Source organism: Ranitomeya variabilis, chromosome 8, assembly GCF_051348905.1.
Source record: "Ranitomeya variabilis isolate aRanVar5 chromosome 8, aRanVar5.hap1, whole genome shotgun sequence".
NCBI classification, from domain to species: domain Eukaryota; kingdom Metazoa; phylum Chordata; class Amphibia; order Anura; family Dendrobatidae; genus Ranitomeya; species Ranitomeya variabilis.
Window position 1 is genome coordinate 102,596,839 of NC_135239.1, and position 72,089 is coordinate 102,668,927.

General features: G+C 45.9%; 2 protein-coding genes across 3 annotated transcripts; one reads left to right on the forward strand and one right to left on the reverse strand.

Annotated features, from left to right (window-relative positions):
- Positions 1-12,055: 12,055 nt before the first annotated feature.
- Positions 12,056-43,591, reverse strand: RNF2 (ring finger protein 2). 2 transcript variants are annotated; one of them, XM_077277346.1, is made up of 7 exons: positions 43,460-43,591; positions 41,480-41,571; positions 41,245-41,405; positions 21,131-21,346; positions 18,278-18,550; positions 13,510-13,681; positions 12,056-12,769 (listed from the first exon to the last, which is right to left on the reverse strand). In XM_077277346.1, the coding sequence occupies exons 1-7, from the start codon at positions 43,554-43,556 to the stop codon at positions 12,668-12,670; spliced, it is 1,113 nt and encodes a 370-aa protein (XP_077133461.1). In that variant the 5' UTR covers positions 43,557-43,591; the 3' UTR covers positions 12,056-12,667. The 2 variants fall into 2 exon arrangements, with proteins under 2 accessions (XP_077133461.1, XP_077133462.1); XM_077277347.1 differs by having other exon boundaries at positions 12,056-12,785.
- On the forward strand, positions 43,536-58,239 carry LOC143788023 (uncharacterized). The gene is made up of 2 exons (XM_077277349.1): positions 43,536-43,693; positions 56,893-58,239. Exons 1-2 carry the CDS (start codon positions 43,536-43,538, stop codon positions 57,797-57,799), a joined length of 1,065 nt encoding a protein of 354 aa, XP_077133464.1. The 3' UTR covers positions 57,800-58,239.
- Positions 58,240-72,089: the final 13,850 nt, after the last annotated feature.

Consider the following 72,089-nt stretch of genomic DNA (forward strand, 5'->3'; position numbering starts at 1 on the left):
AACGCATGCATTTTTATCGAAAAAAAACAGAAAACACACTGAAAAGCCACCCACCACCATCAAGGTGATAAAGGGATCCAAACCCTAACCCTAACTCTACCCCTAACCTCACCCCTAACCGTTTAATGAACATTTTCTGACAGTCATAGTGCCACGTATTTCAGTGCCACGTATTTCAGTGCCACGTATTTCAGTGCCACGTATTTCAGTGCCACGTATTTCTGTGCCACGTATTTCAGTGCCACGTGTTTCAGTGCCACGTATTTCAGTGCCACGTATCACGTATTTCAGTGCCACATATTTTAGTACCACGTATTTCAGTGCCACGTATTTCAGTGCCACGTATTTCAGTGCCACGTATTTCAGTGCCACGTGTTTCAGTGCCACGTGTTTCAGTGCCACGTATTTAAGTGCCACGTATCACATATTTCAGTGCCACGTATTTCAGTGCCACGTATTTCAGTGCCACGTATTTCAGTGCCACGTATTTCAGTGCCACGTATTTCAGTGCCACGTATTTCAGTGCCACGTATCACATATTTCAGTGCCACGTATTTCAGTGCCACATATTTCAGTGCCACGTATCACGTATTTCAGTGCCACGTGTTTCAGTGCCACGTATTTCAGTGCCACGTATTTCAGTGCCACATATTTCAGTGCCACGTATTTCAGTGCCACGTATTTTAGGGCCACGTATTTCAGTGCCACGTGTTTCAGTGCCACGTGTTTCAGTGCCACGTGTTTCAGTGCCACGTGTTTCAGTGCCACGTATTTCAGTGCCACGTATTTCAGTGCCACGTATTTCAGTGCCACGTATTTCAGTGCCACGTATTTCAGTGCCACGTATCACGTATTTCAGTGCCACGTGTTTCAGTGCCACGTATTTAAGTGCCACGTATCACGTATTTCAGTGCCACGTATTTCAGTGCCACGTATTTCAGTGCCACGTATTTCAGTGCCACGTATTTCAGTGCCACGTATTTCAGTGCCACGTATTTTAGTGACACGTATTTTAGTGACACGTATTTCAGTCACGTTTAGGGTTAGGGTGAGGGGTAGGGTTAGGGTTAGGGCTAGGGTTGGAGGTAAAGTTAGGGTTAGGGTTTGGATTACATTTACGTTTGGATTAGGGTTGGGATTAGAATTATGGGTGTGTCAGGGCTAGGGGTGTGGTTAGGGTTACCGTTGGGATTAGGGTTAGGGGTGTGTTTGGGTTAGGGTTTCAGGTAGAATTGGGGAGTTTCCACTGTCCAGGCACATCAGGGGCTCTCCAAGCGCGACATGGCGTCCAATCTCAATTCCAGCCAATTCTGCGTTGAAAAAGTAAAACAGTGCTCCTTCCCTTCCGAGCTCTCCCGTGCGCCCAAAAAGGGGTTTACCCCAACATATGTGTTATCAGCGTACTCGGGACAAATTGAACAACAACTTCTGGGGTCCAAGTTCTCTTGTTATCCTTAGGAAAATAAAAATTTGGGGGGCTAAAAATCATTTTTGTGGGAAAAAAAAGATGTTTTATTTTCACGGCTCTGCGTTATAAACTGTAGTGAAACACTTGGGGGTTCAAAGTTCTCACAACACATCTAGATAAGTTCCTTGGGAGGTCTAGTTTCCAATATGGGGTCACTTGTGGGGGGTTTGTACTGTTTGGGTACATCAGGGGCTCTGCAAATGCAACGTGACGCCTGCAGACCAATCCATTTAAGGCTGCATTCCAAATGGCGCTCCTTCCCTTCCGAGCTCTGTCATGCACCCAAACAGTGGTTCCCCCCCACATATGGGGTATCAGCGTACTCAGGACAAATTGGACAACAACTTTTGGGGTCTAATTTATCCTGTTACCCTTGTAAAAATACAAAACTGGGGGCTAAAAAATCATTTTTGTGAAAAAAAAAAAGAATTTTTATTTTCACGGCTTTGCGCTATAAACTTTAGTGAAACACTTGGGGGTTCAAAGTTCTCAAAACACATCTAGATAAGTTCCTTGGGAGGTCTAGTTTCCAATATGGGGTCACTTGTGGGGGGTTTGTACTGTTTGGGTACATCAGGGGCTCTGCAAATGCAACGTGACGGCTGCTGACCAATCCATTTAAGTCTGCATTCCAAATGGCGCTCCTTCCCTTCCGAGCTCTGTCATGCGCCCAAACAGTGGTTCCCCCCCACATATGGGGTATCAGCGTACTCAGGACAAATTGGAAAACAAATTTTGGGGTCCAATTTATTCTGTTACCCTTGTAAAAATACAAAGCTGGGTGCTAAAAAAATCATTTTTGAGAAAAAAAATAAAAATTATTTTCACGGCTCTGCGTTATAATCTGTAGTGAAACACTTGGGGGTTCAAAGCTCTCAAAACACATCTAGATAAGATCCTTAGGGGGTCTACTTTCCAAAATGGTGTCACTTGTAGGGAGTTTCAATGTTTAGGCACATCAGGGGCTCTCCAAACGCAACATGGCGTCCCATCTCAATTCCAGTCAATTTTGCATTGAAAAGTCAAATGGCGCTCCTTCCCTTCCAAGCTCTGCCATGCGCCCAAACAATGGTTTACACCCACATATGGGGTATCAGCGTACTCAGGACAAATTGGCCAACATTTTTTGGGGTCCAATTTCTTCTCTTACCCTTGGGAAAATAAAAAATTGGGGGCGAAAAGATCATTTTTGTGAAAAAATATGATTTTTTATTTTTACGGCTCTGCATTATAAACTTCTGTGAAGCACTTGGTGGGTCAAAGTGCTCACCACACATCTAGATAAGTTCCTTAGGGGGTCTACTTTCCAAAATGGTGTCACTTGTAGGGAGTTTCAATGTTTAGGCACATCAGGGGCTCTCCAAACGCAACATGGCGTCCCATCTCAATTCCAGTCAATTTTGCATTGAAAAGTCAAATGGCGCTCCTTCCCTTCCAAGCTCTGCCATGCGCCCAAACAATGGTTTACACCCACATATGGGGTATCATCGTACTCAGGACAAATTGCACAACATTTTTTGGGGTCCAATTTCTTCTCTTACCCTTGGGAAAATAAAAAATTGGGGGCGAAAAGATCATTTTTGTGAAAAAATATGATTTTTTATTTTTACGGCTCTGCATTATAAACTTCTGTGAAGCACTTGGTGGGTCAAAGTGCTCACCACACATCTAGATAAGTTCCTTAGGGGGTCTACTTTCCAAAATGGTGTCACTTGTAGGGAGTTTCAATGTTTAGGCACATCAGGGGCTCTCCAAACGCAACATGGCGTCCCATCTCAATTCCAGTCAATTTTGCATTGAAAAGTCAAATGGCGCTCCTTCCCTTCCAAGCTCTGCCATGCGCCCAAACAATGGTTTACACCCACATATGGGGTATCATCGTACTCAGGACAAATTGGCCAACATTTTTTGGGGTCCAATTTCTTCTCTTACCCTTGGGAAAATAAAAAATTGGGGGCGAAAAGATCATTTTTGTGAAAAAATATGATTTTTTATTTTTACGGCTCTGCATTATAAACTTCTGTGAAGCACTTGGTGGGTCAAAGTGCTCACCACACATCTAGATAAGTTCCTTAGGGGGTCTACTTTCCAAAATGGTGTCACTTGTAGGGAGTTTCAATGTTTAGGCACATCAGGGGCTCTCCAAACGCAACATGGCGTCCCATCTCAATTCCAGTCAATTTTGCATTGAAAAGTCAAATGGCGCTCCTTCCCTTCCAAGCTCTGCCATGCGCCCAAACAATGGTTTACACCCACATATGGGGTATCATCGTACTCAGGACAAATTGCACAACATTTTTTGGGGTCCAATTTCTTCTCTTACCCTTGGGAAAATAAAAAATTGGGGGCGAAAAGATCATTTTTGTGAAACAATATGATTTTTTATTTTTACGGCTCTGCATTATAAACTTCTGTGAAGCACTTGGTGGGTCAAAGTGCTCACCACACATCAAGATAAGTTCCTTAGGGGGTCTACTTTCCAAAATGGTGTCACTTGTAGGGGGTTTCAGTGTTTAGGCACATCAGGGGCTCTCCAAACGCAACATGGCGTCCCATCTCAATTCCAGTCAATTTTGCATTGAAAAGTCAAATGGCGCTCCTTTCCTTCCGAGCTCTGCCATACGCCCAAACAGTGGTTTACCCCCACATATGGGGTATCAGCGTACTCAGGACAAATTGTACAACAACTTTGGGGGTCCATTTTCTCCTGCTACCCTTGGTAAAATAAAACAAATTGGAGCTGAAATAAATTTTGTGTGAAAAAAAGTTAAATGTTCATTTTTATTTAAACATTCCAAAAATTCCTGTGAAACACCTGAAGGGTTAATAAACTTCTTGAATGTGGTTTTGAGCACCTTGAGGGGTGCAGTTTTTAGAATGGTGTCACACTTGGGTATTTTCTATCATATAGACCCCTCAAAATGACTTCAAATGAGATGTGGTCCCTAAAAAAAAATGGTGTTGTAAAAATGAGAAATTGCTGGTCAACTTTTAACCCTTATAACTCCGTCACAAAAAAAAATTTTGGTTCCAAAATTGTACTGATGTAAAGTAGACATGTGGGAAATGTTACTTATTAAGTATTTTGCGTGACATATGTCTGTGATTTAAGGGCATAAAAATTCAAAGTTGGAAAATTGCAAAATTTTCAAAATTTTCGCCAAATTTCCATTTTTTTCACAAATAAACGCAAGTTATATCGAATAAATTTTACCACTAACATGAAGTACAATATGTCACGAGAAAACAATGTCAGAATCGCCAAGATCCGTCAAAGCGTTCCAGAGTTATAGCCTCATAAAGGGACAGTGGTCAGAATTGTAAAAATTGGCCCGGTCATTAACGTGCAAACCACCCTTGGGGGTGAAGGGGTTAAATAGTGTGGAGCCTATATGGGCACCAATCACCACCAAGGGGCGGCCTTTATTAAATATATAAAAAAACAATACAATAGGTGCTCATACCAACTCTATAATAAAACGCAGATAGAATAACACTTAATCCCATATACATCATATAAATACTATGTACAGAATACAAATGAGAACATGAAAACAACATGACCCCATCGTTGCCCCAATCGTAGCCTTGCTGTTCCGTTGTCATGGTAACATTTCCACCAATCCCCGGCTGTTGATTTCGTAAACAAATCTACTATCCAATCGCAGACTGCTCAAAAAAGAAGCGCATAAAATGTCTACGGCCAATCACATACCTATAAGGTGGTGTCCGTCAGACAGCGAACGCCGGCACATGCGCACGACGCACACCCAATGCAGGTGACCATATGACCACCACAAAGGTGCGACATACAGCGCACGCGCCGATCGTCGCAGGCCGAACGTCATCGCCAGAGTCATCAGGTATGCCGGGTAGTCACGTGAGCCGCCAGGGGGCGAGTGAACGCCCACAGTCCCGGACAGCCCACGTGACGCCCCGGGCCTGCGCTCACAGGGAGGACGCGGACTCAGCCAATTCCATGGCAACAAACGACATATAGCCATAAAACAAATGCAATACGTAGCGATTTGGCAGACAAGGATCTAAAGGAGGGAATTATATCAAAGCATTAGAATAAGGCAAGGGGGGGAGGAAAAATCCTCCATATCCTCCACATGTCCCTTGGATGTCAAATCCCAGATGTACTGCAAAAAAACAAAAAAGAAAAAAGAGAAGAAAAAGAAAAAAATTATTTACATCAGCACATAATTAAAAATACACAGATGTAGACTATCCATAAAGGAAAGGGGAATCAGGACATACATATTTGGAGATATAGTCAACATTTAACCCTTTGGGTTGTAGAGTCTCCAATATCGAGATCCACCTTAACTCCTTCTGTTTCAGTCTCCGTGTCCTATCACCCCCTCTCCTCAAAATAGGGACCCCATCGATAACCCTAAAACGCAATTGATTAATAGAGTGCCTACAGTCACTGAAATGTTTTGGTATCGGTAATTCGAGTAATTTTGTTCTTATAGTACTCTTGTGTTTGCTTATTTGTGCTCTAACCTCCATAGTGGTCTCGCCGACATACATAAGTCCACACGGACACACTATTAGGTAGATAACAAATTTAGAAGAGCATGTATAACGCTCTCTAATCATACATTTTTTTCCGGTCCGAGGATGGTTAAAGTTATCGCCTTTTAACATGTTGCCACAACAGGCACAATTGAGACAGGGAAAGTTGCCCATCCGAGGTGGACACAAGGTCCTTTGGATGGCAACTTTGCCTGTGCCAATATCCGACCTCACCAATCTATCTCTTAAGTTCCGCCCCCGTCTATATGAAAGAATGGGATGTGAACAAAAATCCTGAATATGAGGCATACCTTTATTTAGTATCCCCCAATGCCTGTTCAAAATATTGGCAATACCATTGCTGGCAGGACAATACGTGGAGACAAATGGTATATGTTTCTGCTTGACCTTACCTCTATGAGTTTGCAAATCTCCATCAGATAATTTCATTACTTTATCCCTATGGCCCATCACTTTCAACTTAGGATAACCTCAATGCATGAATTTCTTACACATTTCCTCCAATCTTTTATCACAAACTTCATTATCTGAAACAATCCTTCTTACCCAGACCAATTGGCTCCAAGGTAGTGAATCCATCATCTTTCTTGGGTGATAACTGTCATAGCATAAGAGGCTATTCCTATCGGTCACTTTCGTGAACAAATCAGTGTATAGGCTGCCACCTTGTTTGTAGACCATAGTGTCCAAAAATTGCACCCTATCCACCGAATATGTCATAGTAAATTTCAGTTCAGGATGTATATTGTTCAATTCAGACAAAAAGTCAAAAAGGTCCTCCTCCGTCCCCTCCCATATACAAAAAATGTTGTCGATATAGCGCCACCAGGCACGGCGTGGCGCCAGAAGATGGAACTGTACACATGTTGGTCCTCGAGTACCGCCATATAGATGTTAGCATAAGTGGGGGCCATATTGGACCCCATGGCAGTACCCCGTAACTGCTGGTAGTACTCATCCCCAAAGAGGAAAAAATTCCTCCTGAGGATGAACTCCAGCAGTGTGAGGACCAACTGTGCACAATCCGGGGGTACACGTCCGAGCCTGACAGCGCCACACCGACGGCATGTAGACCCCTCTCATGCTCGATAGATGTGTACAACGATACAACATCAAAAGATACCAGAATAGTAGAAGTACTTATTGGAATCCCACTCAATTTCTCCAAAAAATCATTTGTGTCTCTAATATAAGAGCGAGCAGAGGTAGAAAAACAACGTAAGATTTTATCTGGAAAAATTGCCACCTTATTACACATAGACCCCCTACCTGGCACAATAGGGCGCCCGGGGGGGGGGGGGGGTGTGTTAAACAAATCTTTGTGTATTTTTGGCAACGTATACAGGACTGGAGTAATTGGCGCATTTACAAATAAAAATTCAGACAGCTTCTGATCGATGAGTCCATTATTAAAGGAGTCATCGATCAGAAGCTGTAACTCACCCTGAAAGGCAGCGGTAGGATCGCATTTCAATTTCTTATAAACCGCAGTATCTGACAGCTGTTCCATAATCTCTGCTTTATATTTTACTGTGTCCATGATCACCACCACCCCGTATTTATCGGCCGGCTTTATTGTAATTTCAACATTGCCTGACAAACGATCAAGGGCCTGTTTCTCAACACTGGACAGATTGTTATATCCGACATTATGGAATCCATCCTTCAGTAGTTTAATATCCCTCTCTACCAGTTCGATATAAGACTCAACAAAATGATTCTTAACATGGGGTTGAAAGGAGCTTTTGTTAAATAAACCCGCCCCTCTAAGGGTAAAACCACCCCCGGTTATATCTGTGGGTTCATCAATATTCTGATGTGTCTCAGAGAAATATGAGGTTAACCGTAACCTTCTGAAGAATGCATATAGATCACATTCAATCTGGAACCAGTCAGGAAAATTTTTTGGACAAAAAGAAAGTCCTTTAGACAAAATATCACATTCAACTTTTGACAACTGTACAGATGATATATTTACCACCAGCTCATTGCGATTCAATTCGCTTTCTGTCGCTCGTCCCTGTTCCGAGTTCTCATAGGGGACTTGTAAAACTTCCTCCGATCTTGATTCATGCCGACTCCTCCTGTGCTTTCTCCCACCTCTGCGGTTCCTCCTTTTGTAGTTGTTGTGTCCGATTTTTTGGCTCCTAAAAAACTAGAAGAGGAAGAAGAAGCTCCCAAATTAGAGTCATCAGGAGAGTCAGACTCTGCTGTGGTGAAACCAAATCTCTGTGGATCCCTCTCTTGTGGTCTCCTCTTTTTCTTTTGATGAAAGGCTCTAGGTCTTCGATTATTAAAGGATGACTGTGAACCGGGATGCCACGAAAAAATTCGACCCGATCTATAATCCTCCATGTCACGGAACCATTTAAACCTCTTTGTCTTTTCAATGTCACTACGGAATTTAACAAGGTTTTCCTCCATTCGAGTATATGTGATATATTGTATACTTGACAAAGGCCATTTTGGCTGAAACGTTTCCTGTGATGGCAGAATAAAGATCTTTGTGAATATTCTTCACCTGGAATGGATGCTGCTCCTTCTTTTTCTTTTGTGAGTATTGGTCCAGTTGGATCCTTGGACTTTGGAGCGTGCAACCTTCATCTGTGTGCTGTTGGTTGACTTTTTTACACATTAGACATGGTCTTCACCAGTTTCTGCTCCCTATCTAACTTCATAACCTCCCCTCTCCCTCTATCTGAAAAATCTACTCACTTTCTCATCACGGTCCTCCACACCTGTCACCCATGTCCAGCAACATGCACACCCACGCAGAAACCTCGCACATCTAGACCCTCGCACACTCTCTGAATCTATTCAGCCACTGTCCTCCATAGCTTCATCCCACGACACAGACAGTGCCACTGCTTTCTACAATGCCACTCTGGCATCAGCCATCGACTCGGTCACCCCTGTCATGCATAGCAGAGTGCGACGAATCAATAGACAACCCTGGCACAATAACATCACTAAAAAGCTTCGGTAAAGTATCCAGATTTGCAGAACGGCGTTGGAAGAAAACGCTTTCGCAAGATGATTTCACTGCACTCAAACAAGCAACACTCGCATTCAAGTCAGCTTTCACCTCTGCTAAACAGGCCTATTTCACATCCCTCATATCTTCTTTATCCCACAACCCCAAACAGTTGTTCAACACCTGTAACTTCTTCCTCCGCCCACCACTGCCCCCTCCGACTTCCTTAATCTCTGCTGAGGACTTTGCCACACACTTCAAAAATAAGATAGACCAAACAAGGCAAGTCTTTGTTGTCCGACCACAACCCCTTTGTATGTCTGACCAATGCCCTAACCCCATAACATTCCTCTCCAAAATCACTAAAGGACAACTTGCTCATCTTCTCTCCAAATCACACCTTACCACTTGTGCACTTGACACCATCCAATCTCCTTCCCAACCTCACCACTACACTAATCCCATCCCTAACCCATCTCTTCAATCTATCACTAACTTCTGGTACCTTCCCCTCTGCTTTCAAACATGCCACAATCACACCTATCCTCAAAAAGCCTTCCCTTGACCCGAGCACTATGTCCAGCCCCATGTACTATGTTCTATACCACTACGTACTGCCCCATATCTTTGCTCCCATTTCCTTCCAAACTACTTGAGCACCACGTCCACGCTGAACTTTCCTCTCACCTTGCATCTAACTCTCTCTTCGACAACCTACAATCTGGCTTCCGTCCCCACCATTCCACTGAGACTGCCCTGACCAAACTTACGAACTACTTTCTTACAGCCAAAGCTAACACAGACATTTTGCTATACTCCTCCTTCTAGACCTGCCCTCTGCCTTCGACACAAATGACCACTGTCTCCTACTACAGATCCTCTCTTCCTTTGGTGTCAAAGACCTCACCCTATCCTGGATCTTCTCATACCTTACCAACTGCACATTTAGCGTTTCCTACTCCCATATTACCTCTTCATCTGGCCCCCTCTGTTGGTGTCCCTCAAGGCTCTGTCCTAGGACCCCTTCTCTTAATCCATACCCTTGGCCTGAGACAACTCAAAGTCCTATGGCTTCCAGCACCATCTATATGCCGATAACACATCTACCTCTCTGGCCGAGATGTCACCTCTCTGCTCTCCAGAATCCCAGAGTGTCTATCAGCCATATCCTCCTTCTCCTCTCGCTTCCTCAAACTCCATCTCGCACACCTTCCCTACCTGATCTATCACAATAAATGAATTCACACTTTCCCTCGTCAAGGTAATATGCTGCCTCGGAGTAACCCTTGACTCTGCCCTGTCCTTTAAACCACACATCCAAGCTCTCGCCACTACTGTCGCCTCCAGCTCAAAAATATTTCCAGAAGCGGTCCTTTCCTCAACCCTCACAATACCAAAATGCTTGTGCATGCCCTAATCATCTACTGCCTCGACTACTGCAACATCCTCCTTTGTGGCCTACGTTTTAACACTCTCGCACCCCTCCAGTCCGTCCTTAACTCTGCTGCCTGACTAATCTCTCTCCTCACTACACTCCTGCTTCCCCTCTTTGCAAATCTCTTCACTGGCTCCCAATTTCCAAGCGTATCCAGTTTAAACTACTAACACTGACCTACAAAGCCATCCATAACCTTTCACCTCCGGATATTTCTGAACTAATCTCTTAATATCTTGCCTCACGTAATCTCCGGTCCTCCCAAGACCTCCTCCTCTCCTCCGCGCTTATTCGCTCCTCACCCAATCGCCTCCAAGACTTCTCCCGAATATCCCCCATCATCTGGAATTCTGTGCCCCAACATATCTGGTTATCCACCGCATTTGGATCCTTCAAACGGAACCTGAAAGCCCATCTCTTCAAAGAAGCTTACAACCTTTAATGACCATACCAACCACCTCAACACCATTGGAGCTACTGCAACCCCCGACCTACTGTCTTCTTCCCCACAATCCTGTAGAATGTAAGCCCACAAGGGCAGGGTCCTCGCCCCTCTGTATCAGTCTGTCATTGTTAGTTTTGTTTACTGTAAGTATTTGTATTTTGATGTGTACAGCACCATGGAATTAATGGTGCTATATAAATAAATAATAATATGCACAACCGTATATGGTGAGCAAAATCTCTTATTTGCTACCAATCATGACAATCTAATACTATGCTCAGATAGTAGTGATGAGCGAGTGTACTGGTAGCTCGGGTGACCTCCGAGTATTTATGACTGCTTGGAGATTTACTTTTCGTCGCGGCAGCTGAATGATTTACAGCTACTAGCCAGATTGATTACATGTGGGGATTCCCTAGCAACCAGGCAACCCCCACATGTACTCAGCCTGGCTACTAGCTGTAAATCATTTAGCTGCCGTGATGAAAACTAAATCTCTGAGCAGTCATAAATACTCGGAGGTCGCCCGAGCGTGCTCGGGGAAAACCTGAGCAAGGAGTACACTCGCTCATCACTATCAGATAGCACTCCCTTGAAATCTAGGTTACACTCTCACAGAGACTGACAGTGGCATTTAACATGTTAACAGCCGTGGTTGGAGATCCTACAGAGACAACCTGGGATCAGTTTATTATGCGGAATTCCTCTAACAGAAAAGGAGTGTACAAAGCTGTCAATCCTTTTTGGGATATGCTCAGAATCTTAACATTTTGGAGTAGATTCTGCTCTGAAATCTTAAAAAAAGAGACATATTCGATAAAATTCATATCGATTTCAATGGAAAAATGTTCCTTTAATGCAATGCTTCCTTTTTGCTACGAGTTTCTCTCTGATGTTGTTTTTTTTTAACCCACAGTGAATTTTTTGAGGCATTTCCAAAAAGCTCCAAATTTGACCGCTGAATGAACCAAAAAATACATTCCACACACAAAAACTGTCAAAATGTGCATCAAATGTACGCGATTTTATTTTTCAAACTGAAAAAATCCACATGAAAAAGCTGTGTGAACACTGCCTTATGCTTAGTCCAGCCACAGACATTTTGATGACATGGCGCATGCTCTGCCGCTATTACGAAGTTAAAAAGAGCAAAATATGTTAAAAAAAAGGTCACAATGCAGAAATAACTCATGCCAGCTCAGTGTTTTATTTACAAAGGATATATACATCATAATCCGAGGACTCAACCCTTCACAATTATAATGTCAAACCCTCACATGCGTAAAATACACAATACAGAGCTTCCCTCTGTTAACCATAGATGCAATACAAGCCTTGTCCAATAGTTTCAATGTGACAGATGTAAATGGAGGAGGTATATGGGTGGTTTACAAAATTACCTTTCTGGACGTGTCATAATGTAGCATTATGTAAAATGGAAATGATGTAGCATATGTGCCCATTTACCACATTCATTGTGCTCCAAAATGTAGATTGGATACATAGTCTGCATTTTGCCAGCACTACAGTTCAGTCCATACGTTGCGTACTTACCAGTTACCAACATTTTACTAAATAAATAAATACAAATAACGAGAAGCATCCGAAGATAAAGCCGTCATCCTTGTGTCAAAGAAGTCTCTTTGCTCCAAGACCAAGTCTCCAGAAACAGTCAGAAAATTGTCTTTGAAAATGTGCTGACAAGTGTCCGTCAGGTAGGAGGTGTCACCGGCTTCACAAGTGCAAAGTCCACATGGTATTATCACCAGGTAAGGAAGAGCCCTCTCACCGGGTTTCCCACTACTTGTGCTCCTTAGTTGGTGCGTAGTAAAGTTCCATTGGTTTATTCACCTTCCAGTACTTTTCGCTGACTAGTTCCAAAGAGAATGAACCATTTAGCACCTAGAAGAAAAGAAGCCTAAATCATCGATTCACAAAAATGAGAATGGATTAGATATGAGAGAATCAGTCCAGGGCAAAAGAATTCATCTCAAATGTTATAAAAAATGTGGATATGCTGGAATTCATTTTTTAATTAGCTTAACCTGAGCGAACACTAATCGTCCGAGTGTTCCGAGCCCGGGAGATATGCCCAGTACTGAGCACCGATATCCAGAAACACCACACTGCAAGGTCCCTCATTTACAAATCACAAAGGATCTCCTGACCAAACATGAGAGAATGATGATCGTCCAAGTGTACCGAGCCCAGGAGATATGCCCAGTACTGCCCACCGATATCCAGAAACACCACACTGCAAGGTCCATCATTTACAAGTCACAAAGGATCTCCTGACCAAACCTGAGCGAACGCTGATCGTCCGAGTATACCAAGCCCAGGTGATATGCCCAGTACTGCCCACCGATATCCAGAAACACCACACTGCAAGGTCCCTCATGTACAAAGCACTCTCTGAATGTAGTGACACACAAAAAAAAAATCAAAGTTTTCTCACAAGATATTCTATAGCAAATGTAGTGGCCCATCAAATAGCATTCTTTTTCCTTCCACCATAAAAGTAAAACTACTGGTGGACCTTTCCACTATTCACAAAAAAAAAAATTAAACATGTCATACGATTTGTTAATTACAGCTATATAAAAAAAGTCAGTAAAAGATGGCTTGGCATATGTAATACTCACTGTAAATTGCCCATTGGCTGTAGCAATGTATATGGTGTACTGTTTTTCACTGGCCGCGTTCAGACTCATTTGGTTTGTCTCTCCTTTACATCGCAATTCTTCAAGAGCCAACCTTACTGCCAAGTACTTGGATAAATGATCGACTGTGGCATTTCCAGACGTTTTTATGTACCTTATAATGTAAAAACACAATAGTAGCAGTAGTAATTATTTTTAAGCATAAGGTAACAAATTAACAAAATGCAGGCAGGTCTCTAAAGCCAATCCGCCACCCAGAACCTGCCGCCCCATCTACACACAACCCCTTATATAGCAGCAGGAGCAGACTACAAGATATGTCTCATAAGCATGAAGTGACCAGGGAATCAGTCATTAACTCTGCTCCCACAAAACCCCATGAACCGCTTTGCCTCTTGCAGCAAAATTTTCATTTTTTACGTTTGCATTTGCTCATCCCCTTCTTCTAAGATTTTTCTTTGCAGGATGAGTTTAGTTTTGAATGGCACAAGTTCAGTATATGATAGTGTCCTGAAAAACAGGAAAATAATTTCAAGTTGGGTGAAATGGTGCATTAAATGTAATTCCGTCAGTTTTTTGGGTCATGTTTTTACGTGGCTTATTGTGAAAGATGATTTTCCTGATCAGTACAATTACAGTGATACCAAACAAGCATTTTTTAATGTGGTGGAAAAAATTTATAAAAAGAAAAACCCTTGGTTTGTGTCGCTCTTTTCTGAGATGCATTATGCTGATATTTTTCCATTAGATTGAGCTGTTTGAGGTCTAGTTTTTTGGAGTGTTATTAATTTCAATATATGGTATGGACAACGTTTTGATCAGTTTTTACTGCTTTTTTTGAGGTGGTGTGATTAACAAAACTCACAATTCTTGCGTTTTGATTATTTCTCTCTTTACGATGTGAACCATTTGCGTTACTCTTATATTTTTTATAGACCAGACTTTTACAGATGCAGTGATACCAAATATGTTTACTTTATTTCTTCATTATTTTTAAAAATCAGAGAAAAATGGGGAGATTTGATTTTTTTTTTTAGTATGTATATTTTTTTCATTTTGTCTCTACAATTTTTTACTTATTTTTAGTCCCTTTAGGCCCTTGCCTGCTATGGTAACCCACCGGTATCCTGCGATTGAACTGGAAGTCGCTCCATTTAAATGCTGATATTAGAGATTGACAGTGGCAACTAAACGGCTAAGAGAAATTCACAGTACCGTATATGACAATGTAAGGTATGCAGCCTCTAGTATATTCACAGAAAAATTATATAGTCCTTTAAGTCATTTTTATTAGATATGCTTTAAAAGTACAAATACCCTTTCTTAAAATACAAAGACACACTCTGTGTTAGTCAACCCCTGATGAGACCGTATAAACCTATGGTGCTACACAAGGTCCCTATCTAGCCGAGGAGGATGGCACTCTATATTGTGCAAATGGCGGCCTTGCTTACCGTCGTCTTGCCCTAACCGACCCTACCAAACCCAATCAGGTACCTATTATAACCAAGATGGTCACACACAGCAGGGCAAACAGATTACAACTGCAAGGCACAATGAATATAATCCATTAAGGACCTTCGCACAGAGCACCACAGTGCTGACGTACATGATCATAGGTGCCAAGTGATTATATGCCCCACCTATCCTGTAATAAGCTAATGTAGACACAGCAGCATGTACAATGGCAGGAGAGGAAACATGGCTGTGAACTGATAACGACCACTAATCAAAACAATAAACATACATAAAAAATATACAGTTCATACGAAAATGTACAATATTCAAAACTTTGGAACTAATATTAACAGTATAATCTTGGACCAATTGCATGAAGTCATCATATTTATGCAGTAGGATGGTAAAATAATAATAATAATGCCTCCAATGGGCTGAAATGTATATACAGTAGGATCCCACGCTGTGGCGGCCACATGCAGGGGCGAATGAGCGCATGAGTTGGCAATACCAACACACGTGGGCACAGCGTTTAGTCTCCACAATGTGGTATTATATGCTCACATTACTACTTTATTATGACTGCAATCCCATCACCATCACCCATCTTTCCTGATCCCACTCACCCTGTAACCATCTGCTATAACTGTTTTTTTTTCTTCCTGCATGTTTTCCCACCTTAATTCTTTGATGCTAACACACAGTTGGCTTTAGCTTTCCATTTTAATCTGGCTATTTGCCTTTGCATTTTCTCTTCTGACTTCTAATTTCTCCCCTCCTGTGTCTGTGACCAGTCTCCCTGCTTCCCCTCCCTCCTGATCACATCTGGCCTATTTCATGTGCATTTTGCTTGTTGTAAATTCAGAGTTGCGTCTGCTTTGACCATGGTCTGTCTACATAAGGATGTCTCTAAAATGATACAGCAGAAATATGCCAGAAGTAAACAGAAGGTACGACTAACAACTGTTATTAAATGTACTACATTTCTTTCTTCTCTTCCTCCACACTTAGTCTCATCATACTGACATATGCTCTAACGGTTTTGGTTCCATTACTCCTCACTCTCCTTCCCTATCCCCAAATAATAATCTCCCCTTCCCTCTTGCCTCTCCACCTGACCTCCTCCGCTGACTTGCTCCTCAACCCCAGATCTCTCCTAATAAAACACAAAACAAGCCGCCCACTCTCCCTTCTCCCACCTGCTCTGTCTCGCTCTGCTTCTCCGTACTGCTGGCGACATATCTCCTAATCATGGACCCCCACATGTCATACTTCCCATTATTACCCTCTTTTATCACTCCAACCCAATATAAACACCCCAAATCTTGCCCACCTCAAATCCATGACACCCATCACCCTGCTCACTCTCTCTGGAATGCCCGCTCTGTCTGCAATAAACTCCACATGATTCACGACCTCTTTACCTCTCGTAATCTTTCTTTCCTGAGCCTCACCGAAACATAGCTGACACCCTCCGACACAGCCTCCCCTGCTGCGTTATGTTACGGTGGCCTCCACTTCACCCACACTCCTTGTCCTGGCAACAGACATGGTGGAGGAATGGGCCTTCTCCTTTCTTCCAACTGTACCTTTAACCCAATTCCACCTCTTCCCTCCCTTATCCTCCCCTCTTTTGAAGTCCGCTCTGTCCGCATCTACTCTCCCTCCAACCTCCAAATGGTCATCATATAACGACCTTCGAGCCCAACCACTGCCTTTATTGACCAATTCTCCACCTGGCTTCTTCACTTTCTCTCTGCTGACATTCCCACCATCATCATGGGTGATTTCAACATCCCCATTGACACCTACCAGTCAGCAGCCTCCAAACTCCTGTCTCTTACTTCATCTTTGGGACTTACTCAGTGGTCCTCCTCAGCCACCCACACAGACGGACGGACACACACTAGACCTCATCTTCACCTGTTTCTGCTTCCTATCTAAATTCGCAACCTTCCCTCTCCCTCTGACCACCATCTGCTCACTTTCTCATCACTGTCCTCCACACCTGTCACCCATGTCCAGCAACACGCGCACATCTAGACACTCGCACACTCTCTGACTCTATTCGGCCACTGACCTCCATAGCTTCACTCCACAACACAGACACTGCCACTAGTTTCTACAATGCCACTCTTGCATCAGCCATCGACTCGGTAACCGTCATGCATAGCAGAGTGTGACGAATCAATAGACAACCCTAGCACAATAACCACTAAAAAGCTTCAGCAAGTATCCAGAATTGCAGAATGGCGTTGGAAGAATACACAATCGCAAGATGATTTCACTGCACTCAAACAAGCAACAGTCGCATTCAAATCAGCTCTCACCTCTGCTAAACAGGCCTACTTTACATCCCTTGTATCTTCCCTGTCCCACAAACCCAAACCTACACCCCCACTGCCCCATCCAACTTCCTTAATCTCTGCCGAGGACTTTGCCACACTTCAAAAATAAGATAGACCAAACAAGGCAAGTCTTTGTTGTCCGACCACCACAACCCCTTTGTATGCCAGACCAATGCCCTAACCCCATAACGTCCCTCTCCAAAATCACTAAAGGACAGCTTGCTCATCTTCTTTCCAAATCACCTTACCACTTGTGCGCTTGACCGCATCACATCCCACCTCCTCCCCAACCTCACCACTACACTTATCCCATCCCTAACCCATCTCTTCAATCTATCACTAACTTCTGCTACCTTCCCCTCTTCTGGAAAAATATTATGGCAGTGTTAGTCATGTTAGGCTTCTTTCACACTTCAGTTGTTTGGCGTCAGTCTGCTCCGACATAGTGACGAATCCGCTACTTGGGGGTAATCTGGGAAAAGTATCTACTTTTTGGAGCATGCGCAATTGAAAAAGTGGATTGGGGCAACAGATCTGCCAAATGACTGTTGCGACGGATCCGGCACCAATTCTATGGAATGGCGGACGCGACGGATCCGTCGCAAACCGCCATTTCGGCGCAGACAAAAAACTTTATAATGTCCGTCTATGTCTAGATGACGTCCGCCAAATCTCGACGGATCCGTCACATGGCGGATGGAACGGACGACCATCCGCCACAATCCGTCGCTAATGTATGTCTATGGGAAAATAGCGGATCCGCCAAAAAATAATGGCGGATCCGCTATTTGAGGAAAATGGCGGTTTCAGACTGACGCCAAAAGACTGAAGTGTGAAAGAGGCCTTAGTCTGTCATTGTTAGTTTTGTTTACTGTAAGTGATATTTGTATTTTAATATACAGCACCATGGAATTAATGGTGCTATATAAATAAATAATTATTACCGAGTCTGGGCATTATCATCTTTCTCCATTAGTGTAGGGTGGGGTCTGAACACCAACTCTATCTCACTGGACCCATCCAGCGCAGGATCCATAGTAACGGCTTCAGTGTTGGTGTCCAGCTCTAACCCCGAATCGTCAGAAGTTTTGGTCCTCTTGTTGCTCGGCCCCGCTTCCTGATTGCTATGGACAGAAGCATTACTGCAGTGGGAGCTGTCTGCGTTGTCTTCCGCCCCACTCCCATTCTCCACCTGCTGCTTTTTACCTCTTTGTAACCTGAAATAAAAGGAAATGACTCAGTAATGTCCTGCACGTAACAACTCCCACACAAGTGCTTGTGACTATGCATCCAGTTTTCTGGATGAGTTTCCACAGCCCTTTTCTCCCAATATAATGGTTACCTAGGGCAGAGGAGTCTGTAGAACAGGATTTGTAATGTAGGATATTATTTTTGCTCACTCATGTTTTAAGATGAGCCGTCACAGCCTTACACGTGTGCATACCCCACATCTAGGATAACTGATTGCTCCTGAGCCATTGTATGCCACTGCGTTCTTTAGCATAGCATGAATGGGTCCCAGACAGAGGACAAGCCTGGTGCAGCCATAGTGTAGGACTGAAACTTAATTCTTACAATGTAAATATTCCCCAGTAGTCGCTTGTGGAAATGTAAAAACAAATTAAACCGTGATATACTGAAGAATGCTCTCATGGTGCATAGCATACAAGGTGTTAATCCAACTCCGCATCTTGGCTAATATTTTGCACAGACATTCGTGGGATGTGTTGTTCAGATACTCTTAGATATATTTCTCAAGTGCCACATTACATGAATGTTTTCTTCACCTAAATAAATGTTTTGATGCTAAAAAAAAAAGAGAAAATTCTAAATTGGCTTACCATAATGTTCTTCTCCTGCGGTTGGATTATTTTCCAGAAGAAGAAACTGGTAAGCAGCTTAGAATGTTCTCCTTTCCCTGTACACAGCACAAAACAGAAGATACCTCTAATAATTACCCGTGCATTCAACTCATAAGGGGGTAGATTTTATATCAGTGGGTAAAGGTCTCTGAAAAACACTTATTCTGCTGAGGCTACAGGTCCACAGCCGTATTCTGGGTCATTGTTGTACAGATCCTAATAGGGCACCCTTGGCAAGCTTTAGATCCGACCTGTACCTCAATGGCTCCATGCCATCCCATGTTACAGATATTCTTCTATAGAAGCATTGCTTCTGGGGTAAATATGGGTCCTCACTGAGGCCCCTTAGAGTGCATACAAGTCTACACTACAGACTAGTGATGGGCGAGTATGCTCGTTACTCAAGCTTTCCGAGCACGCATGGGTGTTCTCTGAGTATTTTGGGCGTGCTCTGAGATTTAGTTTGTGTTGCCGCAGCTGCATGATTTGCGGCTGCTATACAGCCTGAACACATGCATTGATGGCCTGTTTGTTAGGAAATCCCCACATGTATTCAGGCAGTCTAGCAACAACTAAACCTCTGAGCACGCCCAAGACACTCAGAGAAGACCCGAGCATGCTCGAAAAGGTCGAGTAACGAGCATACTCGCTCATCACTACCACAGACCCATAAGTGCTCCATGTGCCACCATACAAGGGCCATTATACATGCAACGCTGCTTCCATTGACCGACCCTTGTTTATATGATCAGCAGAATAGCCATAAATCATTTAGTGTTGTATAACTACAGAGATGTAAGAACATACAATTGTTCTATATACAAAAGACAATAGAACTGCTTGCTATATACTTACTGTACATTACCAGCTGCCGCCTGTGCGGTCAACACACAATACATCTCCAGTAATAATGCAATGTGGGGTGTTGCTGCAGTGATCACAAACTACCAGTCTTTTTTGAGCAGCACAAAAATAAAGGTAAAAAAACTAAACAAATGAAGCCCTCGCCCTTCTCTCCTGCCCTCCACCGACTCCTGTGGATCTGGTGATCTTACGAGTGCACAGAAACAAGCCAGCATCCAGGAACAGTATAGATAAACCAAACCAGCACTTGCCGGTAACCAGAATCGCGGTTTGGATGCCATGAACTGTGTTTGGGTGTCTTGGCAATGGCCGATGTGAACGACACAGCAATGTTACATGAATGTGAATTAACAGAATGTTATTTCTGGAGAAGTACTGGATTTAAGTAAATCAAGACATTTAGCACTTGAAGGGGTTGTCTGGGACTAGACTATTGTATACCTTTCTGTAGTATAGGAGCATACATCAATCAGATCAGGGGGGTCCGGGATCCAGCAAGCGGAGTTTTGCTCTGGCAGCAGACAGATGTAAGCAATGTAAGAAGTGGAAGCCAGCTCTGTATATTGCTGGAGCAAATATCAGCTGACTGGTGGGGTGCCTGACCCTGACCTCTCTCATATTGATCTATCCCCAGGATAGGTCATCCGAAAGAATTTCATGGAGGAAACACATTTAACATTTTCTCTGAAAATACAACATTTTTGTTAGCTTTTTATTTTAGTACCCGCTTTGGTATAGGGTGATACAGGAAAAAAATAGCTCCACGTTTGCACATACAGTGTGGAGAGCCTGGAGGACCATGTTGTGTGCATCAGGCACTGGGTTACGACAACTGACGATCTAATGTTGTAGTTGTATAGGAGGTGTAGTACCCACAATATACAGCCACCACCATGCACTGGAATACGGAGTTCCTGCTAACAGTAATGCTAAAATTGTGCTTACAGTCACGTCAGATTTGGGTTGTTAGCAAGTTGTGAAAAAAGAAAGAAAGCGGGCCATGCCACATAGCTGGTTTACTAGAACCTCATTCATACTGCACATTACCGCATACAGCACCAGTCACATTACCTGTTCATGGCTTGGATTTTTAGGCCCTCCTCAATACTATGGCTTAGTGCTTGCTGATTGTTATGTTTGCTGATCCTGGCCAGAACTCTTTCCTGATGAGCTTCATATTCATCTCGACTTGGATAGATTTTACTTATCAGGGCATCAAAGTTTGGGTCTGGTCGTAGTGATCTTTTGGACACCAGCTTTTTACGACATGTCGGACATTCCTTATTTCTGTTTGAAAAATATTATGGCAGTGTGAAAAATTAATGAACTAGTAAATGATGTAAATAACACTTAAATGGGATATGTCATTAGGTTTGAAAACAAAAGCTACATAGAATATTAAATAGATCTCTTAGACCTCAAGATGATGATGCTGGTCTTTAAAATAAATTAAAAATGAATACGATCCTCTTTTGAAAGTTTCAGCTTAAGGGGGGGGTGAAATTAGCCGACAAGTTCTCCAAAATGCCGTCACATACTGCATTTCAGGCTGCAGCCCGCCTTAGGTATGCATTAGGATGGGTTGCCTGAAGGAACAGTACCCAAGACAAATATTCTGAGCGATCTAAGGCTACTTTCACACTAGCGTTTTTTTGCATACGTCGCAATGCGTCGTTTTGGCGAAAAAAAGCATCCTGCAAAGTCGTCTGCAGGATGCGTTTTTCCCCCATAGACTAACATTAGTGACGCATTGTGACATATTGCCACACGTTGCATCCGTCGTGCGACGGTTGCGTCATGTTATGGCGGACCGCCGGCCGCAAAAAACGTTACATGTAACGGTTTTTTGTGCCGACGGTCCGCCATTTCCGACCGCGCATGCGCGGCCGGAACTCCACCTCCCCGCACCTCACAATGGGGCAGCGGACGCGTGGAAAGACAGCATCCGCTGCCCCCGTTGTGCGGCGCTTGCACAGTCACAGTATGCGTCGGTACATCGGGCCGACGCAGCGCGACGGCCCCGTACCGACGCTAGTGTGAAAGTAGCCTAGCAGTGTGCTTACACAGAGCAGAAACTCTCCAAGTCCCAATCACTCATGGTTTGGAATTAATTTTGAAGTTTCTGCCCCAAATACTCAGCAAAAAACTTAGTGTGAATACATCCTTAATGCAAGTTCCAGTCATGCTGAGGAGCAGCATCATGAAGAGCAAAACTGATCATCTCACTCAGCCGACGGTTTACAGCTGGACAAGGTGCAGGCATTAAGTAGAATGAGCCTGACAGGACATTGTTCTGAAATCATGCATTGACCTGTGTTTCGAGCAGGGTTTCTTCAGACTAGGATGCGTTGCAGCTTGAATTATGTGATGGCGGCTATTTCGGACAACTTCTTATGAGAAGTTGGGAGTCCACTTAGTTAGCTTCGGTATCCCTCCTGCAGCTGAGATCCCACACTGCTCAGTATGAGCTGCTGCTGGCAGTCAGGCTGGGTGGGCAGTCTGAATACACCAGTTATATCAATCTAAAAAAATCACTCACAAAACACTTTGTATTGCCTGCACCTGTGTAAATATACATGTAGTGTAAGTAATATATTCACTGATCGCCTGCTTCGCTGGTGTCCTGCACCTCTACGCTCCTCTTCAGAGTCATGTGACAAGTTGTGCTCTGATTCTCCAGATAACACTGGGGTCTGTGTGAGCCTGAAGTCCTTGTTACAATGTAAGCCTATGGAGCGCAAGAACAAGCCTCCATACATTGTAATAGTGACCTCTAGCTCACACAAACCCCAGTGCCAGTCATCGAGCTGGAATAGTAGTTAGGTGACAAAGAAGAGGACTGGAGCGGTGCTGAAAACTGGAGAAGGTGATAAACAGTGAATATAGCACTGCATTTACACCACTATATACGGTATACATTTACAAAGGTGCAGGAAATAATAAGTTTTGCAGGAGGGCTACTTTAATATCAGAATTAAAGTCATTGTAACATGGATTTTCAGAGTAAGTACAACCTTCACGACATAGGACGTAAACTTACCTCACAACTAGAGTCCCTGCCTTTGCTGTGGGCTCCCAAGCAGAACCTGCATCTTTCCTGACTGATGATGGTTGAGTTAATTAACAGCTCCGCCCGCGGCTGTTAACATTTTAAATGCTGCTGTCAATCTCGGACATTGACATTTAACCATGCATTGGCAGGGGAGCACATCATTCCCCGTGACGTGATCGCAGGGCGCCAATGGGTTGCAATGACAGCCCGGGGTCTGCTGAAGATCCCCATGCCTGTCATTACGATTTTCCTGTGAAAGCCAGAGTTTAGCTGGCATTGGTATCAGACCGTGATTTGCGCCATGATTTTGTATGTATAGTACAAGCGATAAGATGATCACATCTTCAAGTCCTTCAAGGGTCTAACAAAGACAGGTAAAACTAAAAAAAGTTTTTAAAAATATGAAAAATATATAAAAAAGATCAAATCACCTTTTGCCCCATTAAAAAGCAAACAATACAAACACACACATTTGGTATCGCTATGTTCGTGAAAGTCTGATCTATCAAAATCTACAATTAATCCGATCGGTAAATGTAACAAGAAAAAAAACAAAAAAAAAAAACGCCAAACTTATGTTTTTTTGGCTGCCACAACATTGCAATAAATCGCAAGAAAAGGCGATAAAAACATTGCATCTACCCCAAAATGGTGTCAGTAAAAACATCAGCTCTGGACGTAAAAAAATATAGTTCTTCGCGATAACGGTATTTCTCTGAGCCCACGACGGCATCACAGAGAGAGGGGATCTGCCCACCAAGGACAGGAAACATACAGATAAAAAGGCGGTACCTCTGTCCCGTATCAGTTGTTTACTAGAGCATGATGGGAGCTTAAAGTATAGAATCTAAATGTCTCATTACTTGAAGTTTTAATTGAGATACCGCGTGGCTATTTATTTAGGTATTTAACATAGATATTATATTAATGTGTACACCCATATTTGAAGGGAGGGAATGTAAGGGTGCCGTCGTGAGCTCAGAGAAATACCGTTATGGGTAAGAACTATATTTTCCTCTGACGCCCACGACGGCACCACGGAGAGAATTGCAGAGATTGTACATTTAGGGAGGGACCACTGCTTCCAGAGCCCTTTTACCAAAGGTTTATACATATTAGTCCAATAGTAGAATTTACACAGAACACATTCAAAACAATGATACGCCAAAAAGAGGCCTCCTAGATAATTAATCAGGCCACAAAATGTTCAGTTCAAACATGTAACTTATTTATAACAACTGAGATAAAAGGTTCATCCCTCAACATATGCAATTTCATAATGTACGGAATGCCTCCAATCCAATAACTGGTTTCATGTGCAGTGCAAATATCGGAACAATAACACAATTATGATAAGTAGTAAGGCAAGTAACAAAATAACTTGTTCCTTAGTTATTGTTAACCCAATTAATAGGTACCAAAGGTAAGGTCTGAAGAGGAAAGGTCCAACCTATAGTGCTTATAGAATGTGGATGGTGAAGACCAGGTAGCAGCTCTACATATCTGATCGATCGAGGCTCCGGCCTTCTCCGCCCAAGAGGTTGCCAAAGCTCTCGTTGAGAGCGCTTTCACATCCCCGGGACGGGTACCCCACTTCATGAGTATGACAGGCTGATGGTGTCCGTGATCCATCTTGCCAGAGTGCCCTTGGAGGCTTTCTTCCCCTTCCGGGGACCCTGAAAACATACAAAAAGAGAGCCATCCTCCCTACTCTCCCTGGTGGCATCTATGTAACTCCTCCTCTTTGTTATTGGGGTTAGGACAAAAAGAGGGAAGAGATATTTCTTGTGTCCGATGAAATCTGGACGCTACTTTTGGGAGGTAGGATGGGTCTGTTTTAAGAACAACCCTATCATCCAGGAATTGAGTAAAAGGGGGATTAGCAGATAGAGCCTGTATGTCGCTAACTCTACGTACAGAAGTAAGAGCGACCAGCAAAGATTTTTTTAGGGATAAAATTTTTAACGGGACATTCGCCAACGGTTCAAACGGTCGTTTAGTGAGGGCTTTCAGGACTAAATTTAAATCCCACTGAGGGGTATTTCGTACAGGAAGAGGTCTTGATCTCCCGGCTGCTTTAATGAACCTTGAAACCCACTTATTCCCTGCCAAATCATAGCTGAATAGAGCCCCCAACGCTGCTACATGGACTTTTAAAGTGCTTGTGGCCAGACCAATTTCTAACCCTTTTTGTAGGAATTCTAGTATGGCATTAAGAGGGACTCCTTCACCTAATTTGGCGCCTGAGGATGACAGGAATTTTTTCCATATTTTTCCGTACTGTCTGGTTTTCTACTTTGTAGAAGGGTAGATACTAGCCCTGGAGAAAATCCCCTATTTTCTAATAGCTTCCTCTCAAATGCCCGGCTGTCAAGTGTAAACTTGCAACCTGCGGATGTTGAACTTGACCCTGGGAGAGGAGATTTGGGAGGTCCGGGAGTACCCATGGATAGGAGATAGACATCCTCATCATCCAGGAAAACCATGCCCTTTTTGGCCAGAACGGAGCTATTAAGATTACATGAGCTCTGTCCTCCCGAATCTTCCTCAGAACTGCTGGAATTAGAGCAATTGGGGGAAAGGCATACGCTAGTTGATGGTGCCAAGGGATTAGAAACGCATCTAGTGATACGGGGTTCCCTAATAGTGCTATGGAGAAAAAGGCGTCCACCTTTTTGTTTAGGTTGTTTGCGAAGAGGTCTATGCTCGGTACACCCCACCTTTGTGAAATCTGGATGAACACTGCCTTGTTCAATTCCCATTCCCCCTGTTTTAGATGGGAGCGGCTCAGAAAATCTGCTCTGTAATTGTCTACACCTTTTATATGAAGGCCTGACAGAGACAGAAAATTGCTTTCGGCTATGTGGAAGATTGCTTTGGTTACTTTCATCAGATTCTGAGAGCGGGTACCCCCCTGGTGATTCAGGTACGCTACCACTATTCTGTTGTCCGACATAACTCTGACATGGTGGGAGTGAAGGGGATCTAGGAACTCTAAGAGTGCAAACTTGACTGCCAGGAGTTCCTTCATGTTGGAGGACACCTCCTCCAACTTTTGTGGCCAAGCCCCTTGAGCTAATAGGTCATTTAGATGTGCCCCCCACCCACTGGGGCTCGCGTCTGTAGTTACTACTTTCGAGAATGGGGTTACCCAGGGAACTCCTTGAGAAAGATTGGTTTGCGACGTCCACCAATCTAGAGATAGAATTGTGTCTGGAGAAAAACTGAACCGACTTTCTAAATTACCTTCTAGAGAGACTTCTTCTGACAAAATTTGCCATTGAAGGTCCCTCGAATGAAGCTGAGCCCATTGGACTGCAGGGATGCAAGCCGTCATGGATCCCAAGAGAGACATAGCTTGACAGAGGGTTATGGAGGGTAAGTCCCTCATTCTGGATACTAGCCCCACCATCTTTTGTATCTTTTCTGGTGGAAGGCGGCATTCCTGCCTCACAGTCCAAAGTGAGACCCAGATATTCCTGGATTTGACCCGGCAACAATCTGGATTTTGTTAAGTTCACTAACCAGCCCAGATCTTTTAATGAGCGCATGATTCTTTCTAGCTGGTTTTCGCAATGTAGGGAAGAGCTGCCGATTATTAGGAAGTCGTTGAGGTATGGCACTATCAGGGTGTCTTGTTCCCTCAGGTGGGCCATTACCTCTGCAACTAGCTTGGCAAAGACCTGCGGGGATGTGGCTAGACCGAAGGGAAGAGGTGAGAATTGGAAATTACATGTCACCCCCCCCCCAATGAGAACTGCTATGCTGAGGAATTTTTGGTGGATTTTGTGGATAGGGACGTGATAGTAAGCGTCTTTCAGGTCCAAGACTGCCATAAAACAAAGTGGAAACAGCATTTTTATTTATGTTTTTATTGTCTCCATTTTGAACGGCTGGACATTCAGATATCTGTTTAGGCTTTTCAAGTTTATATTTGTCCTGTAGGACCCGTCCGGTTTTTTCCTCAGGAACAGGGGGGAGTAATATCCTTTCCCTCTTTCCTGGGGGGGAATTTCCAGGAGAACCCCTTGCCTACTAGCCCCATAACTTCTTGTTCTAATGCTAGTTGTTCTTCTCCTGATGATCTCAGGGATGTGACCATGTAGAAGGGCCGAGGAAGTTTGTGAAATCCTAATTTTAGTCCCGACTTTATTATGTCCAGAATCCATGGACTGTTGGTAATTTTCTCCCAGGCCGAGAGAAAGAGGGACAGTCTTTCCCCCCCACCTGGGGAAAACATTCATTGGGTGGGTTTTTTGTTGTCAGTGGGGCTTTTATTAAACATAAATCCCTTGTTCTTGTTTTTCTTGTCTTCCCATCTATCTTGGATTTTCCCAGGCTTTCTTCGGCAGTACCTCTTGCTCCGAATGTGCCTCCTGTAGGAAGGAAAAGCAAGGGAGGGGAATGATTTCTTTTTATCCCCTGCCTTCTCCAAAATGTCATCAAAAGTGGGCCCGAATAAAAATTCTCCTTCACAGGGGATTGTACATAACTTAGATTTTGTTTGGCGATCCCCTGGCCAACATTTAAGCCAAAGGGCTCGCCTGACAACGTTTGAAAAAGCTGCTAATCTAGCAGCCAGCCTGATAGAATCAGCAGAGGCATCTGCTAAGAAAGCGGCAGCTCCTCGCATTACCGGTAAAATGTTTAATATAAAGTCCCTAGACGACTTGTTTTTAGGCTGGATTCCTAATTGGTCTATCCAGACCATCAGGGAACGGGATGTGCATGCGGCTGCAACCACCGGTTTTAACCCTCCCCCAGCTGCTTCCCATGAACTTTTGAGAAAAGCATCTGCCTTTTTATCCATGGGATCTTTTAGGACCCCCATGTCCTCAAATGGAAGGGCATATTTTTAGATGCCTTAGCTATGGCAACATCTAGTTTAGGAGCTTTTTCCCAGAAGGAGCAAGATTCGTCATCAAGTGGATATTTCTTTTTTGGCATAAGCAACGCCTTCCTTATAGGCTTTTTCCACTCCTTTTTAATTAATGCCAGGATTCTCTCATTAAGAGGAAAGGCCCTCCTCTTTTTTTGCTCCAGACCCCCAAACATAATGTCCTGTACTGATCATTTGGGGTGAGGGTCTGATAGCCCCATAGTGCTCCTAACTGCCTTAACGAGGCTGTCCGTCTCTTCTAGAGGAAAACAGCTACGGCCCCGGAGGAAGATGATGAAGAGGAGGAGTTAAATGTATCCGAATCCACCTCATCGCTATCCGTATAACTGGACTCAGGAGTTGGGGATCTGTGTCTAGTCTTTCTTCGCTTCCTCCCTCCCTTTAAAGATTTAAAGGCATCTTCCACCTGATTTTTTATCAGGGTTTTAAGGTCTGCTGCGAACCTGGGAAGCCCTTTGGACACTGTCTGTTGTATGCATGTGCTACAAAGTCTCTTTTCCCAGGAGGAAGGAAGGTCCTCTCTACAGAGGGAGCATACTTTATGCTTAGTCTTGCCTGAGCTTTTCTTCCCCTATAGTAAGAGGAGATAAATATATCCTTACTATCACTGACTTTCACGGAGATCACTTACCACCTTATGGACCCATAAATACCGGTTCGGGATGATCTGCGTCTGTCATCAGCTTATCCCTTGTAGTAGACGCTTTACTGGACTCCTTGCTATGTAGAGATCCCGAGCATCCTTTACCGGTACCATCCCGGTGTCCTTTCTGCAGCCGTCATTTCTGCTGCTGCGTTGGTGATGATCTGGATAGGGGTGACGCCTGCTCCAGGTCGCTCATGATAGGGGGACTCTGGTCAAGCTCCATGTGACGCAAAAGACCTAGGGTAAGCCTGTCTTTAGTAGCGGTGATTCCCGCCCTATTTTTTATATCTGTGCATGCGCAGTAATGCCACTCGCCTCGCGCGAGACCGGCACCAAATCCCGTGCATGCGCAGTGACCGACTCATTATTCACAGCGCGAAATTGTGCTCCTGGTCCCGCGCATGCGCAGACGACCCAAGATGGCGCCGTGCATTTTCATGCTGGCTCCCGAAACCCCCGGGCTTCAGCCGCCAGACTAACGCTTGGGGAAAGCAGTGCGCTGACCCCCCTTGGATGCCGCTGCTGTTGGTTTCTTACCTGGAGAGGTGGCCGCGATCCTAGCCACCTCTCCACGCGCACCCTAGAGGCCCACTAGCCCCAGCAGTGGCGCCTCGGGTCACCACACCAGCCGAGGCAGGGGGACCCCCGCTGCCTGAATCGGACTGATTGGCCCCGGACACCCACGACGATGTTCATCTATTCGTAGGTAAGCTTCTGTAGGTCTCCCATCAAGGACAGGAAACCAACTGATGCGGGATAGAGGTACCGCCTTTTTATCTGTAGGTTTCCTGTCCTTGGTGGGCGGATCCCCTCTCTCCGTGGTGCCGTCGTGGGCGTCAAGAGAAAATAAAGGTGTTACACAGGCCCATATTCCAAAAATTGCTGTTCTGTCCTTATATTGCTCACATGTGGCCACCGCCGGAACCAGGAACCGCTGATCGGAGGGCGAGCCGGGTGTCACAATGTAGGTTATCAATATAAACAGATTTGAACAGGAGTGGAACAAATACCGTTGTGTGTACATGGCACAGACAGGTAGGCCAGGGTCACACGAGTAAAGATGCTCACATGCAAGGGAATCGGGACGATAATTCTAATGACACTCAGCTCAAACGTTCTCAGAGTTAGGCCGGCGTCACACTCAGCGTAAGACAATACGGTTCGTTTTCACGGCCGTAATACGGAGAAATGTTCCCAAAATAGTGGTCCGAATGTCATCCGTAGGCAGGGTGTGTAAGCACATTTTGCGCATGGCATCCTCCGTATGTAATCCGTACTGCGATATTTTCTCGCAGGCTTGCAAAACCGACATCTAATGGATTTATGTGCTCAAATGTTCGGTAAAACATATATATATATATATATATATATATATATATATATATATATATATACACTCACTGGCCACTTTATTAGGTACACCTGTCCAACTTCTTGTTAACACTTAATTTCTAATCAGCCAATCACATGGCGGCAACTCAGTGCATTTAGGCATGTAGACATGGTCAAGACAATCTCCTGCAGTTCAAACCGAGCATCAGTATGGGGAGGAAAGGTGATTTGAGTGCCTTTGAACGTGGCATGGTTGTTGGTGCCAGAAGGGCTGGTCTGAGTATTTCAGAAACTGCTGATCTACTGGGATTTTCACGCACAACCATCTCTAGGGTTTACAGAGAATGGTCCGAAAAAGAAAAAAAATCCAGTGAGCGGCAGTTCTGTGGGCGGAAATGCCTTGTTGATGCCAGAGGTCAGAGGAGAATGGGCAGACTGGTTCGAGCTGATAGAAAGGCAACAGTGACTCAAATCGCCACCCGTTACAACCAAGGTAGGCCTAAGAGCATCTCTGAACGCACAGTGCGTCGAACTTTGAGGGAGATGGGCTACAGCAGCAGAAGACCACACCGGGTACCACTCCTTTCAGCTAAGAACAGGAAACTGAGGCTACAATTTGTATAAGCTCATCGAAATTGGACAGTAGAAGATTGGAAAAACGTTGCTTGGTCTGATGAGTCTCGATTTCTGCTGCGACATTCGGATGGTAGGGTCAGAATTTGGCGTAAACAACATGAAAGCATGGATCCATCCTGCCTTGTATGGAGCATCTTTGGGATGTGCAGCCGACAAATCTGCGGCAACTGTGTGATGCCATCATGTCAATATGGACCAAAATCTCTGAGGAATGCTTCCAGCACCTTGTTGAATCTATGCCACGAAGAATTGAGGCAGTTCTGAAGGCAAAAGGGGTCCAACCCGTTACTAGCATGGTGTACCTAATAAAGTGGCCGGTGAGTGAGTGAGTGAGTGAGTGTATGTATGTATGTATGTATGTATGTATGTATGTATGTATGTATGTATGTATGTATGTATGTATGTATGTATGTATGTATGTATGTATGTATGTATGTATGTATGTATGTATGTATGTATGTATGTATGTATATATATATATATATATATATATATATATATATATATATATATATATATATATATATATATATATATATATATATATATATATATATATATATATATTCTGTATTTATATTTAATTCAGCGCGATATATGTGAAAAGCCGGTAAATCAATTGCCGGCTTCTCATTTCTCCTTCACAAACCCGACATGATATGAGACATGGTTTACATACGGTAAACCATCTCATATCCCCTTTTTTTTTGCATATTCCACACTACTAATGTTAGTAGTGTGTATGTGCAAAATTTGGGTGCTGTAGCTGCTAAAATAAAGGGATAAATCGCGGAAAAAATTGGCGTGGGCTCCCGCGCAATTTTCTCCGCCAGAGTGGTAAAGCCAGTGACTGAGGGCAGATATTAATAGCCTAGAGAGGGTCCATGGTTATTGGCCCCCCCTGGCTACAAACATCTGCCCCCAGCCACCCCAGAAAAGGCACATCTGGAAGATGCGCCTATTCTGGCACTTGGCCACTCTCTTCCCACTCCCGTGTAGCGGTGGGATATGGGGTAATGAAGGGTTAATGTCACCTTGCTATTGTAAGGTGACATTAAGCCAGATTAATAATGGAGAGGCGTCAATTATGTCACCTATCCATTATTAATCCAATTGTATGAAAGGGTTAAAAAACACACACACGTTATTAAAAAGTATTTTAATGAAATAAACAAACAGGTTGTTTTAGTATTTTATTGCTCTCTCAATCCATCCGGAAGACCCTCGCTTGGCAAAATAATAAACCAACAATATACAAACCTTCGGATGAACTGTCAGGTCCCACGAAGTAAATCCATCTGAAGGGGTTAAATCATTTTACAGCCAGGAGCTGCGCTAAAGCACTCGCTCGTGCCTGTAAACCCCGGGTACTGAAAGGAAAGCTGGGTGATCTGTACTTACCTTGAGTTGCGGTGAGGCGCCCTCTGGTGGATGAACTCATATGAACTCGAGCGTGGGAACTTTTCCAAGGCTGCAGTTCATGAGAACATCCACCAGAGGGCGCCTCACCGCAACTCAATGCAAGTACAGATCACCCAGCTTTCCTTTCAGAACCCGGGGTTTACAGGCACGAGTGCTTTAGCGCAGCTCCTGCCTGTAAAATGATTTAACCCCTTCAGATGGATTTACTTCGTGGGACCTGACAGTTCATCCGAAGGTATGTATATTGTTGGTTTATTATTTTGCCAAGCGAGGGTCTTCCGGATGGATTGAGAGAGCAATAAAATACTAAAACAACCTGTTTATTTCAATAAAATACTTTTTAATAACGTGTGTGTGTGTTTTTTAACCCTTTCAGACAATTGGATTAATAATGGATAGGTGACATAATTGACGCCTCTCCATTATTAATCTGGCTTAATGTCACCTTACAATAGCAAGGTGGCATTAACCCTTCATTACCCCATATCCCACCGCTACAGGGAGTGGGAAGAGAGAGGCCAAGTGCCAGAATAGGCGCATCTTCCAGATGTGCCTTTTCTGGGGTGGCTGGGGGCAGATGTTTGTAGCCAGGGGGGGCCAATAACCATGGACCCTCTCTAGGCTATTAATATCTGCCCTCAGTCACTGGCTTTACTACTCTGGCGGAGAAAATTGCGCGGGAGCCCACGCCAATTTTTTCCGCGATTTAACCCTTTATTTTACAAGCTACAGCGCCCAAATTTTGCACATACACACTACTAACATTAGTAGTGTGGAATATGCAAAAAAAAAAGGGGATATGAGATGGTTTACTGTATGTAAACCATGTCTCATATCCTGTCGGGTTTGGGAAGGAGAAATGAGAAGCCGGCAATTGAATTACCGGCTTTTCACTAACACCACTGCGTATTTCTCGCAAGTCACACTGCTGGTCCGTGTAGAATCCGTATTTTTCTCGCCCCCATAGACTTTCATTGGCGTATTTTTTGCGCAATACGCTGACAAAGGCAGCATGCTGCAATTTTGTATGGCCGTAGAAAGGCGTATATTACGGATGCGTTATATACGGCTGATAGGACCTGACCCATTGGGAATAATTGGGCCGTTTGTTAGGCGTGTTTTACGGATGTATTTTATGCGCTCTTACGTCTGTAAAACTCGCTATTGTGACGGCGGCCTTAGAGAGGAGGTCATTTTACTGTGATCAGAATCTCTCACATGTGAGTATCAGATCCCAGGTGTGGAGGAGACGGAGAGTAGTGAACGTGCTGGGATAAGGCGTTATCTGAGCATGCTCGTATGCTATCCCAGAATCTACGAAGTGCTCGAAAAATGTGTTTGAGTCCCCGCAACTGCATGTCTCGCTGCTGTTCAACAGTCGCAACACATGCAGGGCTGTCCTGTTTGTTAGACAGCCACAACACATGAAGGCTTTCCTGTTTGTTAAGACAGCCGCAACACATGCAGGGCTCTCACGTTTGTTAGACAGCCACAACACATGCAGGGCTCTCACGTTTGTTAGACAGCCACAACACATGCAGGGCTGTCCTGTTTGTTAGACGGCCACAACACATGCAGGGCTGTCCTGTTTGTTAGACAGCCGCAACACATGAAGGCTTTCCCGTTTGATAGTCAGCCACAACACATGCTGGGCTTTCCTGTTTGTTAAGACAGCCGCAACACATGCAGGGCTCTCACGTTTGTTAGACAGCCACAACACATGCAGGGCTCTCACGTTTGTTAGACAGCCACAACACATGCAGGGCTCTCACGTTTGTTAGACAGCCACAACACATGCAGGGCTCTCACGTTTGTTAGACAGCCACAACACATGCAGGGCTCTCACGTTTGTTAGACAGCCGCAACACATGCAGGGCTCTCACGTTTGTTAGACAGCCACAACACATGCAGGGCTCTCACGTTTATTAGACAGCCACAACACATGCAGGGCTTTCCCGTTTGTTAGACAGCCGCAACACATGCAGGGCTCTCACGTTTATTAGACAGCCACAACACATGCAGGGCTCTCACGTTTGTTAGACAGCCGCAACACATGCAGGGCTTTCCCGTTTGTTAGACGGCCACAACACATGCAGGGCTGTCCTGTTTGTTAGACGGTCACAACACATGCAGGGCTCTCACGTTTATTAGACAGCCACAACACATGCAGGGCTTTCCCGTTTGTTAGACGGCCACAACACATGCAGGGCTCTCACGTTTATTAGACAGCCACAACACATGCAGGGCTTTCCCGTTTGTTAGACAGCCACAACACATGCAGGGCTTTCCCGTTTGTTAGACGGCCACAACACATGCAGGGCTGTCCTGTTTGTTAGACAATCTCTGTAAGTGTTGTGGCTGTCGAACAGCCCCGAGACATGGATCAGCGGGGACTCAAACATGTTTTTCGACCACGCTGAAAACAGTTAGCACACGAGCATGCTCTGATAACACCTTATCCCAGCACGTTCACTCATCACTAACGGAGAACTTAAGATGGAGAAATTATCTGTCTGTCTGCTGATGTGGGACTGCACCCGCATGACATCCGAGTGCAGTCTGATGCTTTACATGCACCCACAGACTTGTATGGATGTGCGTTATTAGATTATCGAATGCACCAGCAGTATGCTGGGATTGTTTTCTCATGCCAAATTATCGTGAGGAAAAAAAAAAAAAGGCAGATCTGCACTGGCCCATAGTATAACATTGGGTCAAGGGTTCACAGATAAAACATGGCATAGTACTCGGCCGTGTGAGCGAGGCCTTAGTAGCATTTTCCCAAGATAGTAAGACTAAGTTCATACTGGCCGTTTTTGCTGCGTTTTTTAATGCCAATTTTCAGCTGCTTTTTACAGTACCAGCAAAGCCTATGCGATTTTCAGAAATCTCATGCACACACTATTTTTTGTCATCAGTATTTTGTTTTTTGCATTTTTTGGACACAGAGAATGTTGCTTCTTTCAGCGTTTTTCACCCATTGACTTAAATGGGTGATAAAAAACGCTGAAAAAAAAACTGCACCAAAAACTCAGGTATCATGTTTTGCAGCATTTTCTGTGCCAAAACCTCATTCTTTGGAATAGGACTTTTTCTTTCAATACTAGACTTTACCAGCATGCACAAGAGGCAAATCTAGCATGCCAAAACCGCAGCAAAAAAATAAACACAAGAAAAACCAAAGAATGCATGCTTTTTTCCTGCATCTTCTTTCCTGCCAACAGTTTAAAAAACAACGAAAAAACGCCGAGTGTGAGCTTACCCTAACTGCTGCACTCGACAATCTGTCAGTCCCATAGAAAGTGAATGGAGGCATGTATATCGATTTCTGCACCATTCATACCGGTCATACTCTCAGAAATCAGTAAGATACCTCCTATCATATTCAACCACAAAGTAATAACTAATTAATAAAAAAAACTAACACATTTTAACCTCTTCACCCAGCAGCCCTTTTCCGTTTTTGCGTTTCTGTTTTTCACTCCCATCTTCCCAAAGTCATAACTTTTATTTTTCAGGCAATATTGCCATGTGAGGGCTTACTTTTTGAGGGACGAGTTGTACTTTGAACGACACCATTGGTTTTACCATGTCGTGTGCTGGAAAACAGGAAAAAAATACCAAATGCTGTGAAATTGCAAAAGTGCAATTTCACAGTTGTTTTTTGGATTTTTTTTTTACCATGTTCACCAAATACTAAAACTGACCTGCCATTAGGATTCTCCAGGTCATTACAGTTTTGTGGATATCAAACATGTCTAGGTTGCTTTTTTATATAAATGGTGAAAAAAATATGAAGTTTGTAAAAAAATAAAAAAATTGCATCATATTCCGGGGCGTCTCCATTTTTCATGATCTGGGGTTGGGTGAGGGCTTATTTTTTGCGTGCTGAGCTGACGCTTTTAATGATACCATTTTGGTGTGGATACGATCTTTTGTTAGCCCGTTATTGCATTTTATTGCAATATGTTGTGGCGACCAAAAAAAATGTAATTCTAGCGTTTTGACTTTTACGCTACGTCGTTTACCGATCAGATTATAATAATAATAATAATAATTTTATTTATATAGCGCCAACATATTCCGCAGCGCTTTACAACTTATAGAGGGGACTTATACAGACAATAGACATTACAGCATAACAGAAATCACAGTTCAAAACAGATACCAGTAGGAATGAGGGCAGATTATTTTTATAGCTTGATAGATTGGGCGATTCTGAACGTGGTGGTACCAAATATGTACATTTATTTATTTTTTATTGTTTTATTTTGAATAGGGCGAATGGAGGGCAATTTGAACTTTTATATTTTTTCAATATTTTTAAAAAACATTTTTTTTTCTTTTTTTTTCACTTTTTGCATGCTTCAATAGTTTCTATGGGAGACTAGATGCTGCAGTTGTCTGATCGCCTCTGCTACATACAGGCGATGATCAGATCGCCTGTGTGTAGCAGAAATGCGTGCTTGCTATGAGCGCCGACCGCTGGGTGGCGCTCATAGCAATCCGGCAATGGCAATCACAAGGGTCTCCTGCAGACTCCGGGTTGTCATGCCAACCCCTTGGCAACCCAGGCGCTGATGAGCGGGATTAGTGACGCACTTCCGGTGCTATCACATTAAATGCCGCTGTCAGATTGACAGCTTCATTTAACAGGCTAACAGCCACGGGTGGATCATGATTCCACCTGCGGGTGTTAGACGCACATTGTCAGCTATTCAAACAGCTGACATGTGCTGGAGCCCATATCAAAGGGAGGGACACGGCATGCGCTGTACATGTACGGTGCATGTCGTGAAGCGGTTATAATCACTTAAAGGGAACCTGCCACCCCCCCCAGGCGTTTTTAACTAAAAGAGCCACCTTGTGCTGCACTAATGCTGCATTCTGTCAAGGTAGCTCTTTTAGTTCGGGTCCCTGCAAACGCTGAAATAATCGCTTTTATAATGTGCCCCTCATACCTGAATTTGTCAGGGGGCATGTCTTTTCCCCCTGACACAAACGCCTCCCAGCCGTCACTCATGGCCTCCGGGCGCCTCCTCCATTTCCTCCCTGAACGTCCCCGGCGCCTGCGCTGTAAGTTTTTTTTTCGGGCATGCGCAGTTTGTGCTGCCCTTCGAACTTACAGCGCAGGCGCCGGGGACGTTCATGAAGGAAATGGAGGAGGCGCACTAATGCTGCATTCTGTCAAGGTGGCTCTTTTAGCTAAAAACGCCTGGGGGGGGGGGGGGGGAACAGGTTCCCCTTTAATGGGGTGGTCCAAAACTAGCATTTGTTTTAGTGCTAAGTGTTTGTCCATTTAATGTTATAATCTAATCTCTCCTCCAATAAAGTCCCTAACGTGACTGGTGGAGATGCTCTCTGAATGCTGGGTTATCTACTTACATACAGACTCACAGTGCACACTTTTCCTAGCTTGTCACTTCTCATCAGACGAGTCTCATCTCGGTGAGTTAGCACATGGTCACTGTGCATACTGCATGGGGACAAGCCCCTGCTTAGCACACATCGGAACGGATAGCACATGCTCAATAGAAAAGGGCAGTGACTACAGACTCTGACCCCTGATGACGACTCGATTCATGTTCCCTAACAGATGAAGACTTTATTCTAAGAGACGAAAGGCATTGCTAGGTCCTGGAAACGAAAAAAGCCTTAACGTGGCTTCCAGGTATACATGAATTGGTCAATTTATGCGCTAAGCTTTCTTATATTTCTAATGCAGTAATGCATTTCAATTTTCATATTTGCATGCTATGGTGCTAGAGAGTGCAGCCTTTTTTGTTTGACTCGATGAATATCCCAGCTTGCACTGGGGGTTTTCAAACGAGGAGTCATCACACAAAGCAGCAAAAAAACAAAAAAAACAAAACAAAGCAGGGTGGGCACAAGATCCCATAAATCCCATCCACTTTGCTGGAACTGAAGGATGCTGGGATTTTTGCTCAGTGAATATATGCTCATTGCGGGAACTAAACTTTCGGTTACCAAAGACGCAAAGCTTATAATAAGTGCCCTGACCGTTTGTCTGGAGTTACACTAGGAAGCTGCTCACTAGTTTTCCTAGTTTAACCAGAAAACCATTTGACTCTTGGACACACAGCAGGGTTCGGAAGGGAAGGAGCGCCATTTGTCTTTTGTAGCGCAAAATTGCCTGGAATAGCTAAGTGATCTCATTTTGGAAACCACATTCCTCATATAACTTATGTAGAGGTGTGGGGAGCACCTTGAACCCACGGGTGCTTCACAGAATTTTATAACACAGCTGTAAAAATGAAAAAAAAAATTTCCACAAAAATGTTGCTTTAGCACTAAATTTTAAATTTTCACAAGGTTAACAGAAGAAAATTGACCACATAATTTGTTATGCAATGCAATTTCCCCTGAGTATGCCGGCACCCCATATGTGGTGGAAAACTACTGTTTGGGCGCATGGCAGGGCTCGGATGTAAAGGAGAACCAATTGAATTCTGGAGTGCAATTTTGGACAGAATAGATTGCGTATGTCATGCTGCATTTGAAGACCCCCTGACAAATGAAAACAGCAGAAACCCCCACAAGTGACCCTATTTTGGAAATTACACCTCTTGAGGAATTCATACAGGGGTGCAGTGAGCACTTTTAAACCTCAGGCAATTCACAGAATTGTTTACCATTGGGCTGAGTCATTGGAAAATTACCATTTTTTCCACTAAAATATTGCTTTGGTCACAACTTTTTCATTTTCAATAGGAGACACTGAACGATAAATTTTCTCCTCGGTATGCCAATGCCCAATTTGTGGTCAAAACTACTTTTGAGACACAGTGCAAAGCTCAGAAAGGAAGAAGCACCATATTGGAGCTCAGATGTTGCTGGAATAGTTTGAGGGGGCCATGTCACACTGGCGAAGCCCCTAAGGTGCCAGAAGAGCGGAACACCCCATAAGTGACCCCATTTTAGAAGCTACACTCCCCAATTAATCTAGAGGTGCAGTGAGCATGTTGACACAACATGTACCTCATAGAATTGGGTGGTGAAGAAAAAATAATCCCATTTTTAACCACAAAAATGTTTGTTTTGGCCCCAGATTTTACATTTTCAATGGGTAAAAATGACGCCAAAATTTGTCCCACAATTTCTGCTGAACTTGGAAATACCCCATATGTGGCTGTACTTAGCCATACAGAGAGACTCGGGAGGGACAGAGCGCTATTTGCCTCCTGGAGCGTAGAATTTTTTTTATTTTTTTTTGCTATTTATGGTAAAATTGATAAGGCAGCTTTGTTCTACGGGTCAGTACGATTACTGCAATACTAATATATATATATATATATATTTATTTCACTTGGGCGCAGATCCTGGCAGTGAGAGCTAGGTCTCGGCTATAACGTGAGCCGAACTCCTGACGGCGATTGTGTGGGCGCAGCTTCTGTACCGTGCACAATCACCATGACCTCAGTGTGCGCTAATAGTGTGCAGAAGCATTGACACTACCTATGCTTCTGTAGGACAGTGCAATCACACGATTGCTGGGTGACTGCCAGCAATTCAGAAGTGACCCAGATCAGCTCTGTCAGTGTCTTGTCTCTCCAGTGGGCTTTATTCCCTTTTACTTGGGGTTCCTATGGATGGAGCAATTCAGTGGAATAAAATATACATACAAAAAAAAAAAAAAAAATGTTCATCACAGATCTTTGTTGAAAAAAGTAAAAAAAATAAAAAAAATGTCCACACAATGCAATAACAACATTAAAAATGAATAGTAAAAAGTCGCTATTGTGAAAAAAAAATAAGATTATTTTTTCATACATGTAACAAAAACCCTACACAACGGGTGTCCATATAACTAATAATCTGGAGAACTCATTCAAGAAGTGATTTTGGTGTACAAGGTGAGTAGTTGAAAGTATCAAAGTTCTTTATACATTTAAATTGCAAAAACTATATACCGTATATACTCGAGTATAAGCCGACCAGAGTATAAGCCGACCCCCCTAATTTTGCCACAAAAAACTGGGAAAACTTAATGACTTGAGTATAAGCCTAGGGTGGGAGATGCAGCAGCTACCGGTAAATGTCAAAAGTAAACATAGATACCAATAAAAGTAATTGAGACATCAGTAGGTTAAGTGTTTTTGAATATCCATATTGAATCAGGAGCCCCATATAATGCTCCATAAAGTTTATGATGGCCCCATAAGATGCTCTATATTAAAATATGCCCCATATAATGCTGCATAAGGGTTAATAATGGCCCCATAAGATGCTCCATAGACACATTTGCCCAATATAATGCTGCACAAATGTTGATTATGGTCCCATAAGATGCTCCATAAAGATATTTGCCCCATATAGTGCTGCACAAACGTTATGGCCCCATAAGATACTCCACACAGACATTTGCCCCATATAATGCTGCACAAACGTTAATTATGGCCCCATAAGATGCTCCATACAGACACTTGCCCCATATAGTGCTGAGCGTCACTGCAGAAGACGAAGACAGAGCGGCGCCCGGAATGGGGAGCAGGTGAATATCGAGCAGCACTCCCCCTCCCCAATATACTCACCTGCTCCTGGCGCGGTCCCTGCAGGTCCCTGGTTCCCCAGCGCCGCAACTTCTTCCTGTAGTGAGCGGTCACCGTTACCGCTCATTACAGTAATGAATATGCGGCTCCACCCCTATGGGAGGAGGAGCAGCATATTCATTACTGTAATGAGCGGTAGCATGTGACCGCTCAGTACAGGAAGAAGCTGGGTCGCCGGGGAGCCAGGGACCGCGCCAGGAGCAGGTGAGTATAATTAGATAGCCCCCCCCCCCCCCCCCCGACCCCTGGGTATGACTCGAGTATAAGCCAAGAGGGGGACCTTCAGCCCCCAAAAATGGGCTGAAAATCTTGGCTTATACTCCAGTATATATGGTAAATAAAATACATAAATTATAAAGTAATTTTTTATGTACCCAAAACAAAGCTAAAAAAAAAAATACAATTTATCCTGCATACAGTAGAACCTCATTAAGACATGGATTTAAAAAATACAAAACTTTAGCTCCTCAAAAGAGAAGAAACAAAAACATTTGGCAGGTTAGTAAGGAGTTTTCAGGCTTCTTCATCAAGGGGTCAAAGATCATCTTCAATTATTGTAACATAAATGCTCCAAATGCAGAAAATAAAAAGAAAGGCTGCGGCCCAGCGAGGTCCGGCATTACGTACCCACTCCTGAGAGCGGTGATGATGCAGTCGGCACAGAAGCGGTGCAGACATTCCTTGGTGGTCATCGTGTTCTTCAGCATGTCCAGGCAGATGGGGCACATCAGCTCACTGTGCAGGCTTCTCGGGGACACTACAATTTCTAAGCCATCTGTAATTGCTTCCTGTGAAAAGATACGTGACCGATTAGAGCGCAGAACAGGAGCAGTGAGGGCTCGCTCCTCCGGCATCTCACTACCTGTGGAGTCCTCTGCAGCTCGTAAAGGCTCAGCTCCCATGTTTTGCTCAATGGTTGAGCCCCATTGGTTTGAACAGCCTGAGACATAGTTACTGAAAAAGAAATGACACCAGAATAGTGTTAGTGTGCAGCACCTTCACCAGGTCACTGTAGGGTTAAAGGGATTACCCGGGACTTGGCTTTTCTTCCCACTGCACTAAGCACTTATAGGCCGGTAGTTCTCTCTTCTCACTCTGCAGTTACGCACCGATCCTGGCGGCCATGCTGCTGCTTCCTGTGACGTCTACAAAGCGGCTCCTCTTCTGCTCTGTCAGCGGGACATCACTGCTGGCGTTATGCTGATTGACAGCAGTGTCCCTGCCGTCTAACCACAAGCAGCAGGCTGTCAATCAGCACAACGTGACGCCCCACTGACAGAGAAGAGGAAGAGCTGCTCTGTTGACATAGGGTCAATGTAAGCAGCAGAATCACTGCCTGTGCCGGGAGACATCTTCCCATGGCAAAACAGGCAGGGGAAAAAAACAAAACTCCCAAAAACATTAGATGAACGTTATACAAAGCCGATAACATTAGTGGTACAAGACGACCAATACTTGTTTATTGGGGGGTCCTGATCCAGGGGCGGCAGATGTAGGCTCAGCTCGTAGGACTCAAACATACTCACAACTTCTGTTCTCACTGGATATAGGATGCTGCATTCTATCCTCTCCCCACTAACAACACATGCACACTCGCCTGACTTGTGTGTGCATGTGCCAGGAGGGGTAGAGAAGAAAAGTGGCCTAAAGGGTAGGGCCAAGAGTACGCAGCAGAACAAAGCTTGTAGATTATCGCACGTATATAGCGCCATTAATTTCACTGCACTTTACAGACATTATCACTGTCCCTATTGGGACTTACAATCTACAGTCCCTATCAGTATGGCTCCGGAGTGTGGGAGGAAACCGGAGAACCCAGAGGAAACCCACGCACACACGGGGAGAACATACAAACTCCTTGCAGATGTTGTCCCCCGGACCCCGTGCTGTAAGTCTGCAGTATGAAGACCACACAGATCGTTCCCCATCAGTACAGAGATCCTGCCCACGATTCTATCAGGTGGGGACCCCCCTGAGGGTCTGCAGGAAGACGCCTCGGGACACCACAGCTTTACCTGAAGTCCCTTTTTGTGTTTGTTTTCTGGGCACTTCTATGGCGGTTTTGATCACCTCTCGGGGTTTATCGGAGTTTTTCTTACTGGCATTTTATGACTGTTTTTTTTTAAATGCTACACAACAATGGGGAAACAGCTATGGGCTTCTCAAGCAAAATCCCTCAAAAAGCTGCGCGGGGGTCTCCTGGGTGCTTTGTATCGCCCCACTGTAAAGGCTGGAGTGTCCTCACAGCGAAGAGCCCTGAAGAATGGACGCTCGCTTATTAGAACGTCTTGGCATTTTCGGAAGCCTGAACGTGTGACCAGTGAGCCGCCTCTACACAGGACTGCAGGGGTCCTCTGTACTCAGGGGGTTGTGGGGGACACAGTGTGCGCCCCCACTATGGGCTGCCCCCTCAGGTCTGGCCATTGTCCCCGCTGTGAGAGCAGGTGGACACCAGGGAGGGACAGGAGCTGCTCAGTGGTGTCCAGCGGCGTGGGGACTACTAGTCCCAGCATGCTGTCAGGAGAGAGGAAGAGAGGACACTGCAGGAGGCCCATAGAGGCGGCTGCTCCCCGGCCACTAGTGACAATCCGCTGCCAGGCTGGGCCGCTCCTCGCTGTACTGGCACCAGAGGTGGCATCCTCTGTGTACGCAGGGCACACCGCACCGACCCCTCAGCTGTGCATGCAGCGGCTCTGTACAGCCCTGTGTGGAGCTCCCCTCCGTGCAGACGGCGGTGGGCACAGACAATGGCATCCGTGCACTGAGCACAGCGGAGACCCATCACATCCAGCACAAAGCCTCCGCCAGTATGGCGGCCCCTGAGGAAGCAGCCGGTACTCACACTGCGCTCGGCGGGACGACGTCTGCGGACAAGGCGGAGGACGGGCGGAGAGCTGCGAGCAAAGCACCGAGACAATATGGCGCGGGCCCAGCAGCATCCGCAATGGAGCTCGGGAAGATGCTGCACAGAGCGGGGAGGCGTCGGAGGAGGAGGCGGAAAGGGAAGGACTGGAAGAGGCGCCAGCGGGGCCGGAGGCAGTCACACGGGGACGGAACCTGTGACATGCCGCAGGAGGTGAGCGCAGCGTGTGATTACAGGCGGATATAATATAGATATATACTAGATGGTGGCCCTATTCTAACGCATCGGGTATTCTAGAATATGTATGTAGTTTATTTATAAAGTTTTCGGAATAATGCAATTTATACACAGGATTCGGCCGGCGCAACCAATTAGCAAAGCGTGGTTCAAATCCCGCGCCAATTCGTGGCCAGACTGCGTCTGTCGCTGATTGTTCGCGGCCGAGCGCCACGTAGTATATAGCACAGACACGTATATTGCCCAGCCAGCTACTATATTGCCCAGCCACGTAGTATATAGCACAGCCACGTAGTATATAGCACAGCCACGTAGTATATAGCACAGCCACGTAGTATATAGCACAGCCACGTAGTATATAGCACAGCCACGTAATGTATTGCACAGCCACGTAGTATATAGCACAGCCACGTAGTATATAGCACAGCCACGTAGTATATAGCACAGCCACGTAGTATATAGCACAGCCACGTAGTATATAGCACAGCCACGTAGTATATAGCACAGCCACGTAGTATATAGCACAGCCACGTAGTATATTGCACAGCCACGTAGTATATAGCACAGCCACGTAATTTATTGCACAGCCACGTAGTATATAGCACAGCCACGTAGTATATAGCACAGCCACGTAGTATATAGCACAGCCACGTAGTATATTGCACAGCCACGTAGTATATAGCACAGCCACGTAATTGCACAGCCACGTAGTATATAGCACAGCCACGTAGTATATAGAACAGAGACGTAGTATATAGCACAGAGACGTAGTATATAACACAGCCACATAGTATAGAGCACAGCGATGTAATATATTGCCCAGCTACGTAGTATATAGCACAGGCCACATAGTATACAGCACAGCCCACATAGTATATAGCACAGAGATGCACCATATCCCTGTTAAAAAAAGAATTAAAATAAAAAATAGTTATATACTCACCTTCTGTCAATCCCCGGATCCAGGCGATACGTTTACCGATGCTCCTCGCGACGCTCAGGTCCCAAGAGTGCATTGCGGTCTCGTGAGATGATGACGTAGCGGTCTCGCGAGACCGCTACGTCATCATCTCGCAAGACCGCAATGCATGGACCGGTCACCGGAGCGTCGCGAGGAGCGGGAAAGGCGCCGTAAGGTGAGTATATAATGATTTTTTATTTTTTTAAATTATTTTTAACATTAGATCTTTTTACTATTGATGCTGCATAGGCAGCATCAATAGTAAAAAGTGGGTCACACAGTGTTAATAGCAGCGTTAACGGAGTGAGTTACCCGCGGCATAACGCGGTCCATTAACCCTGCCATTAACCTTGTGTGAGCGCTGACTGGAGGGGAGTATGGAGCGGGCACTGACTGCGGGGAGTAAGGAGCGGACATTTTGCCGTCGGACTGTGCCCGTCCCCAATTGGTCGTGGCCATTTTGCCGCGACCAATCAGCGACTTGGGATTTCCGTGACAGAAAGAAAGGACAGACGGAAAGACAGAAGTGACCCTTAGTTAATTATATAGTAGAGATATATATATATATATATATATATATATATGTGTGTGTGTGTGTGTTATAGTGTGTGTGTCTGCCCAGGGTACAGAGGTGCTGGCGCTTATGTGTGACTAGATGGTGGCCCAATTCTAACGCATCGGGTATTCTAGAATATGTATGTATGTATATAGCAGCCATATAGTATATAACACTGCCCACGCAGTATATAACACTGCCCACGCAGTATATAACACTGCCCACGCAGTATATAACACTGCCCACGCAGTATATAACACTGCCCACGCAGTATATAGCACAGCCCATGTAGTATATAGCAGCCACGTAGTATATAACACAGGCCACTCAGTATATAACACAGCCCACGTAATATATAGCACAGCCCACGCAGTATATAACACAGGCCACGCAGTATATAACACAGCCCACGCAGTATCTAACACTGGCCACGTAGTATATAGCAGCCACGCAGTATATAACACAGCCCACGTAGTATATAGCAGTGTGGGCACCATATCCCTTTAAAAAAAAAAAATTTAAAATAAAAAATAGTTCTATACTCACCCTCCGGCGTCCAGCGAAGCTGTGTCAATGCGCGTGCGGCTGCCGCCAGCTTCCGTTCCCAGCGATGCATTGCGAAATTACCCAGATGACTTAGCGGTCTCGCGAGACCGCTAAGTCTTCTGGGTACGGAAGCTGGCGGTAGCCGCGCGCGCCTCGGCGGACGACGGAGGGTGAGAATAGCAGGTTTTTTGTTTTTTTATTATTTTTAACATTAGATCTTTTTACTATTGATGCCGCCTATGTGAGACCTACCAAAAATTGGTCTCACAGGGTTAATAGCAGCGTTAACGGAGTGCGTTACCCGCGGCATAACGCGGTCCGTTAATGCTGTCATTAACCCTGTGTGAGCGCTGAGTGGTGGGGAGTATGGAGCGGGCGCCGGGCACTGACTGTACGGGAGTAGGGAGGGACTAATTCTCGGCTGGACTGTGCCCGTCGCGCACAGTTTGTTTGCGGCAAGCCACGACAGGCAGCTGGTGAGACCAATCAGCGACGCGGGATTTCCAGGACAGACAGACGGAAGTACCCCTTAGACAATTATATAGTAGACTAGATGGCAGCCCGATTCTAAAGAATCGGGAGTCTAGAATCCATATATACTTTATTTATTCAAATGTAAGAATAATACAATTAATAAATAATAGTAAGAAAGAACAAAAAATGGCTGCACTCACCAGCTCTTGACAATTCTTGACAGTACGGCACATTTCTGATTGGTCGCTCGCGGCAGGCGGCAACCAATCAGAAAAGTGCCGCGCACCACGAAGGCATATATCTTTGTCCACCCTGAGCGGGTGTAGGACGCTGGTGACGTCACTTATCTCCGGACATTATCTCCGGACAAAGCCACGGAAGTTGGCACAAATTGCCGGAAGTAGTATTCTAGGCAATTATATATTAGATTTTAATGTTATCAGTGTTTACCTTTGAACGTTTATATTGTATTGTCCTGTCACCAGCCATGTGTACGATTATCGGCCGAAAGCCTCTCTGGAACCAATAATCACCCCATGTAAAGGTATCTTTATAAGTTAAAGATTCAGAATACTATGACTTTTATCATATCCTGAACAGTCAAGTTTTTTATGAACCGTTAAGGTTTTCTGGTTGAAGTAAAAAAAACTCTGAGTGTTTACAGTTTGAAACCATAAAATGTTGAAAAATTATGTCATTCTTGAGTATATCACTCAATGGTGCTCATAAACGTGTCAAATTTGATCTATAATATACTTTAATATACGTTACTTTAATCTTTAATATACTTAAGAACAGGGCCCCAGACATCACACAGGGGGTCTGAAACACCGCACAGTGGTCCAAAATATCGCTGTGCTCTGCCTGGGGCCCCATATGCTGCCTGGGGCCCCTGTGCTCTGCCTGGGGCCCCATATGCTGCCTGGGGCCCCTGTGCTCTGCCTGGGGCCCCTGTGCTCTGCCTGGGGCCCCATGTTCTGCCTGGGGCCCCTGTGCTCTGCCTGGGGCCACTGTGCTCTGCCTGGGGCCTTATATGCTGCCTGGGGCCCCTGTGCTCTGCCTGGGGCCCCATAGGCTGCCTGGGGCCCCTGTGCTCTACCTGGGACCACTGTGCGCTGCCTGGGGCCCCATATGCTGCCTGGGGCCCCTGTGCTCTGCCTGGAGCCCCTGTGCTCTGCCTGGGGCCCCATGTTCTGCCTGGGGCCACTGTGCTCTGCCTGGGGCCCCATAGGCTGCCTGGGACCACTGTGCTCTGCCTGGGGCCCCATATGCTGCCTGGGGCCCCTGTGCTCTGCCTGGGGCCACTGTGCTCTGCCTGGGGCCCCATATGCTGCCTGGGGCCCCTGTGCTCTGCCTGGGGCCCCATATGCTGCCTGGGGCCCCTGTGCTCTGCCTGGGGCCCCTGTGCTCTGCCTGGGGCCCCATGTTCTGCCTGGGGCCCCTGTGCTCTGCCTGGGGCCACTGTGCTCTGCCTGGGGCCCCATGTTCTGCCTGGGGCCACTGTGCTCTGCCTGGGGCCCCATAAGCTGCCTGGGGCCCCTGTGCTCTGCCTGGGACCACTGTGCGCTGCCTGGGGCCCCATATGCTGCCTGGGGCCCCTGTGCTCTGCCTGGAGCCCCTGTGCTCTGCCTGGGGCCCCATGTTCTGCCTGGGGCCACTGTGCTCTGCCTGGGGCCCCATAGGCTGCCTGGGACCACTGTGCTCTGCCTGGGGCCCCATATGCTGCCTGGGGCCCCTGTGCTCTGCCTGGGGCCACTGTGCTCTGCCTGGGGCCCCATATGCTGCCTGGGGCCCCTGTGCTCTGCCTGGGGCCCCATATGCTGCCTGGGGCCCCTGTGCTCTGCCTGGGGCCCCATGTTCTACCTGGGGCCCCTGTGCTCTGCCTGGGGCCACTGTGCTCTGCCTGGGGCCCCATGTTCTGCCTGGGGCCACTGTGCTCTGCCTGGGGCCCCATAAGCTGCCTGGGGCCCCTGTGCTCTGCCTGGGACCACTGTGCTCTGCCTGGGGCCCCATATGCTGCCTGGGGCCCCTGTGCTCTGCCTGGGGCCACTGTGCTCTGCCTGGGGCCCCATATGCTGCCTGGGGCCACTGTGCTCTGCCTGGGGCCCCATATGCTGCCTGGGGCCCCTGTGCTCTGCCTGGGGCCCCATGTACTGCCTGGGGCCCCTGTGCTCTGCCTGGGGCCCCTGTGCTCTGCCTGGGGCCCCGTATGCTGCCTGGGGCCACTGTGCTCTGCCTGGGGCCCCATATGCTGCCTGGGGCCCCTGTGCTCTGCCTGGGGCCCCATATGCTGCCTGGGGCCCCTGTGCTCTGCCTGGGGCCCCTGTTCTCTGCCTGGGGCCCCATATGCTGCCTGGGGCCCCTGTGCTCTGCCTGGGGCCCCTGTGCTCTGCCTGGGGCCCCATGTTCTGCCTGGGGCCCCATGTTCTGCCTGGGGCCCCTGTGCTCTGCCTGGGGCCCCTGTGCTCTGCCTGGGGCCACTGTGCTCTGCCTGGGGCCCCATATGCTGCCTGGGGCCCCTGTGCTCTGCCTGGGGCCCCATATGCTGCCTGGGGCCCCTGTGCTCTGCCTGGGGCCCCATGTTCTGCCTGGGGCCCCTGTGCTCTGCCTGGGGCCACTGTGTTCTGCCTGGGGCCCCATATGCTGCCTGGGGCCCCTGTGCTCTGCCTGGGGCCCCATATGCTGCCTGGGGCCCCTGTGCTCTGCCTGGGGCCCCTGTTCTCTGCCTGGGGCCCCATATGCTGCCTGGGGCCCCTGTGCTCTGCCTGGGGCCCCTGTGCTCTGCCTGGGGCCCCATGTTCTGCCTGGGGCCACTGTGCTCTGCCTGGGGCCCCATATGCTGCCTGGGGCCCCTGTGCTCTGCCTGGGGCCCCTGTGCTCTGCCTGGGGCCCCTGTGCTCTGCCTGGGGCCCCATAGGCTGCCTGGGGCCCCTGTGCTCTGCCTGGGACCACTGTGCTCTGCCTGGGGCCCCATATGCTGCCTGGGGCCCCTGTGCTCTGCCTGGGGCCACTGTGCTCTGCCTGGGGCCCCATATGCTGCCTGGGGCCCCTGTGCTCTGCCTGGGTGTAGAACACTGGTGACGTCACTTATCTCCGGACATTAGCTCCGGACATTATCTCCGGACATTAGCTCCGGACAAAGCCACGGAAGTTGGCACAAATTGCAGGAAGTAGTATTCTAGGCAATTATATATTAGATGAGTAGACGTGTGTGTGTGTGTGTGTGTGTATATAGGTGTATGTGTATATATATATATATATGTGTGCTTTAGTGTTTGTCTGCCCGGGGGACAGAGGGGCTGGCGCTTATGTGTGATGAGTAGACGTGTGTGTATGGGTGTATATATGTGTGTATTATACATGTGTATATAGGTGTATGTGTATATATATGTGTGTGTGTGTGCTTCATAGTGCACACTGTGCTGACTATACATATACAGGTCCTTCTCAAAAAATTAGCATATAGTGTTAAATTTCATTATTTACCATAATGTAATGATTACAATTAAACTTTCATATATTATAGATTCATTATCCACCAACTGAAATTTGTCAGGTCTTTTATTGTTTTAATACTGATGATTTTGGCATACAACTCCTGATAACCCAAAAAACCTGTCTCAATAAATTAGCATATCAAGAAAAGGTTCTCTAAACGACCTATTACCCTAATCTTCTGAATCAACTAATTAACTCTAAACACATGCAAAAAATACCTGAGGCTTTTAAAAACTCCCTGCCTGGTTCATTACTCAAAACCCCCATCATGGGTAAGACTAGCGACCTGACAGATGTCAAGAAGGCCATCATTGACACCCTCAAGCAAGAGGGTAAGACCCAGAAAGAAATTTCTCAACAAATAGGCTGTTCCCAGAGTGCTGTATCAAGGCACCTCAATGGTAAGTCTGTTGGAAGGAAACAATGTGGCAGAAAACGCTGTACAACGAGAAGAGGTGACCGGACCCTGAGGAAGATTGTGGAGAAGGACCGATTCCAGACCTTGGGGAACCTGAGGAAGCAGTGGACTGAGTCTGGTGTGGAAACATCCAGAGCCACCGTGCACAGGCGTGTGCAGGAAATGGGCTACAGGTGCCACATTCCCCAGGTAAAGCCACTTTTGAACCATAAACAGCGGCAGAAGCGCCTGACCTGGGCTACAGAGAAGCAGCACTGGACTGTTGCTAAGTGGTCCCAAGTACTTTTTTCTGATGAAAGCAAATTTTGCATGTCATTCGGAAATCAAGGTGCCAGAGTCTGGAGGAAGACTGGGGAGAAGGAAATGCCAAAATGCCTGAAGTCCAGTGTCAAGTACCCACAGTCAGTGATGGTGTGGGGTGCCATGTCAGCTGCTGGTGTTGGTCCACTGTGTTTCATCAAGGGCAGGGTCAATGCAGCTAGCTATCAGGAGATTTTGGAGCACTTCATGCTTCCATCGGCTGAAATGCTTTATGGAGATGAAGATTTCATTTTTCAGCACGACCTGGCACCTGCTCACAGTGCCAAAACCACTGGTAAATGGTTTACTGACCATGGTATTACTGTGCTCAATTGGCCTGCCAACTCTCCTGACCTGAACCCCATAGAGAATCTGTGGGATATTGTGAAGAGAAAGTTGAGAGACGCAAGACCCAACACTCTGGATGAGCTTAAGGCCGCTATTGAAGCATCCTGGGCCTCCATAACATCTCAGCAGTGTCACAGGCTGATTGCCTCCATGCCACGCCGCATTGAAGCAGTCATTTCTGCCAAAGGATTCCCGACCAAGTATTGAGTGCATATCTGAACATTATTATTTGATGTTTTTTTGGTTTGTTATTAAAAAACACTTTTATTTGATTGGACGGGTGAAATATGCTAATTTATTGAGACAGGTTTTTTGGGTTATCAGGAGTTGTATGCCAAAATCATCAGTATTAAAACAATAAAAGACCTGACAAATTTCAGTTGTTGGATAATGAATCTATAATATATGAAAGTTTAATTGTAATCATTACATTATGGTAAATAATGAAATGTAACACTATATGCTAATTTTTTGAGAAGGACCTGTATTACTACAGTCTATATAGTGGGGGAAATAAGTATTTGATACACTGCCAGTTTTGCATGTTTCCCTCCTGCAAAGAATATAGAGGTCTGTAATTATTATCATAGGTACACTTCAACTGTGAGAGACAGGATCTAAAAATAAAATTCAGAAAATCACATTGTATGATTTTTCCATTAGTAAATTGCATTTTATTGCATGAAATAAGTATTTGATCACCTACCAACCAGCAAGAATTCTGGCTCTCACAGACCTGTTAGTTTTTCTTTAAAGGGCCACTGTCACCCCCCCTCCAGCCATTATAAACTAAAAGAGCCACCTTGTGCAGCAGTAATGCTGCATTCTAACAAGGTGGCTCTTTTAGTTTTAGGTTCAAGTATACCCCAAATAAAGCGTTTTTATACTTAGCCACAATTCCTGTCTCTAGCCAGGTAGGCGGGTACTCACTCCCCAGCTTGGCCAGCTCCTCTGCCGTCACTCACATCTTCCTGCGCTTTCGGCGCCGCCCCCTCAGCGCTGTTATCGTTTCAAAACCGGCGCCTGCGCTGTGTACTGGTGTCCTGCGCAGACGCAGTAAGCTCTGGCCGTCTGATGTCCCAGCCAGGCTTGCACACTGCGCCTGCGCGGGCATTGCGGCCGCCGGCAAGCCACCTCTGGAATCCCCGGAAAACGTCTTCTTATCACTATATATTTATGTTTCACCTATCCAGAATATTCCGTGTAATGGCTGATACCAGAGAACAAAAGACATCCACAGAACACCAGCATGGATCGCTGCACAGCAAATAGCTGTAGGACCTGCGATGACGTCACTGCCATGTGATTAGGGCAATCACATGGCAGTGACGTCATCGCAGGTCCTACAGCTATTTGCTGTGCAGCGATCCATCCTGGTGTTCTGTGGATGTCTTTTGTTCTCTTGTATCAGCCATTACACGGAATATTCTGGATAGGTGAAACATAAATATATACTGATAAGAAGACGTTTTCCGGGGATTCCAGAGGTGGCTTGCCGGCGGCCGCAATGCCCGCGCAGGCGCAGTGTGCAAGCCTGGCTGGGACATCAGACGGCCAGAGCTTACTGCATCTGCGCAGGACACCAGTACACAGCGCAGGCGCCGGTTTTGAAACGATAACAGCGCTGAGGGGGCGGCGCCGAAAACGCAGGAAGATTGGAGTGACGGCAGAGGATCTGGCCAAGCTGGGGAGTGAGGACCCGCCTACCTGGCTAGAGACCGGTATTGTGGCTAAGTATAAAAACGCTTTATTTGGGGTATACTTGAACCTAAAACTAAAAGAGCCACCTTGTTAGAATGCAGCATTACTGCTGCACAAGGTGGCTCTTTTAGTTTATAACGGCTGGAGGGGGGTGACAGTGGCCCTTTAAAGAGAACATGTCAGCAGGATTGTGCTCAGTAACCTACAGACAGTGTCAGGTCGCCGCCATTATACTGATTACAGTGATACTTTGGTTGATGAAGTCCGAGTTGTGGTTGTTGTGTAATCTTTATTTTCAGTTAATGATATGCTTGTGCCCCGGGGCGGCCTGTGGGGGGGGGGCTTCATGTGGTGCTCTGACTGTTCATAATGCAGACTGCTGATCCGTCACTGCTCCCTCACTGACCTGCCCCCTAGTTTACATAATGAATACCATCACATACTGAAGAAACAAAACACGCTTCTGCAGAGAGATGCCAGCCGTGTCACCTGCGCTGCAGCATAATCGCATGGTGGTCACTGTGCACTTATTCCCTTTTGCTTGAGCGAGGAAAAAAAGTCATTTTGAAAATGGCATCTGGGGCGCCTGCGCAGTAACAGTTCTCGGAGATCACCGATAGCTGCTTTTGTGCATGCGCAAGCGGTGCCATCTTGGAAGAGGACATTTTTTCTTCTCCAGCAAGATGGCGCCTGCGCAACAGCAGCTATTGGATCTCTATACAAAGCTGCTACTGCGCAGGCGCCCCAGATGCCTTTTTCAAAACAACTTTTTTTTTTCCTCGCTCAAGTAAATCTGCAAAAGGGAATAAGTGCACAGTAACCACCATGCAATTATGTTGCAGTGCAGGTGACATGGCCGGTTTCTCCGTGCAGAAGCGTTATGTCACTGAGGGCAGGTCAGTGGGGGGTCAGAGACCTGTCAGCAGTCTGCATTTTGAATAGTCAGAGCACCACATGCCCCAGACCCACCTGAGGGCACGAGAATCTCATTAACACAAAACTGAAAATAAAGATTACACAACAACCACAAGACAGATTTAATCAACCAAGGTATCATTGTAATCAGTATAACGGCGCCGACCTGACACTGTGTGTAGGTTACTGTTCACAATCCTGCTCACAGGTTCCCTTTAAGAAGCCCTCCTACTCTTCACTGATTACGTGTATAAGGGCTCATACTCACTTGAGTATGAGATGAGCCCTAAGACACCTGTCCACACACTCAATCAACCACACTCCAGCCTTTCCACCATGGCCAAGACCAAAGAGCTCTCTAAGGACAGCAAGGACTAAATTGTAGACCTGCACAAGGCTTGGATGGACTACAGGACAGTAGGAAAGCAGCTTGGTGAGAAGGCAACAACTGTTGGTGCAATTACTAGAAAATGGAAGAAACACAAGATGACTCGGTCTGGGGCTCCATGCATGATCTCGCCTCGTGGGGCATGGATGATTCTGAGAAAGGTCAGGAATCAGCCCAGAACTACATAGGAGGACCTGGTCAATGACCTGAAGAGATCTGGGACCACAGTCTCCAACATTACCATTAGTAACACACTACACTGTCATGGATTACAATCCTGCAGGGCACGCAACCTCTGCCCACACCAGCACATGTACAGGCCCATTTGAAGTTCACCAATGACCATCTGGATGATCCAGAGGAGGAATGGGAGAAAGTCATGTGGTCAGATGAGACCAAAATAGCACTTTTTCAATATCAACCCCATTGGCAGTATTTGCATCAAGAAGGATGAGTACAACCCCAAGAACACCGTCCTGATTGGGAAGCATGGTGGGGGAAACATCATACTTTGGGGGTGCTTTTCTTGCAAAGCCAACAAGACGATTGAACCACATTGAAGGGAGGATGGATGGGGTCATGTATATTGAGTTTTTGGCCATCGACCTCCTTCCCTCAGTAAGAGCATTGAATATGGGGCGTGACTGGGTCTTCCAGCATGACAGTGACCCAAGACACACAGCCAGGGCAACTAAGGAGTGGCTCCGTATGAAGCATTACAAGGTCCGAGAGTGGCCTAGCCAGTGTGTAGACCTGAACCCAATAGAAAATCTTTGGCGGGAACTGAAACTCAATGTTGCCCAGTGACAACCCTGAAACCTGAAAAATCTGTTTGGAGGAGTGGGCCAAAATCCCCGCTGCAGTGTGTGCAAACTTGGTCTACAGGAAACATCTGACCTCTGTAATTGCAAACAAAGGTTTCTGTACCAAATATTAAGTTCTGTTTTTCTAATGTATCAAATACCGTACTTATTTCATGCAATAAAATGAAAATTAATTGTGGAAAAATCATACAATGTGATTTCCTATTTTTTATTTTTAGATTCTGTCTCTCACAGTTGAAGTGTCCCTAAAATAAAAATTACAGACCTCTCCATTTTTTGTAGGTGGGAAAACTTGCAAAATCGGCAGCGTCTCAAATATTTATTTTCCCCATTGTATATGTACAGGCTTCATAGTATACACTGTGTCCTGAGTATATATGTATTATGGCAGGATATATATATCCTGGTAAGCATGGCCCCCTCATCCCTATCCTGGTAAGCATGGCCCCCTCATCCCTATCCTGGTATGCATAACCCCCCCATCCCCATCCTGGTATATATGGCCCCCTCATCCCCATCCTAGTATGCATGGTCTCCTCATCCCGATCCTGGTATGCATGGCCTTCTCATCCCCATCCTGGTATGCATGGCTCCCTCATCCCCATCCTGGTATGCATGGCCCCCTCATCCCCATCCTGGTATGCATGGCCCCCTCATCCCCATCCTGGTAAGCATGGCCCCCTCATCCCCATCCTGGTATGCATGGCCCCCTCATCCCTATCTTGGTATGCATGGCCCCCTCATCCCCATCCTTGTATGCATGGCCCCCTCATCCCCATCCTGTTATGCATGGCCTCCTCATCCCCATCCTGGGATGCATCGCCCCCTCATCTCTATCCTGGTATGCATGGCCCCCTCCACCCCTATCCCAGTATGCATGGCCTCCTCATCCCCATCCTTTATTGCATGTCCTCCTCATCCCCATCCTGGAATGCATGGCTCCCATCAGAAAACATTAGAAAAACTAAACCATCCTTCTTGCCTCCCTGCCCTCCCTCGCAGTGTCTTGTTCCGATGCCAGCAGCTGATTTATGCTTGTAAGCCGTGCATGGCAGGGATGTTACAAGCAGAGGACATCTGCCGGATTACTCACTGCTCTCCACATCGGGACTATGTGCATGAAAAGCAGTGAATATTCATTGCTCTTTAATAGTGGGCACAGTAGTCGCAGCTGCTGGTGTCCAACACCTGTCAGGCAATCACTTGTGCTCGCTACTAAAGGGAATGAATATTCACTGCTCTCCACTCCCATAGGCGTGTGATCGCGTTGCTCCGAGCGTCTCCTCCGTCCTCCTCCTTCCGCTCAGAGCAGGCACCGGCAAGCCTCCTGCACTGCATGTCAGATCGTTGATCAATATTGCCTTGCGCAGGCGTGTACTCCGGAGGACAGAGAATGAACTTCAATCCAATATTGCGGCCAGCATGCAGCCAGCGGGTAAGGAAAGGGTGAATCAAACACCCGAAAACCCCGCCCATATGACCCAAAACCGGTCCCGCCAAATTCAAGTGACAGGTTCCCTTTAAGGAAAGGGGTGTTAACAGTGTGAGACATATAAAGACTGACCGTCTGGTCTCCCGATCTACATGTCTCGCACTTACTCTATTTGCAATAAGTTTTGGAGGCAGATTCTCAGGTAGAGCAGTGTCACGCTCATAGATGTTAACGGCTAATTTACATATTAAGAAAACATGGATATCTCTGGAATAAGACACTGTATCACAGATATCAAGTTACTATTTTATTCAGTTTTCTATGACCGTTATGACAATGCAGACAACTTAGAAGGGTTAATCGTACTGATAGATTCTCTTTAAGTAGCAGAAAAGCACCATGAAACCCATGACAGATTATGGGCTTATAGTAGAGAGTAACAGTTTCCAGAATTTTGTAATATATGTGGGTTCCCAGGCTTATTGAAAGATGCAGAGGTTACTTGACAACAGTGACGCTGTTTTTTAAGAGTGGTAGATCCCAGTTTTGTACCCAACAATTGCATGTAATGTGCTTTGGAAATAGGCACATAGGTCCTATGGTGGTCTTGCCCAGAAATCAAGTTCTGGTCACAAATACTCACCCTGCAAAATAAAATCTGGCTCTGTTTTTTTCTCTTAATGTCCCAACTATACAGTGAGAAGAGGAAGAAAACAGATATATTAATATGTTACTTTTACAAGGTCTAAACTGCTGTCTCCATTGTTCTATCATTGTGAATTGAGGTACTAAAATGTATGTTTTTTCCTTACAGTATGCCGTCGTGCATTGTGAATGGATGTAACAGCTCCTGGAAGATTAAAGATCCTGATTTAGTTCTGCATTCCTTTCCAAGAGACATAAATATAATTAAAAGATGGCTGCTAGAGGCACAGCAAGACTTCGGAGATTTAGATGCCATGTGCCAAAAAATTTTCAGTAGTGCAAAAGGAGCCTTTCGTATTTGCTCCAAACACTTTAGTTTTGACTGTTACGAAGTCAGAGGAACAACTCGATGTTTGAAAAAAAATGCCCTCCCAACCATATTTCCATCAAAGTCATGTGTCAATAAAACCACAAAATCAAAAAGTGTCAAAAAAGATGAGAGACCAATGAGCAGCTTTGCTGGAATTGATCGCTTTGATCATTTATACGCTCGATCACCATCTCTTTCGAGTCCTAATACAAAATCCGTGTCCATTGCTTCTTCTTCCGATCTGGTTGATGTTGATTCTGAGCAAAGTTTATTAGAAGAAGATGTGGTGACGGTTATAGAGTTACCATTACACAAGTCTTCTAGAGAACCTCGTAGCAGAGGGATCACAAGAAAGGCTACCCGCATGTGTCATACTAGATCCATTGGTACGATGACTGAATTTTTCCCGGGCCAAGTTCATAAGTCCACACAAACAGATCCATTAATTGGCACAAAAAACAAGAAAGTAATGGCCAATATCTCCAAATCAAATAAATCACTGGGTATACAATGTCATGTAGTCGAAGAAGCAATTCGCGGTACCCTCATAAGCAGTAGAACTTCTGAAAATAACCTTAACCAAGAGTCACCTCATGTTTGTGCATCAAATACCCCCCAGGTATGGATTGCACCCATACCCCCAAAATCCAGGAGGGTTATCTGCAGGCAATTAGAAAGACAACATCCAATATTTTATATGATATAGAAGGCATTTTGGAGTGACCAGTTTGAGGACCAAAATGTTTATCCTGTATTTGGAAGTCATCTAATCAGTACAGAGAAGGCTACAGAGGACTATTGTCTATGGAATCGTATAAGAAATGTCAGTATAATAAAATGAGCTATACATGTGGTGTTACATCCAATGTAAGTTTGGCAAGCATATATGGCCAATAATTGTCAGTATCCAGACTTGTGCTGCGTTCTCATGGTCCAATATTGGAGCAGTCTACCTTGAATGCATGCCAGTTTGCAGTTGCATCCTTTTTTATTAAGCATTTTGGTCTTTAATATTTATATTCCTGTTGGACTTCATTTTGGATAATATTTGCTTGTGTTATTACTTTTGTTGTAGGTTCACCTTGGAGTGAAATATTGGCTTTTAAAGAAGGTAGAGTCCCTAATAAACTCTAATTTTGCAGTTTATCAGTATTCTAATCATCTTCCCACCACACTGGATACCTATGCAGGTGCAAGTCTCTACATTCAGTCTAAGGATGGCATCCAAAGGACAGAAGAAAATATTAAGAGTTTTCCCCATATTTTGCTAGTAAATACCACCGCTTTATAATTGACGAGGGTCTTACCGCTGGAGCCCCCACTGATCCTGAAAATAAAGGGGATGCAGAGCTGCTTTAGCACTACAAACCTTTCTGAGTTCAAACTGAACAACAGTGCTCCCAGCCATTTAGCTGCATAAGAAGCTGTAGCTGGCCCCGTACCCACAAAAGGAGCCACACCGTAGGTCTGTGCACATCTAGTAGTCGGAGAACCACCGCAGGGACAAAACAGTCACTCAGTTGCAGAACCAATCCAGCACTGTAGACCCTCTTTCGTAGGAAAAGTAATCAGATCACCATTTATCATAAAGTGGCGGCTGTTCTATTGAGATAGGATGGAAAATCCTTTTAAGAGTAAGATCACTTGGAACAACAGCAGCATATTACAGTTGTAACAAACGGAATTACATCAAATCTCAATCACACTGTGGAGAATGTTGTGAATTAGACTTTTTGGCTCCCTCTTGTGGTTACTAGTGATATGACTCTGGGATTGTCTTTCCTCAGTTTGGCACCCACCTGGGTCGTTAGTCCAGGGGTGTCGCTATATAAACTTCCTGGATCCTTAGTCCAGTGCCTGGCATCGTTGTAATCAGATCCTTTCTGTTTGCTCCTGTCTGCTGGTCCGGTTCGTGCAAAATTAAGCTAAGTCCTGCTTCTTTGTTTTTTGGTTATTTGCTTTGCTCTTTTTTTGTCCAGCTTGTACTAAATGTGATTCCTGACTTTGCTGGAAGCTCTAGGGGGCTGGTGTTCTCCCCCCGGGCCGTTAGACGGTTCGGGGGTTCTTGAATATCCAGCGTGGATATTTTGATAGGGTTTTTGCTGACCATATAAGTCATCTTACTATATTCTGCTATTAGCTAGTGGGCCTCTCTTTGCTAAATACCTAGCTCATTCTTACGTTTGTCTTTTCCTCTTACCTCACCGTTATTATTTGTTGGGGGCTTGTATCCAACTTTCGGGGGTCTTTTCTCTGGAGGCAAGAAAGGTCTTTCTTTTCCCTTCTAGGGTTAGTTAGTTCTCCGGCTGGCGCGAGACGTCTAGAACCAACGTAGGCACGTTCCCTGCTGCTATTTGTGGTGCTAGGATTAGATATATGGTCAGCTCAGTTACCACTGCCCTATGAGCTGGTTTTTTGTGTTTGCAGACTTAGAAATTATTTCTGAGACCCTCTGCCAATAGGAGAAGGTCTGAAGTGGCTTTGGTGTATTGTAGGGAGAATCATTTATGTGCTGTCCGTTTTTCACAGACCCAGTGATTTTCATTGGAAGAGACAACTTTGCATGCCCTACTTTGCGACATGCATTCGATTATTCTACGTACAGATGGTCCTAGCGAAACTTGCACATGTAGATTAGCACATTGACCTCATTGGGTTAGAGTTCATTCCATACTCGAACATGACTTGTGAACATTGTGTGTGTGAATAGGCCCTTTGTCTGATTGTGCCATAAAGTGTTACACTCTAAGGCTACTTTCACACTAGCGTCGTGCACTGCACGTCGCTATGCGTCGTTTTGTAGAAAAAATGCATCCTGCAAAAGTGCTTGCAGGATGCCTTTTTTCTCCATAGACTTGCATTAGCGACGCATTGCCACACGTCGCAACCGTCGTGCGACGGTTGCGTCGGTCCGTCGCCACCAAAAAACGTTGCATGTAACGTTTTTTGGTGCGTCGTTCCCGTCTCCGCCCCCTCCTCCCCGCACCTCACAATGGGGCAGCGGATGCGTTCAAAAACAGCATCCGCTGCCCCCGTTGTGCGGCGCATTCACTGCTAGCGTCGGTACGACGCAATTCGTCATGCGTCGTCCGACGCTAGTGTGAAAGTAGCCTAAGTAAGCAGAGAGATCTGTGGTGAAAGTGGACTAGTGTTTCTTAAAGAGTATGTTCACATTGAATTTTTTGAGGAGTTCAAAAACCTTACATATTTTCAAGCACAAACCGCTACAGGAAACTTTCCTGATTTGGGGAGGTTTTGTGTTGTGAATTCTGCTCTTGGGCTCCCTCCGGTGGTTGTAAGTGGTAGCGCTGCTGTCTCTGAATCGCAGCATTTATCAGGCGTGTTCACTTTTTGTAAATCTGACTGGGCTATTTAGTCTTGCTTCACCCTTTAGTCAGTGCCAGTTGTCCATTGTTCCTGGAGGATTCACATCTCTGCCTAGTCTCTCCTGCTTTGCAGTTCTTTTCAACAAAGATAAGTTCTGGCCTTGATTTTTTGCTGTCCACATGCTGTGGCCTTATTGTTCAGTTCTTTTCCATGTTTTTTCTCTTGTCCAGCTTGGTCTGTATAAGGATTTGTTTAGCCAAGCTGGTATCTCTGGAGATGCAGATATACCCTCCATATCTTTAGTGAGCTGTGGAGTTTTTGTATTTTCTGTGGTGGATATTTTCTAGTGTTTTAATACTGACCGCATAGTACTCTGTCCTATCCTTTCTATTTAGCTAGAAGTGGCCTCCTTTGCTAAATTCTGATTTCAGTCTGTATGTTTTTTCCCTCTCCTCTCACAGTCAATATTTGTGGGGGGCTGTCTGTCCTTTGGGAATTTTCTCTGAGGCAAGATAGTTTTCCCTTTTCTATCTCTAGGGGTAATTAGTCCTCCGGCTGTGTCGAGATGTCCAGGGAGTGCTAGGTACATTCCACGGCTACTTCTAGTTGCGGTGTCAAGTTCAGGGTCTGCGGTCAGTACAGGTACCACCTTCTACAGAGTACGTCTTATGCTGCTCTTAGGCCACCAGATCATAACAGTTTTGGAGGAGTGTTTATTTTCCTAAAGCTTTTTCTGAATACTTTTGTTTTTTTCCCTCATGGATTGTTCTTTGCAGCCTTTTGATTGCGCGGTGCCTAGTTTTGCACTTTTGATATGCACTTTTTTCCACCAGGATTTTTCTTCCAGTCCTCTTCAGGGAAGGAGAAAGCTTGAAAAACTCACATGAACACAGCAAAGAGCATTTCCATGGCAATATATTGGAAGAGATTTGCCACCAAAATTTGAAGCCATTTCTGAGAAGGATTTTGGAGAGGAACTGCTGCAAAAAACTTCATAGACCAACACAGCCATGTCTGATTAAGGCCACATTCACACATCTGTATTTCATGGTCAGTGATGAATGAACCCGTGGCAGGTCTCCCAATCTGAACTTAACAACCTTATTGACATGTATGAGGCTGTCATGTTCCAGTCAGATGACCCTTAGTCCGTACATCTCAGCCCATGACATAGATGTGTGAATCCAGCTTAAGAGGAAGGTATCACAAAATAAGAAAGAACCTTAACAGATGGGCGATGAGAAGAGGCAATATGTTTACAGGGAATACACTCCACCTCCTTTTCCCAAATCCCTCTGAGCTTCTAACATTTAGCTCAAAAAACAGGGGTGTCACAGAAGCATGTCTTAAAAATAAAACCATACAGAAATTAGTCTAGAGTATCTTAACTCAAAAACTTATCTAGAAATAGTTTCCATTATCAAAGGTGCACATACGTATTGGGAAAAGAAGCCCATTACATCATGCTATGACAGCTGATACAGGCACTAAGATCGCATTTGTGAACTCATACAGATGTGTGCCAATGGATTCTTGGCTGATGGAGTCATACTACCAATAAATGTCAGCATGCTATATGTCTTATCTCTTAGGCTATGTGCACTCGTTGCGGATTGTATGCGTTTTTGCCGCGTTTTTTTGTCGCGAAAATGCATACACAACACAGCCCATTGAATTCAATGGGATTCCGCAATGCTGTGCTAATGCTGCGTATTTTTGCGTTGCAAAATCGCATAGCGGAAAAATACACAGCATTCTCATTCTTTGTGCGGAATCGCAGCTAAAGTTAGGGTTGGGGCTAAAGTTAGGGTTAGAGTTGGGGTTAGGGTTTGGATTACGTTTACGGTTGGGTTACGGGTGTGTTGGGGTTAGGGCTGTGTTGATATTGGGGTTAGGGTGTGTTCGGGTTAGGGGAGTGGTTAGGTTATGGTTAGGGGTGTGTTAGGGTTGGGTGTGTTGGCGTTAGGGTTGGAGTTAGAATTGAGGGGTCTCCACTTTTTAGGCACATCAGGGGCTCTGCAAATGCAACGTGACGCCTGCAGACTATTCCAACAAAGTCTGAATTTCAAAACGTCACTACTTCCCTTCCGAGCCCCGACGTGCGCCTAAACAGTGGTTTACCCCCACATATGGAGTATCCACGTACTCAGGACAAATTGGACAACAACTATTGCTGTCAAATTTCTCCTTTTACCCTTCGGAAAATAAAAATTTGGGGGCTTAAAAATCTTTTGTGAGAAAAAATGATTATTTTCACGGCTCTGCGTTATAAGCTTTAGTGAAACACTTGGGGTTCAAAGTTCTCACAACACATCTAGATAAGTTCCTTTGGGGGTATAGTTTCCAATATGGGGTCACTTGTGGGGGGTTTCTACTGTTTAGGTACATCAGGGGCTCTGCAAACGCAAAGTGATGCCCGCAGACCATTCCATCAAAGTTGCATTCCAAAACTCCACTTCTTCCCTTCCGAGCCCTGATATGCGCCCAAACAGTGGTTTTCTCCCACATATGGGGTATTTGCGTTCTCAGGACAAATTGGACAACAACTTTTGGGGTTCAATTTCTCCTGTTACCCTTGGGAAAATACAAAACTGGGGGCTAAAAAATCATTTTTGTGGAAAAAAATATATATTTTTTTTATTTTCACCGCTCTGCATTATAAACTTTAGTGAAACACTTGGGGGTTCAAAGTTCTCACTACACATCATCTAGATAAGTTCCATTGGGGGTCTAGTTTCTAATATGGGGTCACTTGTGGGAAGTTTCTACTGTTTAGGTACATCAGGGGCTCTGCAAACGCATCGTGACACCCGCAGACCATTCCATCAAAGTCCGCATACCTGAAACGGCGCTCCTCTTCCGAGCTCTGCCATGCACCCAAACGTTGGTTCCCCCCCACATATGGGGTATCAGCGAACTCAGGACAAATTTCACAACAACTTTTGGGGTCCAATTTCTCCAGATATCCTTGGGAAAATAAAAAATTGGGAGTGAAAATATCTTTTTTGTGGGAAAAAAAGTTTTAATTTTCACGGCTCTATATTATAAACTTTAGTGAAACAATTGGAGGTTCAAAGTGCACACCACACATCTAGATAAGTTCCTTAGGTGGTCTAGTTTTCCAAAATGGGGTCTCTTGTAGAGGGTTTCCACTGTTTAGGCACATCAGGGGCTCTCCAAACGCTACATGGCGTCTGATCTTAATTCCAGCCAATTCTGCGTTGAAAAAGTCAGACGGTGCGCCTTCGCTTCCAAGCTCTGCATGCACCCAAACAGTAGTTTACCCCCACATATGGGGTATCAGCACTCAGGACAAATTGAACTTTTGGGGTCCACTTTCTCCTGTTACCCTTTGGGAAAATAAAAAATGGGGGGCGAAAAGATCTTTTTTTTGAAAAAAATATTTTTTATTTTTACTGCTCTAAATTATAAACTTCTGTGAAGCACTTGGGGCTTCAAAGTGCTCACCACCCATCTAGATAAGTTCCTTATGGGCTCTACTTTCCAAAATGGTGTCAGTTGTGGGGAGTTTCCACTGTTTAGGCACATCAGGGGCTCTCCAAACGTGACATGGGTTCCTATCTCAATTCCAGCTAATTTTGCATTGGAAAGTCAAATGGCGCTCCTTCCCTTCCGAGCTCTGCCATGCGCCCAAACAGTGGTTTACCCCCACAAATGGGGTATCGGCGTACTCAGGACAAATTGTACAACAACTTTTGTGGTCCAATTTCTCCTATTACCTTTGGTAAAATAAAACAAATTGAATCTGAAGTAATTTTTTCGTGAAAAAAAGTTAAATGTTCATTTTTTTTAAAACATTCCAAAAATTCCTGTGAAGCACCTGAAAGGTTAATAAACTTCTTAAATGTGGTTTTGAGCACCTTGACCGGTGCAGTTTTTAGAATGGTGTCACATTTTGCTATTTTCTATCATATAAACCCTTCAAAGTGACTTCAAATGTGAGGTGGTCCTAAAAAAAATGGTGTTGTAAAAATGAGAAATCGCTGGTCAACTTTTAACCCTTATAACTCAATAACAAGAAAAAATTTGGGTTCCAAAATTGTTCTGATGTAAAGCAGACATGTGGGAAATGTTACTTATTAAGTATTTTGTGTAACGTATTGTCACGATTCACACCGTGACCGTCACCTCTACGTCACGGATTAGGTTGACTTTAGGCCAACAGACGGCTATCACATGTGCAGGGGGCTTATCTTAGTTATCCCTCCACTGCTACAATGTGATAAAAAACACACACAAGGCTATTGACCTCTTAGTTTACAGCAAGGGCTTATTTTAGGTATCCCACTGCTCTTTAATATACCACGAACTGCAGGGATTTGTGTATATCCCGCTTACAGTTCGACTTGAAACCTGCAGCTCTCTGGCGCCCCCTTTACCCTCAGGTCAGATTAGGTACTGCCCCTAGGATAATTAGTCGCCAGAAAGGCTGCCTGCTATGTACTGGCTGTTGGGACGCTGCAGCGATGCGATAAACTACTCCCACTCAGGCAGGAACAATAATTATCAACGCTACAGTCGCTACAACACTCAAAGGTCTGCACATGGTAAGCTGCCACCAGCTTCGATTAAACGGGTCCGAAGCTAACCCAACACAGTAGCATAATTCCCTTCGGAAGACTTAGGGTACGTTTTAGAGCATGAAGAACGAACTAGTACTTTAAATATTTTACTCCGAAAGAAGGCAGTGTTTTTATATAAAAATATTACAAGGATGTTACAGAAGTGACAATTGAAATATGTACAAGGTAATTATAAAAAAAAACAGGGATTACATAAGAAATAACACTTACATGTGGTCAGATCATTTGAGGCAACCAGGCTAGTGGAGTTCCCATATGTCCCAATGCATTAGGACAGCAGTCAGGCTTTTCAGGTCAAAACTCACTCTGCTGGGGGCTTGGCAATAAGTATAGGGAAAATGGTGTGCACTCAGGTCGAAGGACAGTGAGGTGCTGGTAAACTGACCATAAGGTCAAGTCTATCATAGAGAAAAATTACCGCACACTCGATACTGAAGTATTGCAAAAAAAGGGTTTATGCCAATTTTATTCAAGAAAAAACAAAGTAATGGTTTGCCACATTGATAGAACAAAACCCGACGTTTCGACCCTCCCGGGCCTTATTCATGGGGTTACTCTAGTCCAATGATATACATGCATAAAGGTGGCAGTAGTGGAGGAAAAACAAACGATCTCTCTTTTAAAGGGCATAACCTTATAGTGAGGCCAGTAAGGGCTTGCAAGCCTCTGCCCAGGACAACACAGCAAGGCGCGGGATGCGCCGCTGACCTCACAAGAGACCCCCAACAGGCCCACCATGTATGACACGGCCCTTCTATATTAAGCTACATATTTCCTGGACAGCAGCCCTTACTGGCCTCACTATAAGGTTATGCCCTTTAAAAGAGAGATCGTTTGTTTTTCCTCCACTACTGCCACCTTTATGCATGTATATCATTGGACTAGAGTAACCCCATGAATAAGGCCCGGGAGGGTCGAAACGTCGGGTTTTGTTCTATCAATGTGGCAAACCATTACTTTGTTTTTTCTTGAATAAAATTGGCATAAACCCTTTTTTTGCAATACTTCAGTATCGAGTGTGCGGTAATTTTTCTCTATGATGGGGGGCTTGGCAATGGCAGAAACTTATAAACCGCAGCCCATGACATCACCAACAGGGTTGAGTTAAGATCGCCCTCCTCTTTCTTCAGTCTTAGTAATTTCAACCTAAATTGGTCCAGTGCCTATAACTCCACTACAGAACATGTCATAGTCATAACAAACCCAGCATTCATCTCGTATTAACGTTGGCATTCTAACGAGATCAAATATGTCCTATTTGTGATGCATAATTACAGAGAAATCCCTATTTTTTACCTGATGGAGTTAGAAGCTCACGCTTAGAGTGGCTGATAAATCCGCCGATGGAGATTTGCAAAATGTATTTGGTATTTTACTACCTTAAATCATTGGTCCAATATCTTACAATAATGGGACAAAGGAAAGCATGTTTTAAAAGCGAGATCAGACCAGTTTCTGCTAGTACAACTGTCTATGCATCTATCCCGATCGTAAAAATTCTTTTGTGGGGGGTACGAGGGATTTGGGAGCTGAAAGTCAGGAATTTGCAGCTAAAAGCCATAAAAGCTGTTGCAGAATCACTCCAAGAAGGGGGCTTTAGCCCACAGCATGCTAGCAAGAGAAACTAAACTTATGTTATTTCATACAATATCGTGACACCTCCCCCTTTTGGTGTGTGCTACACACCTCTCGGTATGCCTCCATGCGCACCTCAGTAGGTTCACCCTGGTGGGACAGTCCATCTGCATTCCCATGCTCCCTGCCCGCTTTGTGTTCAGTGGTGAAGTCAAATTGCTGAAGGGCAAGGCTCCAGCGTAGCAACCTGCCGTTGGTTCCACACATGGCGTTTAGCCAGCGCAGAGGGTTGTGGTCAGTCACCACGGTGAAGGTGCGACCGTACAAGTAGGGCTGCAAGTGCAGGGCCCAGACTATGGCCAGGCACTCCTTCTCAATGGTGGAGTAGGCAACTTCCCTCGGCAAAAGTTTCCGGCTCAGGTACAACACGGGGTGCTCTTGGTCCTCCGAGTCAACCTGGCTGAGCACAGCACCGAGGCCAAACTCGCTGGCGTCAGTTTGTACCAAGAACGGTCGACTGCTTTCAACACAGGGGCGTTGCACAGTGCGGTTTTCAACGCCTGGAAGGCCCCCTCACAGCCATCTGTCCAGTTGACGATGTGGGGTAGCTTCTTCCTGGTCAGGTCCGTCAAAGGTTTTGCCAGGCTACTGTAGTGCTGTATGAAGCGCCTATAGTACCCTGCAGTGCCCAGGAAGGACATCACCTGTTTCTTGGTCCTGGGAGTGGGCCAGTTCACGATCGCACCCACTTTCTCAGGCTCTGGCTTTAGGGTGTCTCCACCTACCCGGTGCCCCAGGTAGTGGACCTCCCTCATGCCCATCTGGCACTTTCCCGGCTTGATAGTCAGTCCTGCTAGGTGAATTCGCCTGAGCACCTCCTCGAGATGCTGCAGGTGTTCCTCCCAGGAGGGACTGAAGATGGCAATGTCATCCAAGTACGCCACTGCATACTTCTCCAGTCTCTGAAGCAGGAGGTTGACCATCCGCTGGAAAGTGGCAGGGGCATTCTTCATGCCGAAGGGCATGACCGTGGACTCGTACAGTCCAAAGGGTGTGATAAAGGAGGACTTCTCCTGCGCCTCGAGGCTCGGGAATCTGCCAGTATCCTCGACTCAGATCCATTATTGTCAGGTATTTTGCGCCAGCTAACTTCTCAAGCAGCTCCTCGATGCGCGGCATTGGGTGCGCGTCAGAGGCTGTAATGGCGTTGAGCCCCCTGTAGTCCACGCAGAACCAGGTGGTCCGGTCCTTTGGCACGAGAACTACAGGTGAGGCCCACGTGCTCTTTGACCGTCGAATCACCCCCAGCTGTAACTTCTCATCGATCTCCTGGCGCATAACCTGCTGCACCTGGTCGGAGATTCGATAGGGTGTTCGCTGTAGTGGGGCATGATTCCCGGTGTCCACCTCGTGGACTGCTAACTCAGTCCTTCCAGGCCGGTTGGAGAACACGACCCGGAAAGGTTCCAGTGTGGTTTGCAACTGCAACCGCTGTGGTTCAGTTAGCGAGGCGTTTACCTCCACGTCCTCGATGGACCCACTGGCCTTGGCTTGGGCCAGCATGTCCAGGAGGGTGTCTTCCTCCCTGTCTTCGGGTACGCTGCAGACCGGTAGGACGAAAGGTTCACGTTCGTGATGAGCCTTCATCATGTTGACGTGAAAGGCCTTTCCCCTACCCCGAGCGTGGTCAAGCGTGACCACGTAGGTGACCGGGTTGAGCTGTTGGTGGACGATGTACGGGCCCTCCCAGGCTGCCTGAAGCTTATCTGTTGGCACGGGGACCAGCACCCACACCTTTTGACCCATGTGGTAGGTCCGCTCCCTGGCGTTCTGGTCGTACCAGTGCTTCTGATCAGCCTGAGCCTGCGTCATGTTGTCATGCACCAACTGCGTCAAGGTCTGCATCTTGTCATGGAAGCGCATGACATACTCCACTATGGACACTTCAGAAGGGTTCAGCTCCTCTTCCCAGGATTCTCTTACCAACCCAAGGGGTCCCCGGACTCGCCTGCCGTACAGGAGCTCGAAGGGGGAGAACGCCGCCGAGGCCTGCGGAACCTCTCGGTAAGCGAACAGGAGGTGTGGGAGGTACCGCTCCCAGTCGCGCCCTTGTGTCTCAACCAGCATGCGTAGCATCTGTTTGAGGGTACCATTGAAGCGTTCACACAAGCCATTGGTCTGTGGGTGATACGCACTCGATACCAGGTGCTTCACCTGCATTCTCTTACAGAGAGCCTCCATTAGGCGAGACATGAATTGGGTCCCTTGATCAGTGAGCATCTCCCTGGGAAATCCTACACGTGCAAAGATAGCCAACAGGGCATCCGCCACCTCATCTGCCCTAGTTGACGACAGCTACTGCCTCTGGGTACCGGGTAGCGTAGTCTACCACAGTAAGGATATATCGCTTTCCAGAGCTGCTGGGGACGGCCAGCGGGCCCACAATGTCCACCGTGATCCACTAGAAAGGCTCCTCTATCACTGGCAAAGGGATCAGGGGAGCCTTAAGAGCAGGCCCCGCCTTCCCCACTCTTTGACAGGTGATACAGGAGCGGCAGTAGTTTGGCACATCTGTCCCCATCTTAGGCCAATAGAAGTGTTGAGACAGCCGGGCCTTTGTTTTGCTGATCCCCAAGTGTCCAGCTAGCGGGATCTCATGGGCAATCCGTAACAACTCACCCCAGAATTGCTGCGGGACGACCAGCTGTCTTTCCCTCAACCACTCCTTTTGTGATTCTCCGGGTACTGTCTCCCGGTACAACCTTCCTCGTTCCCAGAACACCCTCTCCTTATCAGTCTCGGAGATGGTCGTCTTGGCGAGTTGTCTCAAACTCTCTAGGCTCGCATCTGTGTGCAGAGCGGCCTGAAACTCCTGGCTAGGGGAAGCCAGCAGCGACGTCAGGGTCCCTTCCCCACGGGAACCCTCGGACCTGCTTTGGGTCCACCTCTGGTCCAGTCACAATGATGACTGAGGAGGGTCCGGAAGGCAGACAGTTATCTGCGTTCCGGGCACTCTGACTGCGGGTGACAGCAGCTACGTAGGCTGTCTCCCCGGGGATTTCTACAGACCCATCAGCCAACGCTGCTATGGGCTCTACCTCCCCATCCACCCCCATTACCTCAGGAGCATTGCTACTTATGGGCCAGTTACCTTCCTCGGTGGCACTGGTCAATTGCATGGCATCACCTTCCTCACGGTTCCCATGTATCTCCCCATTTCCTGTAGCATCGACACTTGCCCCTGCTAGGGGTTCCTCAGCCGTCTCACTCCGCAGAGCGACGTGGCTGAGCACTCCTGTACCTATGGACACATTAACCTTTGCAGAAAAATGGTTATCAGGTTCAGTTGGCACAGGTACAACATTTTCACGATCAATCCTAGGGAAAAAATGGTTATCAGATGCATCATTACAAGATAAAGCATGGTCAGGTAACACATGCGATTTCCCATCATCATCATCAGGGTTAACGTTACCCTTATTAGCAGATTGGGGAGGGGTGTCAGGGACGTAGTATGCAACCATCCTCCCCAAATCAGTCCCCAACAAAACATCAGTGGGCAAATTATCAGACAGCCCCACTTCCTTCACCCCGCTCCCGGCACCCCAATCAATATAAACTCGGGCCATTGGCAAGGGACAGCTGATGCCCCCAATCCCAGTGACAGGGTTTTCCCCGGAATGATTTCTTCAGGGGCCGCCAGTTCGGGTCGGATGAGGGTTCGTTCAGCCCCGGTGTCCTTGAGGCCTGTAGCAACATGGCCTCCCACGGTGACGTGCTGTATGTTGTCACACACCCTCCCAGCCACACCACCCACCAAAAAAACTGCTGCATTAGGCCCTGGGGCCTTGGATGAGGTGTTCTGCTTGTCTGGACAGTAGGGACTGATATGACCAGTCCGGTTGCAGATGTAACACTGGCGAGGTTCGGTGGTAGGTCTGATGCTGTTGGCTACGGGGACAGGACCTCTGGTGTGTTGGCTGGCAGGGGTACTGGCGTTGGATGCAGGCTTACCCCCTCTCCAGCTTGTGGTGACTGGCTTCCGCACTTCCGATCTACGGTTGGCCTCATAGGCATCGGCAATCTGCGCTGCTTTCGTCACGTCTTTGGGCTCTCTGTCCATCACGAACTGTCGCACCTCAGCTGGGCAAAGATGTAAGAACTGGTCTTTGATCATCAGGTCTCGCAGCTGTGCAAAGGTAGTCACTGACAGTCCTTGGGTCCACTGGTCAAAGTGGGTCCCAAGTCCATGCACCACATCACTGTAACTGTCGTGTGGGCCACGTTGGAGGGTCAGGAACTTTTTACGGTACACCTCGGGTGTAAGCTGGTACTTGGCTATGAGGGCCTGCTTGATAGCCTCATAGTCACCATCTTATTCTTGAGGGAGTGCAGAAAACGCCTCCAGAGCTTTGCCTCTCAGCCCTGGTGTCAGGTATCGTGCCCATTCTTGTGTAGGCAGCTGGTACTGTCTGCAGGCTTTCTCAAAGGCACGCAGAAAAGTGTCCAAGTCCCCATCCTTTTCCATAACAGGGAAATGATCGGGCCGGGGCTTCGGTACCTTGGCGCTGCTGGGCTCACGGCTGGACTGGGATGACCCCCTGCATTTGCAGTTGGGCTAACTGCAGCTGGTACTCCCGATCCGCTTGCCGCTCGGCTCCCTCCTGGTATTGCTGGATCAGCTGCAGACGTCTCTTTAGGTCATCTGCGGAGCATTGTTGCAGAGCCAGCTGCAGGAGGAGGTCTGCGCCCCCCTGGTTGCCAGTAGGGCCCGTATTCAGGGGTTGGACCTCTGCTGCAGCCCCATGTTCGCTTGTGCTGGCTTCTGCGGCCTCTGGGCTCTGTGGCCTGGCTTGGTCTGCTTCAACTTGCACCAGTTCAGCGACCATTTGAGCCTTGGTCTTGCCCTGGGAGTTCAGGCCATGGTACGTGCATATCCCAGCAAGAGCGTCCTTCTGCTGTGCGTACCAGGCTTCTCCTTTTGCAGCCATGGTTGCCAAATAAAAGATAGGATAGAAAAACGAAGAGAAAGGGAGGGGATAATTACCAGTACACAATTGTCTCCGGACTAATAAACACTGAGTTCGTTCTCCAAACTTATTTGTTCAGAGTCCTCGCAAGAACTTTCTGCAAGTTTTTAGTGAGAGGAATGATTGCTCAAACCAAATCACTAATGCTCTAATATCCCACCGCCTTGCCACCAATTTGTCACGATTCACACCGTGACCGTCACCCCTACGTCACGGATTAGGGTGACTTTAGGCCAACAGACGGCTATCACATGTGCAGGGGGCTTATCTTAGTTATCCCTCCACTGCTACAATGTGATGAAAAACACACACAAGGCTATTGACCTCTTAGTTTACAGCAAGGGCTTATTTTAGGTATCCCACTGCTCTTTAATATACCACGAACTGCAGGGATTTGTGTATATCCCGCTTACAGTTTGACTTGAAACCTGCAGCTCTCTGGCGCCCCCTTTACCCTCAG

Coding starts and splice junctions, on each gene's coding strand:
- RNF2 (XM_077277346.1), bottom strand. CDS start 43,556: ATGCTGCTGGGCCCGCGCCATATTGTCTCGGTGCTTTGCTCGCAGCTC. Junction 41,572..43,459: donor GTCGTCCCGCCGAGCGCAGT/GTGAGTACCGGC, acceptor TTTCTTTTTCAG/TAACTATGTCTCAGGCTGTT. Junction 13,682..18,277: donor GATGATAATGCCCAGACTCG/GTAATAATTATT, acceptor TTACATTATAAG/GTACATAAAAACGTCTGGAA.
- LOC143788023 (XM_077277349.1), top strand. CDS start 43,536: ATGGCGCGGGCCCAGCAGCATCCGCAATGGAGCTCGGGAAGATGCTGC. Junction 43,694..56,892: donor CCTGTGACATGCCGCAGGAG/GTGAGCGCAGCG, acceptor TTTTCCTTACAG/TATGCCGTCGTGCATTGTGA.